General features: G+C 42.2%; 1 protein-coding gene across 1 annotated transcript; it reads left to right on the forward strand.

Moving 5' to 3' along the window:
* The first annotated feature begins 3,770 nt into the window (after positions 1–3,770).
* Positions 3,771–25,293, forward strand: TBX18 (T-box transcription factor 18). The gene is made up of 8 exons (XM_052781597.1): positions 3,771–4,266; positions 5,116–5,299; positions 6,838–6,939; positions 9,860–10,031; positions 16,513–16,680; positions 17,866–17,930; positions 21,548–21,642; positions 24,213–25,293. The coding sequence occupies exons 1-8, from the start codon at positions 3,957–3,959 to the stop codon at positions 24,935–24,937; spliced, it is 1,821 nt and encodes a 606-aa protein (XP_052637557.1). The 5' UTR covers positions 3,771–3,956; the 3' UTR covers positions 24,938–25,293.
* The last annotated feature ends 46,796 nt before the right edge of the window (positions 25,294–72,089 follow it).

Raw genomic sequence — 72,089 nt, forward strand, 5'->3', positions numbered from 1 at the left:
AGCCTGGCCGGAGGGACCGCGGCAGAGCGGGACGGGCAGGCTGTAATACCCCGCCGCGGCCAGGGGGGCTGAGGGGGGGGCTTTCCTGCCTCTTTTAAATTTAAAGCTACGCTCAAACCTTCTCTCAAGCCTGGTTTGGAGGTGACCTGTATCTCGGGGAGAGTGGCTTGCCGTGGTACCCCGCCACAGGAAAGCTGGAATTGCTAATTCGCCCCCAACACCCCCGCAGTCCTCCCGCTCAGCCGCAACCGCGGAGAGCAAGGAAGAGAGACGGGGTCGAAGGTGCGCTTGGGGTACACGGAAACAGGGTTTACACGCGATTTTCTCACCGGCGTCTGTAATTTTTCTCCAGTTGGTAACGTTTGACTGACTAGCCCCGGGCAGCTACCTGCTGTCACTTTTACACGCCACGTCTCCTTAGGGTGAAGCGATTAGGCTCACTGGGGGGAAAAAACGGATAATGATCTAAATATGTTTTCCTTAGTGACCGCTCCTATGGTCCCCTGCTGGGAAGTCACAGAAAATCGTGTCTTTGAAGAGAAAAGGACGCCGTGGATATTTTACTCTCTGATGGCACCCGGCTTTAATGTTCGCAAAGATTTGAAGAAATCACACTGTGAATGGCAAAACATGGCCATAAACATCCCCTAAATGTCACTGGAGATTTTCGAAAGGACCGCAGGAAAATATCTTTCTGGTGGAAAACAGTTTAAACATTTCACCCCCCAGGAAGTTTAAATATGCGATTCTCCTACATCAAATAAGTAGCGCCTCACCCAACTGCCTAAAAACCCGTACTGCATTTGAAAGTCCGGAAATAAAAGTAACCCCAGAAAGGTGTTTTGAATATATATATTATTCCATTAGCAGATCACTATATATAGAGATTCTTCTCTCTTTCATCATCCCATAAAAAAATTAATCGGACAGACATATGGATCACAGGTTGTTCGATAAATTTAAATCCATCCAGTTATTTTAAAAAGTCAAGAAATGAAAACAACATGCCACATATCAACCTACAGAAATCTGGGCGGGGGGGGCGGAAATCAACAACAAGCGCCCACCCTCCCGGAAAAAAAAAAAAAAAAAATCCGGCGATTTGTCCATCCGCCGTAGGACAGGCAGGCTGCGCGCACCCCGCGGTGGGGCGCGGAGCGGTGCGGAGCGAGGGGTCAGGGTCTCCTCCGCGGGCCTTTGGCTCTAGGGGGAGGGAAAGGAAGAAAAACCGGGCAGGACCGACAACCGCCCCCCCCTCCGTCCGTGCCCAGAGGCTTCCCCGGCACCCCTGCGGCACCCCCGCCGCTCCGGCTCCCTCCCCGCCTGTGCGCCGAAGCCGCGCTCCGCCGGCGCTGCCCCGCGGAGAGCCCGGCGGAGGCGGGGGGGCGGCTCGCCCCCCCCACCCTCGGCAGATCCCGGCGGCCTCTCGGGGCCGACCCCGCTCTCCCCGCCCGCGCAGCCTCGGCCTAAAGACCCCGGATCCCCCCCTCCGCTCCCCCCCCCCCCCCCCCCCGCTCCGTGCCGCTCGCACGCCGGGCCCCGCCGCCGCGGAGCGCACCCTCCTCCTCCGCGCACCCCCCCACTCCCCCCGGTCCGCTGCGGCGGGGGTCGGTACCTGCTCCCGCGGGCCCCGCCGGGGCCGTCGCACCGGTGGCGGGGGCGCGGGTGACCCGGCGGCGGCGGCGGCTGCGGGAGCGCGGAGCGGGGCCGCGGAAGGTGCCGTCGGAGGTGGGCGGGCGGGCGGGGAGGCTGCCGGGTCGCCCTCGGACAGATAACATCCATTTCCTTCCTTCCTCTCCCTATCCATCTCATCCCCAGCGCGACGGCGTTTACACCCTCGCAAGATCCTCTAGCTTAGCACGTTTCGATCACTCCCGCACATCTGATTTCCTTCAGATTCAATCACGGCGGGAATAGGCAGAGCAGACAGACTTTAGACCACGGAACAGTTAATATGTCCCAGATTTAACGTAAAGATAAACTAACTCCACAGCACTCTTCGCCGGTGACAGGCAGTGGGCATTTTCCGCTCTCCTATCGATTCAGAGCGACAGCCACTGCGGGGGAATTTTTTTCGTAGTGGCGAATTTTTCTCAGACAAATTGCCATCTCTTCCAATGTGAGAGAGAGTTAGTGCTCCTGCGGCCGTTTCGGTTTTGTTTTTTTTTTCTTTTTCTTTTTTTTTTTCTTTAATCAATTATCTCTCTGTCACATACCTATATTTTCACGTCCGGAAAGCACTTCTACAATTTTAACGCTGATAACCTTATCTGAAGGGATAATTTATCTCTAGGGTATATTTATTAATCAGCCCCTTCCTCAGACTCTCTGACGAAGCAGCTATTGAAATTAGGGATAAATTTCCATTTAAGGGATAGGTAAAATGCGATAGTGGAAACGGTTACGTCCCCTAAATGGCAGCTATTTCCTTTTTAGATTACGATCAGAAATCTCAGCTGTGCCACTCGATGGCCCGAACAGGACCTCCGAGGCTGTAACACGGACAAACCATACCGCGAATTTCTCTCGCTCTGTTGCCCAAAACAGCGCAGTGATCCTGTTCCCCGAAGCGGTGAAATTTGCCCCATGATTTTTTTACAGAAGGAGGATTTCTATTCTGTTTCCCTCAACGGAGCATGTCACCCCATTTAGTTCTGCAGAAAAAAGCAATGAAAAAGGAAAAAAAAAATTATCTCCCAACAAGAGGAAAAAATAAAAAAGAAAACGCAACAAAAAGTCTGAATAGCTTTTTCGTTTCCCTGGGCATGCAAAGAAAAGGATATCCGGCTCCAAATCTTTAACAGTTTTACTCGCTGGACAGATACGGAAGGATTTTCCCCGTAACTATTCTATGCACCTGAATATGGTTATTATTAAAGTTGCTGCGGCTGGATGCCTCGATGTTCGTACAAGGTTCGGTTTAATTCTCTTTTTATTGCAGCTTCAGCGCCTAATGGGTTGGGTTTAACGGGGGCTACGGGTCCTGCGCCGAAACCCCTCTGCAGTCAGCGTTCGGATAACAGCGCGATGAACCTCCGAGCGCAACAGCTGAATAATACTAATAATTACTAATCCCTAACAGCAAGAAAGGGCACAACGTCATTTTTTTTTTTTTTTTAAAGTCCGAACGGTTTTCCCGAGCGAAACGCGGCGCTCCGGGAGGGCCCCCCCTTCCCTCCGCGTTTCGGAGGGAGCCGGGGCTCCCGGCCAGCCCGCTCCCCCCCGCGGGGGGAGATGCGAAGTCCACGGGTGGGTGGGTGTGGGGGTCTCATTAACGTTTATTGCGGGGCGCATCTGCCGCGGGGTTCTTTCGGCCGGGGGGGCGGGCCGGCGGGCCGACCCCCCCCCCCCGCGACACCAACTCGCCCGGCCGCCGCGGCGGGGGCCCCCTGGTAAGGCGGCGGGCCGGGGCCGGGGCCGGGGCCGGGGCCGGGGCGGCGCTGATTGGGCTGCGGGCGGCCGGGCCGTGGCAGCCCCCGCCCCGCGGCTCCGCCCTGCCCCCGCCGCCGCAGTGACACTAATGAGCGAGTTCTTCCCACCGGTCTCCTGCCTGGAAGTGCTGACAGATCAAGGCAACAAATTTCAATTACAAGCCCTAATTTGTGTCCGCAGAGCGTTTGTTACCCATGTCAGTCCTGCCTGGCCCATCAGACGGGGCAGAACGTGGAGGAGGAGGAGGAGAAGGAGGAGGAGGAGGAGGAGGAGGGGGAGAGAAGGAGCGCATCTGCAGAAAGGAATAGATTTTTTTTTTCTCTTAAAAAAAAAAAAACACCCCCCCCCCCCAAAAAAAAAACTTGGCTGATAACTCGGATTTAAAAAGAAAGGCGAGGAAAAGCCCCAGCCCCTTGCCTGCGCGGTCGGGAGGACGGGAGGGCGGCCGGCGCGGCGGGCCGGGCGCGGGTGCCGGTGCCGGCGGCCGCGGCGCGCCTGGATGCGCGGGCTGTAGGGGGGCGGGCATGGCCGACAAGCGGCGGTCCTCGCCCGGCACCACCATGAGCCTGAAGGCTCACGCCTTCTCCGTGGAGGCGCTCATCGGGGCCGAGAAGCAGCAGCACCAGCAGCAGCAGCAGCCGCAGCAGCAGCCGCAGCCGCCGCCGCGGCAGCCCAAGCGGCGGAAGCTGGGCGGCGAGGACGAGGCGGCGGAGGACGAAGGGGGCAGCGGCTGCTGCGCCAAGAGCTCCCCCGCCACCACCGCCGCCGCCGCCGCCGCCGCCGGCAGGACCTGCGGCGACATGGAGCTGGGCTGCGCCGCCCGCGCCGCCGCCGGTGAGTGCCGCCCCGCGACCTGCCGCCGCCCGCCCCCGCCTCTTGCCGGGACTGCCGGGCGGGCGGCCCGCTCCCCCGGCCGGGCTCCGGCTGCCCGCCTTCCCCAGCCGCAGCCCCGTTTCCCCGTTATCCCTTCTGCCTTTCCACGCTGCATGCGCACCCACGTCCCGTCCCGTCCCGTCCCGCCGGCGCTGCCGCTTAAAACCCGCGGGGCTGCCCGGCGCCCCGGCCGGCCGCGGGTGGGGTGGTCGGAGCAAGAGCGGGGGGTTTGTTTGCGAGGAGGGGGAAAAGCGCTCGTACAACACGTACGCGTACTGCTAGAAGTGCATGTGCGACCATGCGGGGGTGGGTATGTATATATATCTCTCTCTATATCTCTTCGGCACGTACCCGCACGTGCGTGTCTGCCATCGTGGACGGACGCGAGTGCGTTTTCACGCGGCGGGGGCAGCAGGCCGCGGCCGGCGGCGCTCACGCGAAACGCGCCCAAACGAAACGCGCCGCCGGCCTCGCACCACGGACCCGCTGCCGCCCGCTTCGGCTCGGCCCGGCCCGGCCCGGCGCTGGGGGCGGCTCGCCCCGGCCCTCCGCGGCCGGGAGCCCCTCTCACCGCCCCCCCCCCCCCCCCCGCCCCCGCATGTCCTGGCGCGGCAGCCCGGCACTCGGGTCGCGCCCCCCCTCCACCCCCGTCCCGGCGCGCAAGGCCGCGGCCCAGGCCCGGGCCCGGCGCTGCCCGTCACCCCCGCCGGGCTGAGGGAGTCGTCCCCGTCCGCTCCCCGCCCCGGTCGGGGGGTCCGCGCTCCCCCCCCCCCCCGCCGACTCCTCTCGCTTCCTCCGCTCTCTCCGCAGGCGGCTGCGAGGAGGGCTTCCCGGCGGCCTCCCCGCCCGCCTCCCCCGGCGGCTCCCCCAAGGGTTCGAGGCCCGGTTCGCCGCCGCCCACGCCGCAGGCGCCGCGGGTGGACCTGCAGGGCGCCGAGCTCTGGAAGCGCTTCCACGAGATCGGCACCGAGATGATCATCACCAAGGCGGGAAGGTAACGGGCACCCCGAGGGGCCGCCGCCCGGGCTCTCCCGGGGCGAGGCGGGCACAGGACGGAGGGCAAAACACGGGGGACACCCCCCCCCCCCCCAAATTTACGAGGCAGGTAGATGGCGATCACTTTAGATGGGCGCGGGAGGATGTGGCGTTTGGGGCTTCCTGCTCATTAGGGCGAGGTCTGGGAGCGCCGTGGGTCCTTCTGAGTGGGGGGAGACTTTTCCCCCTTTCCAGTGGAGACACGTGGTGAAAACCTGGGTAGTATAAAAGTATCTGAACTTATTAGAAATTACAAAAACATATTTTATTGAATCCATATGCTACCTTCTACATTTTCAGAGAGGCTTTACTAATGATTGAAACGCAGTCTTAAACAGCACAAAGCAACATTTGTCTTGAGAGAGTCCAGTCGGGGAATTTCTGTTTTATCTTACAGGTGCACTGAAATAACAGCGAAAACTAGTTAACCGCAGTCAGGTTTACCCTCCTGCTTATTCAGAAATAACGGAGATAGGATTTTTCTTTCCAGTAATGACTTTTAATTGATTTTTTTATATGTGTGTATATATATATATATTTTTTTTTTTTAAGAACAGCAGCAAACGCTGAATAAACTGGAATGGCTTTCAGGTTTATAAAATGCAGAAAAGTACTGCTTGCAGTCAGCTCGTCACTAGGACTTTCTTTTTTTTTTTTTGGCTTCAAGAATGAACTTTCTTGATGAAAGGCATACCAAACGTGAGCTAAGAATGCATTTTTATGTTAAAACCACCGCGTTGGTTAATTACCCCGTTTTCTCCACGGAAGGATCCAAGTTGTGAACTTTTGGTTTTTGTTGGGAGTTTTTTTGACTGGCTTTTTTTTTTTTTGAGAAATTGCCTCGTAGATTCGTTTCTGCTTTCAATAAAGAAGTTTTACTATACCTTTCAAAGACAGAGTAGCTCTTGCACTTCACCTTTAGTAAGTTGCAGACAGGAAGTCCCGTCTCAATAAAGACCATATTGTTGGGTTACAGCATGGCACGTTGGCTTTTATGATTGTATCACCGCGGATTTAGCTTTCGAATTTGCTGCTACAGAACTGATAAACCGTTTAGCTGCTGTCAGTTGAAACTTCAGTGGCATTTTGCATTTCTGTAAGTATTGCTCTGCCTGTGTGGAGGTGGTGTTTGCGCATCTCCAGAAATAAATTTCTAGCTAATATCTCAAACGGGCTTTAAATGCGTGTACTACTGAAGTAAAGTCTCAAAACCAAATGATTTACTGTCTAACAATAAAGTTGAAATGATGTGGTAATAGCTGTACTCCCAAAGCGTATCCCAAAACATACGAAGCATTGTTCGAGTAAATGCACTTTAGAAATCTGTTTTGACATATCGAATGGGCCATTTCATGGCTATGTAACTATAATCGTCCAAAAGGACTCTGTAGGCTAAAAGGAAGAACGAGAAAAATCCCACGAACCGGTTACTTTTCCTAAACAACTGTTCCCGAGTCTGTTTCATATTAAACATGACCTCTCTCTTTCCATGTTCAGGCGGATGTTTCCCGCAATGAGAGTGAAGATCTCAGGTTTAGACCCACATCAGCAGTATTATATTGCTATGGATATTGTGCCAGTGGATAACAAAAGATACAGGTATGGTGACTTTAAGGCAAAAAACATGATGCAAGCCATAGGGAGCTTGGCTATTGGAAGAAAACATTAACACTATATAAATTAGCAGAAGGTCGTGTTTAACTCTCCCTCGGATTCCTATTTTCATCCCCATGCATTTAAAAAAAAAAAATTGTGCCAAGTATGCAAGAACAACTAAAATTGCTGTTGAAGCTCTTTATACGTCTGCCTTACGTTGTATATGGTCAGGTTTTGGCTTTCAGAGAGTGCAGTTCTAGTGCGGTCAGGAAGTGTTATCATGTTTTATTCCTCATCAGGTCAGTGGGAATTATCTCCTATTAACAAATACATACGAAAATGCACATTTTTCTAGCGCTAAATGGCATTAACATTAATTAATAACATTAATAGCATTGATGTTTGTTTTAATGACGTATAAGCTTTCTTGGTCATACTTCAAATTGATTATATAATTTAACTTAAAAGCTGTTTATCATTCAGATACTTGGTTGCTTAGATTCACAAAGGGTAATGTTTCTAATTACTGTTTTTTAAAGAATTAATGGCATTATTGTCTGAGGAATAACGTGAGGAACAAAAGTAGTTGTTCTTCGAACATTTGAGCGTAGGAATTATGTGCTGAAACTCTCACTGTTTCGAGGGCAGTTGTGTTTCGAGGCAGCTAGTTGGACTCTGCTGAAACCACTGGTCCTGTAGAAATGTTTGCAGGATTGGGCCCGCAGCAGTTATTATTGTGAATTGTAGATGTTTTGTAGGTCTTGCTTTACAGATGCGAGCTCGTGCTCCATAGTAGCCAGGAGGAGCCCGGCCAAGTAGTTCAGGGGAGGCAGGATCAGGTCCTTACCAATTGCTGGTTTGATTGTTTCAACCCTATACTTAGTATAATGTAGGGAAAACCGCCGCAGATTTAATTGTAGAACTAGGAATATTTCGGACTAAGACTAAAAGCTTGGTTCTGCAGGAATGCTGCCTTGTTTCCTAAGCAAACACTGCCCTATGTTTTTTTGCATGTCCTTACCTCATTGACTGCAATTTTGTCCTTTTCTCCTGTGGTGTAGAAGACATTTCTTAGGACCATTTTAGATTTTGTGTTTTTCAGCAAGGTGCAGATACCAGTGCTGAGGAAGTCCAGTACATACAGTTAGGGGAGGCTTTTCTGACTGTACCATAGAGGAAAAAAATGTTTCTTTCTTTGGACCAGGGCAGTGCAGCTCAAATGAAAGCCCTTTTCTTGCTTTGTGTTGCAGGTGTGCATTTACTTAGCAATCTAAGCATATCATTCCTAGAAGGTCTGAGCAATTCCTTAATTCATAGAAAAAGGGAGGTAATTATTCCAAATGGAATAAAAATGTTAATATTAAAAATTAAAAAGATTTACATGGAATATGAGTTGTTTAACCCTTATTTAATTTAAAAAAAATACAGTCGTAATGAGCTGCATTGTCTGCCCAGTGTGATACGTGGTGCCCAGATAACTGAAGTAACTGGACAAAAGTTGTATGAAGGGCAGTATTTTCTTAGTTAAATTTCTGTAATCATGTACTAGTACCACGCCTTTAACCTTCCCACTAAATATTAATGTTTCCCATGTTTTACTTGATTCCACTTTTCATTCTTTGCTGTGCAACCTATGATTTTTTTTTTTTTTTAATAGCTGACTGTTATTTTAACTTTGGCTGTTCGTGTACAAACTGTCATGCAGATGTTTAGATATGAAAGATACAACAGCAGTCACATAGGGAGCCTAGTCTTTAGCTGTCATAGCAGAGAGCAAAACTAAATGGAAATGAAGAAAATTACAGCTAGGTCTAGATTTCTAGCAAAATTGGACCTTGTTGTAAATACTTGGAAGCTGAAGCTGTTGCTCAAAGTATTTTATGTGTATTTATGACTTTATTTACTTTTGTAGGGAAAGCATGTATTTAGTATAAACCAACAAATGTCAAATAAATGAAGAATGTTGCAAACAGTTGACTGTGTGATCTGGGGTTGAGAATTTCTCTCCAGGAGAGAATTTCACCACCATTCTAGATCTTAGTTTTAGACCTTGATAGGAATTGTACGGAGCGATGCACGTATTGGATCATTTTGTTTCCATTTCCAATTATGTTGTTTGTCTTTTTCTAATAAGGAACTGAATTGTACAAACAAATTATTTGATAAAGTCTTTCTTGTTTTTATTAAAAAATACAGCTGAATTACTGGAATTTTACTGTACTTGAAAAAAATACCTTGAAGTTTTTAATCAGTGCTTTTTAAATTGCCCTGTAAAGTGTCTGCCTTCAAAATAAGTTTTCTACCGAAGCAGGCACTATTTTTATTAGAAAATGACTTTGTCAGCATTGGCCTATCAATTGAAATATGGGCTGTGTTTTTTCATTTTTAAGCCTTTCTGCAGTACTCTTCAAGAAAATTAATACGGTCTTGCAGAAATAGCAAGAGCATAGTTTGACATAGTTTCTTTATTTTTCCCAATCATAATGTTCTTTCCCTTCAATAGCTTTATTTATAGACTCTTACATTAGACTCAACATGTTAAATCTTCCAAATACGGAATTACTACTCAATTTGATAAACGGAGGACTAGATTCTTCGCTATTTGCTGATGCCTATTCAGAGCAGAGCCATAGCAATCAATGAACTGGCACCAGCTTAAAGCTCAGTGTGGAGCCTAGTGTTAAGGCTGTTACTGATTTTAAGAAGACTAAGGTCAGATCAGAGCGTTGTTTTTAACCTTGCTGTTGTAGATACCAGAACCACGTTTTGAAACTAAAAAAATGACTTTTATTTATTGTCTTTTTGCATTTTGTTAGTTGATGGGTTCTTGCTGTATGTAATGGGCCCTAATTTATTAATACTGAATGGGTCTGATAATTTATTTGGGGTTTTGCGGTTATAGGTATTTGTTTTCTTTTTATAGGTACGTTTATCATAGCTCCAAGTGGATGGTGGCTGGTAATGCTGACTCCCCGGTACCGCCTCGTGTTTATATTCACCCCGATTCACCCGCCTCCGGGGAGACGTGGATGAGACAAGTGATCAGCTTTGACAAACTGAAGCTTACCAATAACGAGCTGGACGATCAAGGGCATGTGAGTACTTGGTCTTCTGCAGTATTATATGTAGGCACATTGCTCAGCCCTGGAAGACTCTGACGTTCAGCTTCAGGGTGCCAGAAATAGGCTTGACTTTTCAAAGCTGTTTTGGAACTTTACCGTCCAGATCTAAAATCTGCTTACTTTCTGCTGCGATAATTAACTGCTTATTAGAGCCTGCTGTTTTACTCCCCCCTCAAAAACAGAACTGCTTCTGCAAAGTAAGACTTTACAAGGCTAAATTGCCTAATACGAAGGGGCGGAATTGCTCTCATGTTTTCCCACCGAGTGTGTTACTTGCAACTTCTGCTACGATCAAAAAGGACGCTTAAATTCACAAGTGGCTAGAAGAAACATTAATAGTGTGTAATAACTTCATGTGAATAAAAATACACTTAACTATTTTCTTAACCTAAACATTTGTGTGAAATCCCATGAGGTGTTAATAATTGCAGTCAAAAACGAACAACATGGGAGCTGGGTTTGCTCCGATAATGATTTATTACATACCTTATGAAGCAAGACCCTTTCACAGCTGAGGCTCATTACTTCTGAAAAAACTGGTGAAGACGTATGCAGTATGAGTGTTCTGTTTGCAAGTTCTAAATTGTTTAGTTATGACATTATCTAATGTGACAAAATGTGTTATGTTAATATTTCCTTTTCTCTTCAAAACTGTTGAAACATGACAGATGTAAGCCAGTATCTTTCCAGCAATCCCTAAAATAGTTTTACTTGACACCTTAGGAAATAATTAAGAAATGAGAATTGTTTTTAGTCAGGGTGAAGTCTTTAATTTTGCAAAATCCCATAACTAAATGGGAAATGTTGGCTTCCTTTCAGAAGGATCATCGAGTTCCAAGTGGTAGAGTTTTAAGATGTTGGAGGCTAGTTTTGAGACAGGATGTGGATTCCATTGTCCTTAGCGTAGCCCAATTTATTCACCAGGATACTTTCTCCTTCATGGAAGGGAGTGAAAGAAAATGTACCTGGCACAGAGTACAAAGATACTACATGCATCTTTCAGGATAGTTGTAACTCTGTGACATTAAGCCAGGTATTTTATCAACACATAGTCCAAGTTTAAGTACGAGATTTTTTTTTCCCCTGTTTGTGTTTGCAAAGAAGATTAACGTGAGATGCCGGTCAAATTGTGCAGGAGCTACAACTTCTATGTTACAGAGGCAGGAATACAGGAAACTGGCTGGACTGAGCTAGCAAATGTGGTAACAAGGATAAAAAGCCTCCCTTTCCTATAATACTGTTCATAATTTTATTGCACTCTGCCTTAAAAAGAACGTGGGGGTATTCACATCTCTTAAGTTAGCGGGACTTTTCTTTAGGCTTGTAAGAAAGACATTTTCTATTGCTCTTTTCCAGAACTACAGTTATGGGGTCTCATTTGGCAGTGTCCGCTTGAGTTAAGGTTAGCCCACGTAGTTCCCTTCGTTTCCCCAGCCTTTGTGTATTTGTGACTCTTCCTGAATGGGGGAGTTGCTTCCTCTGAGTCCTGAGTCTATCGTAAGGGCTTTAAAAAGTGAAGTGGATACGAATGGGTAAAATGTCGCTTTTCCAACGGAGAACAGGCCGGCTGGTTTTTGTACTCACTCATTTCAGAGGGGCGATACGTGGGTACTGCAGTCCACCCCTGCACTTGCAGTCGCAAACTGCCCGGTGATAAACTCTCAGCTATGTAGAGAATTGGATTGCTGTATTTTTCCATCCCAGATCTTAGCTTTGTTTTTATTCTGAACTGAAACCTGTGTAATGTACACAGCACGCCATTATTCATAATGTGGGGGGATATAAATTTTCTGGTCTTTAGTTAAGTGTTTCGATTTGGAAACTAGTGAAGCAAAGCCCTAGTACAGTGATTTGAGACACATTGAACTGATTCAGAGCTATGGCAGCGCCCCTCCTCCCCAAAATGGAAATTTTAGCATTAAAATAAAAGGACAAAAGAAGGATGACTGTAAAATAATTTCGTATTTCTCAAATCTGGGAAATTGCAAACATGTCATTCATAATTACCAGAAAAGGCAAAAGCAGAAAGCAGAAAAGTGTCTCTTCCAATGGGTACATTTTTTCTTTTAAAGCTATGGTAGTGTGGAATGCTGTATTGAAAAAGCTATGTAGCCTCTGAATGCCTCCAGCAATAATGGAAAACGAATAATCATATTTTGTGATGAATATAAAAACCAATTGTTTCTCATAAGCAGGAAGGAACCATTTTTCTCAAGAGGGTACCAGGGGAGGGATGGGGGATTACAAGAGCTAGGGGTCAAGGCTGTACTGTCCCTCAAATACTTGTTTTTACATCAAGTGTTCTGACTCTCCCACTGCTGTACGGGAGATGGAGTATATTTTAGATGATTAGAAGGTTAGAGGTTTTTTCCCCTCCTTCTTGGGCAGAATGGCTCAGAGAAACTTCGGTGGGATCTCCACACTCTGCCATCGTTCCTCCGGTAGTTCAAGCAGTGTTGGGCTTTAGCTGTTGTTCTTTGGGCGTGCTTTCCATGCTGACTGGTTCTGGGGCTTTAATCCTTCTCGAAATTGTTCCTTTTTTCTTCCCGTGGTCCTCAGAGGCGCAAGCTTTTGCAGAGTTTTTCTGTTAAAATCCCAGGGCTAGGTTTTGATCTTGCAGGTGTGGAGGTAGGGAGCTCGCATGAGACCAGCCCAGAGCCCTTTACCTATTCCAGAGTATTAATTCTCAGAATCAGTGACAGAAGTGACCCACGTCCATGGGAGTGGGAACAGTATTTGCAAACAGACGCTAAGGTCGTATTCCTGTGCAGTATTTATACTGTGGTAGTAGTTCACGGCAGCCAGCTCCCCTTGCATCGCGTTGGCCTGGGATTAGCTTCTTGTGAAAGGAGATCAGGCACCTCTAAGATGACTTGCTTCACTGCTCGAATGCTTTCCGGGCTTCTTGCTGCCTGCTGCTATTTTCATCAGTATTTTGAGTGGGAGTTTGAGACGACGTAATTTTATAGCGCTGTTCTGCAAAGAGATTTTGAAGTACATTTGCACGTAGGACACTCTCTGATACATGGGTTCCACTTGCAGGCTGAGGAGATGAAGCAAAATTTGTAAGGATATGTTTTCCTTGTGTGTTTTTGATCTCAAAAGGGAGTCCCAGGGTGAATTCCCTACTTTGGAAAGATTGTGTGCTTATAGAGGCATTAAGGCCCGATGGCGTCATTAAGACACATGCTGTGGCATTTGTGTCTTTCTGAGTTGTGATGGTAAGGAAAAGTAAACCTGCATTTTGCAGTTGACACCGAGAAGTGCGTGGTCTGGGCACTCTTTGTTAATGCCTCTCATCCATCTCTCATCTGTGGAGTAAGTGCTGCATTGTAAACGCAGTCTCTCCCTCTGGCTGGTTAGAGCTGGCTGATTTTTCTATTTTGATGCAGTTTTTAATCTGAATTTCAGTAGAGGGGAAAAGTCAATATTTTTGATGCTATTTTCCATGCTTTTCAACTGAGTATTTTTTGATGCAGAGGAACATCTTTTAACTTTTAGTGAAAATGGGGCTGTTAGCGTGTTAATTGTTCCTTGGTGGTTGGTTCTTTTTTTTTTTTTCCCCATTTGAAAGTGGGGTGAGGCTGAAAGCAGAGGCAGACTGTTACTCTGCCCAGACTTGGCTCCAAGTAGCGAGCTCTGCTTACAGTCAATGGGTAGTTATATGTTCTTGTCACAATGAAAAGCTGGGAAACATCAGCATTTGCACTTGCAATTTTTGTCTTTGTGAAGAGGCATGGTCCTCAGACCCACACACTTTCCTGACTGCAGAAAGCCTGAATGCATGGGCTTTGCAGGGAGGATAAAGGAGGATTTTTGGCAAAAACAGCGGCAAGGTAAGGACCATGCCGGTGGTGGGGAGGTGGCTGTGTAGTCCGTGCACCGCCGAGCTGCCGGAGGATTGGCATCTCCCCTGCAAAAGAGTATCGGGCCCTTGCTTGTTCTGGCTGTAATGGTTGTGCCACGGTGGTGCCCGAGCTCGTGGTCAGCTCTGAGGCCTCATCATGGCAACATCTCTCAAAAGCCGTATTGCGAAGGGAATCCCAGCTTTGTGTGTCTGCAGGTGCGTTGGCTGCCTTTGCTCTGCCAGGCTGTTGCCTTGCCCTGCCGCTTACCTGTGGGCTCCCTGCTGCGGCATCTTCCGTCTGATAACGATGTCTTGACAGCTGCTGTGGTCCAAGTGTGATTTTACCTTTGGCGGGAGAGGTTTATTCCCCCACGAAGTGTTTTTGTCTTGCCCTTTTAGGGATTTATAGAGAAAGGCAGGCTCTTCAATTGTGAGTTGAAAGTTTTGCCAGTTCGTGTTTGGCGTTTGGTGGGACTTGTTTGGGTTGGGGTTTTTTATTGTTGGCTTTAAAGAGTACGAAGGGAAAGTTGCTGCTTCTGCAGGTAAACTGTTAGATCTCGTTTGTGCTGTTAAATGTGCAAGCGCTTAGCTTTCTCTTTACAGTAGCTTTAGGTGATGCTTAGATTAATAGAGCTAAACAGTTTTTGGAGTGGGTGTTGCATCTCCCTCTCCTTTTATGTCCTATCTTCATAGTGTTGCTCTTTAATTCACCAGGGTTCTGCAGTTATGTATTATTTTTTAGAATCCAGAGTCCTGATCATTAATAAAGATCTCGTTGTACAAGGCACGGTACAAAATCCAGAAAAAAAAAAATTCTTGCTATGGATTCGCTAATCGTCTAACAGTGTGTCAGCACAGGAAATTTCAGTATAGCACAGAGCCAAGCCAGGTTGCTCTTAAGAGCTTACAAGGATCAGTTTAGCTGTAATAGCCACCCAGATAAGGAGCAGGAGGTGTTTATCTCCATGCTCCTGTGACTTCACTTGTTCTGATACATGAGCAGAATTGTTCGTAGCTGCCTAGGTTATCATTGCGTACAGTCAAGTCTGCCGTGTAGTTTGCACCACAGAGATGATGGGGTGAAGTAACCGGGGTGGGAGCAGAACGTGGCATGCTCCGTGGCACCCAGGCAAATGGCAAGGCACAGAATAGCTTTGAACAGTGGAACGGAGCTTTTCTTGATCATTTTTTTCTGTTGCACCAGTACCTCCCCTGGTATCGCTGGGTGTTCACAAGAAAATAGGGTCAGGACTGTGCTGTCCTCTCTACATTTTCATTTTTTAGATCTTTGCCAGTGGAGAACTGAAAGGAGTGTTGTGAAAGAGAATACACATTTTCATGATAAAAATCTTGCTCTGAGCAAGATTTCAGAAACTGGGAAAAGGCTTCGTATGAGAACATCCATAGGGCACTCCCTGAGCAAATTAATTGGAGCCTGTGATGTCATTGTCAAAACCTTACTTACAGGCTAATAACCCCCCTGATTATCCACTAACTTGGCTTATCCAAAATGGGGTCATGTCATCTGGCCAGGACCAAGTGTATTAAACTAGCCAAACTCTAGTTTATCCAAATGAATGTAATGTCCTCTATGTCATTTGGATGAATGAACTTCCACGGTGTCTGGCATAGGGGCTCTGTCGGGTGCCTGAGCACATGCACATTCTGAGGCTACTCAAGGAGCAGGAAATTAAAAAGCTTCCCCTGAATGTTGATTAGTGGTTCCACAGGCCAATAGCCATAGGACTATTTATTTATTGAGTTACTCATTTCTTAGGCCTTCCAACAATAATAGTTGAGCTTCCAATTATTTTTTTGTTGAAATCTTCTATTTTAGTAGTGGTTATCCGAAGTGGGGTAAAATAGAGGAAAAATTCTGTATTTTAAATCTCCTCTAAAATTTGGGAGCAATAGCAAGAGGTATTTTTGTGTTTAATTTTATGCACCGTGAGTTCATATACCTCTCATTTATAATTTATTCTTAATTGAGTTTTTGTATGCTGAGAGGTGTTTGTGTATTGATATTCATTGTGTTATGAATCTAGGGTTATTAACACTTTAGAGTTTTGGATTTTGGTATTATTTTACTCTAAGTCTCTGCTTCTTCAGAGTGTGAGAGTCTCAGCTTGTGTTCAAAACAAGGTATGTTTCCAGCCTTTGAGATATCAGGAAAAAAATTGCTCCAAGCATATCCCGAAGGTTCCAAAAACAAAAGGCAAATGCTGTTGCCCTTAATCCTGTTAGATCAAATCCAGGCTCCAGTAGAAAAAAGTGACAAAACTTTCCTAGTTCCAGTGGGACCAGGACTTCACTCCTGTTTTTTGGTTTTGTTTTTTTTTTTTTTTTTTGAGCCAGTCTCAATTGAGCCAGTCTCTGAATTTGGAGCTCCTGAGTGGTAATTTTTAAATGCTTAGGGTTGGCAATAACATAAACGCACAGGGATTAGACTACTGTAATAAGAACCTTCAGAGGTTAAAGAAAACATTTGATTTCCAGTAAGTGGCATGGTAAACACATACCGTAATCTGTTCCAAAAAGCTATTAGTCCTGAAACAGCAGGGTGTCCTTTCTAATAAATGTTATCTTTTTCCTTTCATGACTGCATAGATTATCCTTCACTCTATGCATAAATATCAGCCTCGTGTCCACGTCATCCGAAAAGACTGCGGAGATGATCTGTCCCCCGTCAAGCCTATCCCTTCAGGAGAAGGGGTGAAAGCCTTCTCCTTTCCAGAGACAGTTTTCACTACTGTCACAGCGTACCAAAATCAACAGGTAACTTGGGCTTTCTGCTTAGCACTTTACGGGCTTTTCAGAGTAGACCAGGGAAATAAGAGATAGGAGAAAAGCGGATACTTTTTATTATACCACTTACTAAAAAGCATTGTCTAAACCCTTTTTGTGTCACGAGTAGCTTTTACTAGTAGCATTGCAGCAGCGCCTGGAGGCTATAGCTGAGACTTAAGGGCATGTGGGCTAGATGCCGCATGTAAAAAGTCATTCTTATTGTGGTGATCATACAGTCTAATTAGCATAGTTAATGTTGTCTTAATTATAAATACAGCATTGAAACACAAGGCAAAGAACAGTCTAATTTTTAAAGGTGTTTTTGTACCTTTAAGTGTGGATACATGTCTAGATAGAATTTTTAAAGCACTTTTGTTCCTGACTCCAGTGATTTCAAAAATCCCAGGACCTTAACAGAGAAGCTGAGGTCTGAAGAAAGTTGCAGTCGTTTTCATTAACTGCATTCAGCGTATATTATTAACGGCAATTTATCTGGGTCCACACAGATTCAAAGTCAAAAGTAAACTGCAGGTTGCGTGACTCCAGTGTTTGGCTCTTATTACCACTTGCTTAAGTATTAACATACATAGTGACACCATAGTTAGTGTTGTGACATTTTGTTAATTCCACGTAAGTTATTGCAGCTATATTTTTGGAAATTACGTATGCCTTGCTATCTTTACAAAGAGAACAGCAGGAGGGCCGTGTAAATACTGAAATATAATTATTTCATACCTATCCCATTTATTTAAATAAATTACAAGTATTTTAGGGGGGGGGTGCTGTTGTTTTTATGGAGGATAATAGTCTAGAGATAATCTCTCTTTTCACATTTTCTTCTTGACCCATACAGAAATAAAATTTAATTTAAATTTTATTGCAGTTAGGCTGTATACTCTCTTAGGTGAAGAATGACATTTGCCAGAAGATTTTTCTCAAGAATTCCAACCTGCCATTTGGTAGCATTAAATACCTATTAGCTTCTCTGGGGATTTGCAAAAATAATGATCAGAAGGCTGGCCCTTGTTTTGCTGTGTTTCAGGACAATCATCTTAAACCATACAAACATGAAGATGTTTCCACTCCACTGTCAGCTTAATTCTGTCAGGATAGTAATTCGATGTGTTGCTTAGCCGAATTTGCAGGCAATAATTTCTTCAATCATCTTCACAGATAACTCGTCTGAAGATTGATAGGAATCCATTCGCCAAAGGGTTTAGAGATTCGGGACGTAACAGGTAGGTGTTGGGGAAGGAGGTGGGCTTGTTACTGCTGACAGAATCAGTTTGTGAAGGCTGGTAGAGGGGAATACCTGTATTTACAGACAAATTAGTCTGGGGACTCAGACTCCCTGCTGGAGCACTTAGGTTTCCCAGTATATGTTCTCTGTGGTGGGCTCCCGTTCCTACTCCTCTAACTATCTAGGTCAAGAATGGGTTGGCACACGGCTTGACTCATGTACTCGGGTTTCCTTTCGGTGGAAGCGGCAGCATACCATGAAGGCTGCAAATGGAAATAATGCATACTCAGGTCTGTGATTTCAGGCTGCTCCTGAAATCTCCTCTTTCTCCTGGCTGGAGACACAAATTGCAGATGCCAGTGTCAAACTATAAGCCCAGGCTTTCTTGCACGTAAGTGGCATTTAGTATGCATGAATGGCTCATTGCTTTCTCTTAAAGGAGGAGAAACTAAGTTGCCTCTTACAGTAACCTTTCCTTTAGTACACTTGCCTAGGAGGTGGGAGACCTGTGTTCAAGTGTCTCTTTAGCCTAAGGAGTTTTAAATCCACTTCCTAGGTGAGTGCCTTTCCTACTAGGCTATAGATGACCTTGAAAAGAGCCTGGTTTCCACCTTTTCTGTTGAGGTTGGACTGATTAATTGCTTGTTCTCTCTTGATCCATGAATCTTTCAAAATAGCAATGGGGAATCTGAGTAGTGCAAAGTGGAGACTTGGGTCTAGTCCCTGCTGCCAGTACTGATGACGTATTTTATCCAAAGACTGTTTAATGCAAAATACTTAAGCCTGTTATGAATTGTATGTTAAACCATTTCAGCTAAAAAAAGCAGCATTTAATTGTGGTGCATATTATACATCAGTTCCAGTGACCACATTGCGTTTGGTGTCTACAGCTGCTATATTTATGACCTAGCCTTGCAGAGAAGGGAGCAGGCTGTGTGCTGGTAGGAATGCTCAGAGAGTATCTTTTGGTAGCTGCTTTATTGAGCTTCTCTTTTAGCAGAGGCTACAGCATTAAAGCCTGTTTTATGCTTCCGTCTGAGTGACATAAACGCTGAGACTGGACAGCAAATGAGAGTAGTTTTTAGAAGATGAACAGTTATAGAAGGGGTGGGGTAGTTGTAAAGATCTACAGGAATTCATTGTAAGTATCTTTTCAGCTTGCACTCTGCATTTGCTGCTGTCTAAGATTTTTGTCTTCTAGCAAGAAACAAATTAAGTGAACAGTAACTTCCAGATAAATGCAGTGACTGAAGAAACGAAACATGCTGTGTGTACTTGGGGAAGAAAAGAGTAGCCATACATGCCTTATTTGACAGCTCTCCGTAGGCAGTGTCTCTGCTATGCATGCTTTTTGCAGAGCTATAGAATAAGTACTAAGAAGTCTCCTAAGAAGTGTGAAACTCTGACTCCTCTGTAATTTCTGAGTTTAAGTGGAGTTAGAATTTTTTTGATAATGTTATATGAAACAAGAGAAGATGCCCTTGAAAATAGGAGGAAAGAATCATTCAGACACCAGTTTTGAACTGGATTTAACGTGACAGGACAATCCTGGACGTCCCCTACCTGAGGACGATGTAGGTGCAGTAAGAGTACTGTATCTGCAACCATGCAAATCCAGTTGTAAGACTGGGGATATCCAGAGAGGTTTTTTGGTTTGGCTGCTAGGAATAAGTTTGGTTCGGGCATTAGAAAAAAAGCAGGATATTTTAATTGAAAGACAGTTACAGTTGATGGAAGTGGATTAGGAGGCCAGTCCTGTAGGAAGGGCCAGCCTCTGTAAAATGTTTCGGAACTGGCTTTAGGTGAGGTCTGGATGCTTTTAGTGTAACAAACACACTTGTTACAGAAGTGACTCTGCAAACTCTTGTCCATTGCCAATTGGTCTTGGTGTACTGAAGTCAGTGTTGCTGTCTTCTTTGATAGGCTCTGTGGTACTGAATAAGTGTGTTTGGGAATGCAGCTCAGGTTTTTAATTGTTCAGGAAAATTTCTTTTTTTATTTAAATTACTTGTTTACTCAGTTGATTATTAATCTACTCTGTTGCTAAATATTGAAATTAAATGTTAAGATTCTGTTATCTTCATTGTTCTGGCTGGTGTATTTATCACCAAGGCATTTTAGTCTGCAACAAAAGTGTAAAAATATACTGTGGTACCATTGTATATCCAACTTTTCAGTATTGCTTTAATTATTGCAGCTATCTCTGCTCTGCACTGCTGCATGCAATAATTCTGTTTAATTAAAAATATTCCCTTTCAGGTCATTCCTGTTCAGTCCCACAGGCTATTTTACAGAAATCAGTAGCTTCACCTTTTAAAAGCATTCCCTGTGCATTTGCAAAGCGCAACAGAATTTATGTGCTGAGAATAGTTTCATTCTTCAGTTAGGCCTTAAGTTTGACCCTATAAAAACTTTTACTCAGGAAAGGACCAGAATTTCTCCCTTTAAATACTTCAGGAAAAACATAACTGTTTTGTTAAATAAACTTGGCCATTTGATAGCGTAAATTAGGGTGGTGATAAAATGTGGAAATTGTTCGAAGGCATCTTGTATAAATTATCGCCTTGGCTGCACTCCTCCAGGAGGCGGCTTTTATCTTCACTTTAACTAGAAATGAAAATTCACCATTACTGCAGAAAATGAAGGCTATCTTTTTAGTCCAGGTTCAGCTAATAAATACTTTATAAATGTTTCCTGACATACATTTGTGATCCTGCTGGAAATGCAATGGGGAAGAAGCAGTATCAGAAGAACATGTTGGTAGCTTCAGATTGGGCTATTTGCATAATTCGAGTTTACAGAGTGCTGCTGCTCAAAGGCAAGGCCACTTGTATTTGGTGTGTGCCTGATTCTGACACTTAACAGGCTTTTGGGGCCCAGCAGCCAAAAATAACAGCAAAATAATACCTCTGAGGTGCATTATTCTTAAAATTATGTCAGAAAACAAACGAGCCTTTACCTTCAGGAAATAGAGATTCTTCTGAATACTGTCTGCCGTGATTGTCTACCCAGTTATTTCTATTTTGTCATGACACTGTTGAAAGAAAATGACAGAAGATTTTTAGTTTCTAAAGGCATTTTGCTCAGCACGTAATAACCAAAGCACAAATTGTTTTATACATTTTAGTAGCAAAAGAGCTGTACACCCATGCCTTTGTTGTAAGTGTGATTTTCCAACTCCATCGGTAATGACTGGGAATCCTGTTTTAATGGAAGTTATCAGTGGATCACCTTTGTTCTATGCAGAAATAAGAGATCATCCCTCTGGCAGTTAGAACAGTTGCTCTTAAGGAAATGTTATACTAGGAAAACATTTAACGACATTTTAGCCAAGTATCCCCCATCAAATAACCCTCCCCAAAAGGCCAAAACCATTGAAATAGAGCGCCAGACTCGTGGAATTGGGAAACTCTTTGCGTGCTGCCAGCCCAGTGGCTGCAGATCACAGTGATCTCATGGATAAGGATTTAAGGCTCTTTTCTAAAAAGCAAAATGAACTTCAAAAGAATCCTGAAATGTTACTACTTTGTATATGTTTCTGAGGTAAAGTATCCACAGGCATGTGACAAAATACAGCTTTCTTTCACGACACCGTGATGTTTTTGTTCTAAATAGAATGGGACTGGAAGCTCTGGTAGAGTCTTATGCCTTCTGGAGACCTTCGCTGAGGACACTTACATTTGAAGATATACCTGGGATACCCAAACAAGGTAACGATCTTCTTTGTGTTCTTTCAAAATAAAAGTGCATAAAGATAAAGATTCACCCATCGTGCTTTATCCAAGTCTAGGTAAGTGTGTCACTTGCAGAGAAAAAGCAACCAACCAACACCAGTGCAGGCCATCACCTCTCATCAGAGTTATTCTAAGTTAGAAAACTAATGCTAACTTAACCACTGTGGCAATAAAAATGTTAGGTTGGAAAGATAAATCAGATCACATGTGGAGGAGAATGCTGGTTATTGGATGGAATAACCTATTCCTTGGCATTATGCTCTGGTTAGATACACAAGGTAGAGATCATTTATAGATGACTTCTGTTGTACACATCCAAACTCCAATGTAGGAATTACTTGGGTGTTTAAGAGAAAAAAAAAAAGGAATGAGAGAAGAAATGACCTCTTAAGGAATGAATAAATAGTAGCAAGCTTAATTGGGTTTCTTCCTTGGAAAGCCTTCTTGATTCTTAAAGACCTAAAAATTGTTCAGTAAAAGTCCCAACAAACTTTATCTGCATCCTAGAGCTTGAAAGAATGGACCTCCTCTCCATTTTGCTCTTTCCTGCTCCCCAGTCCATAACCTCTTGGTTTCCGCTTTCCCATCATACAGGTAGTGCTGTGAGGGAGAGGGATATTTAAATGGCCTGTTTGGACAGAGAGGGGAGTCTCTGTACTCTTTTCCGAGTTCCTTTATTTCCAGAGTACCCCAATGCATATAGAAAACCTCTCACCCTTTTCCCAACTAAATCAGGCATACTGCTCCTGATTCTTCACATTTCCTGCTGCCAAATTTACAAACATCCTACCTGCTTTCATGATAATGTATTGTAAAGTCATTAAGCGTCTTCAGAGCAAAAATCCAGAAGATACAGAAATACACAGAAATGACTTGTCAATTTCTCCTTAGCCCACTCCTTTGAGAAATCTTGAGCATCAGTGCTTGATGTGGGCAATTAAAAAGGAGTTTTTGTGCCAAGTCATAGATATGTTGGATGAGGGTTGGCAGAGTTTTGGGTGAGGCATAGGGGTGAGGGACAGTCCTCATAAAAAAGGCCTGGAATGTGAAGTCAGCATCAGACGTGAAATACCTTGTCAGACTGTGTAAGACTGAAAGGCACCTCACTAGGAAGTTAATCTATCTAGGAGACAGACCAGCTGTATTGCCCTGTTTGTATGTAGCAGCACTGTTTGAGAGCAGGGGAACTGCTGCCATGAACTGCCCGCTTCCTTTTCTGCTGTTGCCTGAGGTTAAGGAGCTTGTTGAAGTTACTGTTGATGTTCAGAGGATGGGAACTGGGATCCTTGCAAAATCTTTAGTTGTCTATACCTTGCACAGTAGGGTGGTTTAGAGACTTGCTGAAAGAACCCATTAGAAATTTGTCCTGGTTATTAATGCTGGAAGTGCCCATCTTCAGGTAGCGGAGGTGTTGACATAGATTTGAAGAAAAATAAGTATGCCTTACACCAGGTTGTCTGGAATGTGGCAGTGTCTCATGGTGCTTTGAGCTTGTGGTGTCCTATCAACAGAGCAAGAAGCAGCAGGCAGAGTTCACTAATAATGTATTTTTCTTTTTACTAGCTTGCCTATGAGGAAAACCTGTTAACTTATTGACAGTGTGTATCTCTTTGCAGCATCAAGCTGCATTCACAAACAGGAGAGTCTTCCTTGTTAAGAGCCTTCCGCCTGGGAGACGGTGAAAGGCGCAAATTAGTTTTTCTACTCTCATTTTTCAGGGAGATACAATCTCTAAGAAAAGGAAGCGTTTCTTGCAGCTGGGAAACTTTCAGTCCTGAGAAAAGGCTTCACCTGTAGCAAGCAGTGCGTTTTCAGGAGCATTCAGCACTGGTATTTGTCATGTAAAAAGTTCTGATATCAGTAAATGAACAGTTTGCAGATTGCTGCAAACCTAAACCTCCACCTACCTGTTCCAGAAATGAAGCAGCCATGCACCGTACTCAGCCTACACTTTTCCTGAAGTTGTTCTGAAATTTTTTTCTCAAGTTTTTTTGGTTTGAAGTTGGAAGGTTTTTTTCTGAACTTTTGTTCTGAACTTTTGTTCTGAAGTTGTGAACTTCCCTGAAGCTGTTGAACTGTGGGAGCCTCTATCATTTGAGTTAAGGAGCCTATTCCTGACAGTCAGGCACAGATCGCTTGAAATGCACTCGGGTGTACTAAGAGCATTGACAACACAAAATTTGTCATTTTGAAGGAGGCTTCTTGTGATGTGGTACGCACTTGGCTACATCTTAGCTGCCATGCAATTTCCTTCCAGTGTCAAATAAAGAGTAGTTAACATTTTGGGCAGGAGCTCTAAGTATTGAGTGATGGTTGCGAAAGCATAACTTACATTCTCTTTCTTGGTCAGGTTGTTTCTTTAAAAATATGCATGTGCCATACACACACACACACAGAGCCCCTGCACACATATGTACAATATTTTTTGAATAAATTTGGGTCATGTTTCATTTTGAGGGTTGTTATAAAAGACGAAGGTCTCGATCTGTTGCCTAGGAAGTGAACCTTTCCCAATGTGCTTCTTACATTGTAATATTCTCTTCCAGGAAACGCAGGTTCCTCTACTTTACTCCAGGGATCCGGCAGTGGAGTGCCATCTACCCACCCTCACCTTTTACCGGGTTCCCCTTGCTCATCTCCAGCCTTCCACCTCAGTCCCAACACTAGCCAGCTCTGTAGCCTTGCTCCAGCTGACTACACAGCTTGTGCCCGCTCAGGCTTGACCCTGAACAGATACAGCACTTCTTTGGCTGAAACCTACAACAGGCTCACAAACCAAACCAGTGAGACGTTTGCACCCCCGAGGACTCCCTCCTATGTCGGTGTGTCGAGTAGCACAACTGTGAATATGTCTATGAGTGGCAACGATGGGGATGCATTCAGCTGCCCGCAGACTGGCTTATCTATGCAGATTTCAGGGATGTCTCCACAGCTCCAGTACATCATGCCATCCCCATCCAGCAATGCCTTTACCACTAATCAAACCCACCAAGGCTCCTACAACACGTTCAGACTGCACAGCCCCTGTGCGCTCTATGGATATAACTTTTCCACATCCCCTAAACTGGCTGCCAGTCCTGAGAAAATCGTTTCTTCCCAAGGAAGTTTCTTGGGGTCCTCGCCAAGTGGAACCATGACGGATCGGCAGATGTTGCCCCCTGTGGAAGGAGTGCACTTACTTAGCAGTGGGGGGCAGCAGAATTTCTTTGACTCTAGGACCCTAGGAAGCTTAACACTCTCGTCTTCTCAAGTGTCTGCACATATGGTTTGATGAAGCCTTTAAGTAAAAGTACAGTATGTTTGGTGTCTACAATGTATTTCTTTTGGAATATGAAAGGACACTCGATGTAGCTTGTAAAGTGTGTGTATATATAATATGAGAGGAAGTTTCACTGAATTTTTGACTTGTTTGTGGCCAGATTATTCTCCTATTTTGAGTTACACAGAGTTTGCTGTGGCGCAGACTGCTTTAGTTTTCTGGTATAATACACTTAGTTGTATAACACGTTGGGACATATGCAACAAATTAAGTAAGACTTCCTCCCCTTTCCCCCTCCTCTGTTCTAACCCCTTTAAAGAATGAAATGACACTTGGAGTATTAAACAACACAAACAAGCCCACTTACATTTCCTATAGTACTAGTGAGTTTCTTTAAAACATTCATACAATGATAAGCTGATGCACCAAAGGCATTTTACAAGTTTCTTCTCTGTTATAAGGGATATGAAGGGTATTTGGACTTTTAAGCGTTAAGCATCAAGCATCCAGCCTAAAATAGAAGTTTAGCTAATGGATTATTTACAAAGTAAACGGAAAGATTAGTTTGCCTTCTCATGATATGCTGTTTTTAGCTTATCAACGGCACGGCATTCTCACTAGGATTTTTTTTTTTTCAGCATTAGTCTAGTTTTATGATTAGGTATTTGAAGACAAATAATGCATATTCAAACTGTGGTGATAGGAGTAATTTAAACGAACAGCAGAAGCAGCGGCATTCCTTGGTACAGAATGAACTTCAGGGTGCTTCATTTTTGTCAAAGGAAGGGCTTGATGCATTTTTTTCTCCATAAATATTGCCTTTAAGACATTTACTGGACAGTAGGATATTCTAATGTATCTTTGTTTTTGTATTTTTACTTTTTTAAAGGAAAATGCAGGTTTGATTTAGAAAAAAAGCGAGCAGAATGAGAAATTCCATTATTGGTTTTACCCATTTGTGTGTGTGTGTGTTGTGGTTTGGATTTGTTTTGGTTTTTTTTTTTTTTAATAAGGGCAAAAAGTCCTCCATCCTCAGTATTTCATAAATACATCGCCTGTATCAATTAGGCAGATGACCCAGTTTGCCCGTAAGTGTTTCTGGAAGGAGAACTTTGTCGTAGCTGCCTCCCTTCTGCTCTGTTTCTCAATCAGTTTTTACCCTGGAATTGGAGACGTTCCCTTCCTTCCCAGTTCTGGTTTTAAATGGCACTTGTAAGAACACAGATCACAATGTGCTCCTGACCAGGCTTCTCCAGAGTGACAAGGATACGGAGAGACACTTGTCACGGCGAAATATCTGCCTTCATCTGCACCTGCGCAGCCCTGGTGTTCATCACTCCTTCTGCGAAAGCTGCCTCTCAGCTGCCCGCTTGTCGGAGCTGAACCATGGAGGTTGTGGAACAGATTTTAATGCTTGAGAGAACAGGTCGTCTTCAACAGTACGCTAAGCCTCCTTTGTATTGTGCAGGTGATGTAAAGGCATTATAAAGTGGGTGCAGTGTAGTTGAAAATGCTTTCCCAGTCAGCATTGAAGGAGAATAAGGCCTTTCAGATTTTACATTATTCTCTGTTAGATTTTTTTGGTGAAGGTGAATTGTCGTGTTTCTCAGGAGTTCCTATGTCTCTTCTGGCAAACAGTGGGCTTAACCACTCCCACTTCAAGAAAGACTCATTGCAGCTAATATTTCTTTGGTGGGATGGAGATAATCCATGCAGAAACAGCCCTCTCGCTATCTCCTCTTACCATTTGGGAATAGAAGAGAAACCACAGCAGTCTTTAAGCCTGTGCTTGGAGAAGGCTTTATTTCTATTAGTTACATATTTGTTTATGTTAAAGAAGACACATATAAAGTTCTCATTCAAAGCTGAAAAGACAAGAGGATGCAATTGAGGAGATGTGGGTTTGCTTCTTTGCTGTCTCAAACTTCCCAAGTGACCTTGGGCAATTCACTCAATAGTGAGTGAATCTACTCAATTAGATACAATGTCTTTTATTCTGTAAAATGTGATAATAACACTTCTCTGCCTCACAGGAAAGGGTGACAGTACATTGAAGATGAAGATCTAATGTACTGTGGACAGTACATTACAGATGAATGGCTAGGTAGTGTTCATATATGAGGATAACAAAGAGCATTCGTGTACTTCAGGTCTGTCGCTAGTTTTGGCATTGCAGTGTCCTTTGAGGCAGACCTCCTAGCAAAGACCTGCAATGCTGAAAACACTATTCAAAAACCTCACACTAACGATTTGTGAAATGGTTCTGAGATGTGTAGAAGATGGGCAAATTTTCAGTTATGTAAGTTGTCATAGCTCTATTGGTTTAAATTAACAAGAAACGTGTGTATAGGTATTCCTGCTCTAGCCAAAACTTTGAAATGTTGCAGTTGGACAAATCTTTAAATGGGAAGAATGGTACAATTAATCTGTACTTGAAAAAGGATAATGATCCATGTCATCTTAAGGGCTGTGACTAGGTAGAAATGTGGAAGAGCTAAATCGTGCATGTTCCTATAAGGGGAGAAAAAAGGGTTGTGCATGGATGTTCATGGAAGTGCTCCTGGCAAGAGTATGTACTTTATCGTCTGGGAATTTTTTAGAACTGGTCTCTTATTTTTCCTCAAATTATTCTTATCATATAACCACACAATATTGTTTGAAACATGTGTGCCTTAAAATTTGAATCATATTGTAAATACTTATTGGTGTGTCATTGTGAAAAGACTAGCTTTTTATCAATATAGTAAATGCTATATATGCATTATATCTATAATTATATATCTGTATTTTACAAAAATGCCACAGAAAATATATTAAAGTGTGTATTCAAACACTTTTTACTACATTTGGAAAATTGAGGGGCTTGGGCCTTTTTTTTTTTTTCCTCTACAACTTAGCAAGACCAAAGGAAGTGACTCTAAGGTAAGCTCTGAAATTCAAAGACTTAGTACAACAAGCTGCAACGATCTAACTAGTCCCCAATTCTTACATGGTTCAGTTTATCCATCTGCTGTTGAACCTCTCTGTTATTTGTATGCAAAGGTCACAACAGATGTTGGGTACAAGGAGATGCAGAGGCTGGTAGCAGAGCTGTAAGGTTTTTACGTGGGAAGAAGGGACCAAGCAGCTTGCTGGGCCCATTAGCCAGTGGTGGAGCTTTGCTGGTTCCTCATAGCCCAGCTCATCCCAGCTGCCCCGTATCTGGGAGATCTGGGCCAGATCTGGGAAGTTAGCACTTCCATGTGACCAGGTGCTCGAGCGGGAGCTCGGTACCCTGCATATTTTCTCTCTATGCTCTTGCTTTGGTTGCTCTCTCTCTGTTCTGCTTATTCTAAATGCAAAAATCCATTGATTCCTAAGGCACAATTTACAACCTCTGATCAGCTGGGTATACTGTTACTCAGCAATGAGCAACATTTCTCCCCCCAGAAATACTGTTATGCATAGTGGCCTTATTTCCTATTGTACTGCAATAAATGGTTCCATGTGATGTAGGGCACAGGGCCTGAAAATCTGATTACTTTAGAGACTAGGGTTTCATAGTCACTTAACACCAACATTGTTGCAAATGACCAGAATTAGTGCAAGAGAAGTAGGCACGAAATGCTTGATCATAAATATCAGGCCTTGAGAGAGAATGAAAGCTTCTGTTTTTAATAAGAGAAGAGCCTTTTTTGGAGTAACACAGTCAGACTCAGACGGCTCATTTCTGCTTCAACAGAGGACAAAAGGAGAAACTTTAAAATCGTGGACGGTGTTGGCATTAATGCTAGCAAGTCTATACCGTGAGCAGTTCAACAGGAGGAACTTAAATCATCATCAGAACTAGCTCACAGGTTCTGTGGATATATTCTTCCTGTAAAGGTGATGTATCTAATGAGTCTGTATAGAAATGTGTTTAAAAAGGCTGAAGAGTAGCTACTTCTAGAGGTTTATGTACCAACTTCACATGTGAAATTACTATTTTGTTGCACTCTTCGGAATATGCTGTCAAACTCTCATGACATCAATGTTTAAGTTTACTTCGAAGTCCAAGTCTTAATGTCAATAACTGCAATTTATCATAATGAGGTAACGGTTAGTCTTTGTGGGCTGACTTTGCACTTCAGCTGACAAAATATACTGACTTGTCGGTTGAGCTCTTCATTAATGTGATCCTCAGATTCAATATTTCACCTTGTATTTGACACAAAGTTGTTGATATGTCAATTTAATATATGCAAAACTACAGGAAATGTTATGTTCCACCATATTCCTCAGTTTTCCCGTTAATTCAAAACACTGATGTGCCAAGATGACACACACTTTAGGAGGTGATGACCTGCTTCATTAGTAAATAACATTTCTAGAGAATTCAGCTTGCTTTGAATGCTTTTTGTCAGTTCTGTTATGTTCATGCTCTGAAAAGGTGTTTGTTACCCAAAAAAGCAGAAGTCCTATGCAGTCACCGCTTACTGTTGCAAAGCAGTGTTGGCCATAGAACTATCTCAGATAGATTGGTACCCAGAGCCCAGACAAGAGTGGTTCCAGCAAATGAGAATCTGAATCTTCTGGACATACTTGGAGAAAGATATGGGCCTGAATTAGTGATAGTTTTATCTGTTGTTTATATTAAATCTGAATCTGCTTCATCTGAAAAGGCTAAAACTAAAGCTTTGTACCGTAATTTTCTAGGTCTTTCCTTGCCAAACATAACCTGCTGCAGGCTGGCTGAAAGCCTGTCCCTTCTTGAAATACTGTCAGTGTTCCAGTTGCTCCCCACGTTTAGGCTCTTGGCTTGCAGAAGTACCGGACAGGTTTGCAGGGGAAGAGGTCAGTACTTGCTCCACTGTTCATTGTTGCCCTAAAGTATGCTTCTATAGCAAAGACTCATTACCCACGGTGAAGTAAGTAATCCGACTAAGTGTCAGCCATGATGTTTGTCTCAATTTTAGAATTTGAAGTCCATAAAATAAACATTTTTAAGAAGCATCAGTGAATCAGAACATCAGTATTGCTATCAGGAAAATCCAAATACTGTGGGCAAATAGAAACGCTCTCCTGAAATTTATTTGCCTGTCACCTTCTGTTCAGAGGTTTATGACCCTTAAATAGTTAGTATCTCGCATCTTCCACTCCACCAGAATGAACATTAAACCTCCAGGAGCTGGATACATTTCCAAATTTTTCCTTTGTGGCCTTTCTAAATGTTGGTGGTAACATCCAGATTTCAAAACAAGCACTTGGCCTCCAATTTTGCAGCAGGGAATGGCAGGAGAAGTGGAGATAGTACAAATGGACCCTGCAGTTCCACCATGCACTTTTGAAATGTCACAGGTGCTGTGACAGCACCCACCATGTATAGTTCTATCTAAATATATCTCAGTGCGCCTCTCACAGGAGTCTGTACCCTAAAATGAGAACTGACATCAAAGGCTAGTCAAGAAGGATAAAGCATGATGTGAAAATGCTTGTGCTACCTGAAAGCTGGACTATTGCAGTGAGTGTTAAGTGTAGCCCCTGCACAGACTTAACCTATACCAGCACTGCAGCCACTACGACTATGCTGTGCCCTTACGTTCATTTGCACACCACTGGGTTTTACTTGGATGCTATAATGTAGAGCCAAGAGTGAATTTAGAGCATATTGGAGGAAACCTGGACTCCACTGTGGCCAGTGGTAATGTTGCCACTGACTTGAGCTTTATGGATACCACGTTTTCAGACCCCAAGCCATCACCCTTTCTGTTGCTGAGTGCTTTACCCACGCAGCAGCTGTAGTCATACTGTTTTTAGGGATGGTATTCTGGCCCTTTGAGGTGTTTTTCAGGTGGATAACCGGCTTTTTGCATTCCACATGCTCATATATTGTTTTTAAATTTGTGCTTCTGCAGTTTTTGAGCCACAGTCTGTCTCACGCTGAAAGATAAGACAAGGCTGGAACTTGGTGCTCCCTCCCCCAGAAGCCTTGCCGATGGATGGTGTATTCCCTTCCACTGCAGATAATTGACTATATATTTCCCACAATGTTTTTATTGTATTTCACAGAGAAAAGTAATAAAAATAGAGGCTGTATCACAATCAAAGCAGTGTTTCCATTCCTCAGGCAATATTTTTCACTAACCCAAAGGAAAACACCTCCCCACCCTTTCCTGGTTACTATACTCGGTATATGGTTCTCAGTAAGAAGAAAACCAGATGCCATATTTAAATGTAAGATGGCAGAAACCAGAAAACCAGAAAAATGGGTCCCGATTCAGGGAAATGTTCCTGCATAGTCTTTCTATTCTTTGAAGTGCAATATGGATGCTGATGTTTCCAGAGACATCCGCAAAGACCCTTTGATATATCACCAAGTAGATCGCTGTTTGTGTATGATAAATGCCTTGTTGACACAGTGTGCGCTACAGATTACCTGCCCCGTAATCAGGCAGGGCCTTGTCAGTGCCACACAAAGATGTGCAAGCAAATGCCATTTATGTGGTTCTAGTAATCCTACACAGAAGTGTAGCTTTGCAAGTGTTAAACAGACCCCACAGCTATGTTAAGAGACCAGTTCTCAGGGAGAACCAGTTACGTGCCAAGCCTATGCAATCTAGTCATCCTCGTGGTGGTAATTAAATAGCATCTTACAATGAATATAAAAGCAATTAATCTAAGCAGGCATTTATTTCACTTTGCTATAACTGAAAAGGATATATTAATTTCCTGAACATTCTGGGAGAGGAAGGGGACCAAATGTCTGGGGGCTGTAGTATTGAATGTTTCAGCCCCAATGGGATTTTTTTTTTGTGGAAAGAGGGAAGCCTTGGAAAACAAAATTTAAATGAAGAGAAGGCAAATGAAGTGTGGTCTATGAGCAAGGAACGTTTAGACATCAAAATATACCATTGCAAATGTCTAAAAATGGTCTGTCTGGTGTCACGTCCTTGCATTCAGCAAAGGACACAACTGTTACATTAAGGAGTGAAGTGATCCATGATACCTTTAACTTATGAAATGTTGGGTAGAATGAAGGCCTTTGTTTGGTAAGTTAAAGGCTGAACTACTTAAAATAATCTAAGGTTGAATGTCTGCCATTCTAAGTCTTTAACATTCTGTTCTTTTTTTTTTTTTTCTTTTTGAAACATACTATTAGCAAAGATGAGATGATGCTTAAAAATTTCCAGCCAGATGTGCCTCCAAACTTTCCCAGAGATGAAGGATATTCAAATGGAGTTTGGATTCAACCCATTATATAGATAAGTTTGTTTTATAGCTGGCCGCAGCTGTGAAGTTTGGATTCAGATCTGTAAGTCCCCTAAACTTTGAAGACTGTAGTCAAATCTGTGGTTTTGGATTTGAATCTCCAGTTGCTTGTTGCGTCAGACTGTCATTCACATCTGTTACACCGACAGCTCAGTGCAAAACTCTGACACCAGTTTCAGACTCTGCAAAGTTGAACCTCAGAAAGGCCACTTCTCAAGCACACTGTTACATATGAGCAGCGACAGCCCCTTATTGCAGGTCTGTAGGTTAACAACTCTCTACATGCCATCTAATGGCCATCGGTGACCCACCACAGAGCACTGGCTGGTGGGTCACAGGTTGTTGGCTCCTGCCCTGCGAAATATGCTTTACATACTTCCTTCATATTATGTTTCTGTGTAAGCGACTGCTGTAGCTTCCCACAGGGATATTACATGATCCTGTGTGGAAGGAGAGAGGGTTGGCGTAATTGCAAATAGGATGAAAGCTGGTCCTTGAGGCACTCTCTGAGGGCTTATCTATACAGAGTGGTTGCTGAGAAATAAACTAGGAGGTGAATTTACAACACCTCAGCTCCACAGGTGGGCACTCTTAACATGCAGTAAGCAAGTGGAAGGTACTCCGTGTGGAAAATAAGAGGGAAAATACTCCACACAAGCAATGTTCCCGTGAGGACACAGTGCTGTGAGGCTGAGGTCCCGCAGTTTCCCTCTCTTGTTCGCTCTACAGGCAGACCTTAAGACTTCAGCCACACTGTAAAAAATAACAACCCACAAATGTCTATCTGGGAGGGTGTCACTGGTTGTCACCATGGCACAGACAGCCTCACCAACTGCAGTGACGGAGCCACCCATGGTAAATGCTGGACAACTCTTCTGACCTGTTAATAGTTGGCAGACTATTTGATGACAGTTGCAAGAATCTGATGCACAGCAGTATCCTTTACAGCAGTTTAATCTTTGTCATCAAATCCCCCAGCAGCCATGATTAATAGCAGCACTTGAGCTTGTTTTGAAAGTTGTATATTTGGCAGCTATGAACTTTGATCTATGGTTTCGCTTTAAAGAATCATTATGACACAAACTTTTCCTGTAATCCTTCCATCTAATTAAACCACACACAAACACTATGTGGGGAAATATGATGCTATTGATATAAGCTGTGTGTTTATTACAATATTTTAGGCACTTTATTAAAGTGGATAGTTGTTCCCAGCAAGATAGTAGATAAGCTCCCCCAAAACAATAACATCACCCAGAAAGAATATATAAGAGAATTTCCCAAGGCCAAATTCGATTAGAAACTTTCTTTGTTGATTAGCACTGTGCCCTTGAACTCGTTAAGGGCTCAGATGTTTTAACCTGAGCTAAAATTACTAGCACCTAATGAATCCAGCCTACTAATGTGTACTTTTCCACAAAAAGTTTGCCTTTGTTCCAGATAGTCAAGGGACTTCAATGTCTAACACGATAGTATCTGTCCTCCTGTAGGTTGTTCAGTATTTGGGTACAATTTAATGGGGAAGTTTTCAAAGATCCAAGAAAATTTATTTTCATATAAATATTTTAAACCATGAAACATCCATCTTTTTGTAGCTGAATCAACAGTAAACCAGACATTTCTTGCTGGTCTCTATCCTGCTATACACCCTGTAGTGAAATTCCCATCAGGTACATAAAGGTCATTTTTTCAAGCTTAGAATATGAACTGTGGATCAGAGACCCAGCAGTGTTTTTTCTAGGGCTAAGGTGCAGGGCTGCATAGTCTAGACTGAGTTGACTTGCTTGTGTATTGCATCTTCATGACCCCGGCATTCGTGCAGAAGAGGGTTCCTTCCTCTAGAGCAAACTACCCAGGTTGTGAGCAGCAGTTTTATGGAGCTACCTGGAACCTCTGGAGTTTCTCCTAATTGGCCCAAAGTGTGATCTGGGTGCCACAAAACAGAGATAACAGAGGTGTAAGTCACCATCTTGAGGTTCCTGCCGCTGCCAGGTCCACCAGTGTTTATATTTGCCGATCACCATCTTTTCCATATTTTCTGGGTAGACTTTCAGCCAGCTGGCTTTTGCCTAAAACGTGACTCCTGTGAGTCCTGGTTAAGCCCAGTGACCATGGTTTCTGAGTCAGTTGGAAAGCAGACAAAGTACCAAGTATAATAATTTTCCCAAATTGTCTCACAAATTTCCAGAGACTTCATATAAATGTAGAACAGCTGAGGCAATATGAGTGATCCCTTAGGGAATTCACAGCTGAGCGCCCTCAAGCAGAGGGAATAGCTGCCCATCACCACGCTCTGGACTTGATCAGAAAGGAGTGAAACAGAACTGCTCTAATGCAATTCCATCCCCTCGTGCCAGGTTCTCCAGTCTTGGTATTAATCCCCTGTGACGAGCTGTGTCCAAGGCTACCACAAGACTAAGCAGAATTAGCAGGGACATTTGTCATGTGTCTGTTGTCATGAGGGAGGCTGGATCAGTGGCCAGAAATGGCCTTGACCTAACCTGCTCCTGAATAGCTGGATGCAAGTTACTTGAGCTGTTGTCCTTTCTTTAGTGGCTCTTCTTTGAAAAGAAAAACTTGCTCAGGTATCCTGGAATCCCTCGTACATCTGCACAACCAGGGCTTTGAGTGACAGTCGCTGGCTGGGCAGAGTGGAGGTGTCACTCTATTCTCAACCAGCCACAAAGTCTTGAGGGTAGATATAGGGTCAAAATGTATTTCATATGCAACTGGAATAAAGTTTTGTATAAAGAGGTTATAAAACCTCATAAGGACTTTTTACTAGATCAAGGGCCGCCTCTTGTTCTTATTGAACTCAATGGGAATTTTGCTACTGACTTCAAAGGAAGTTGAAAGGAGCCACGAGGGGTTGATTTCCACTACTACATGTGTGCTTCTGCACACCAAATTTGCATCTGGAAAGACTGTGTTTTAGTTGTTTTTTGTTGCTGTAGTTGTTGCGTTTTTTGCTACTTGAGAGTTTGTATAAGCACAAGATCTGCTACATGCAGATCGTCTACACACAAGGAAATAGCTTATTTCTGTTGTGCAAAACTATATGTATACTACACATTGCATACAGGCAACGTACACAATGAAAAAAGGATGCACTCAACTACCTCATCTGAGTGGCATCATTCTCCCGGGAGATCAAAATCTCTCCTAAGCACATAATGACTGCTGAAGCAGGTTTTGCATTTATCACTGTCAGCTGTATAAAACCAAATCAAATATAAATGAATCCTTTGCAGTTCTTTTCCCAGGCTGCAAAATGGAAAGCTTTAGCTTCGATTCCATAAGCAGGCACAGAGCAGCCTTAAGACCAGATTCAAGAATCCAAACAGTTGTCAAAATGTTTTGGAACTTACTTTAACTTAAACCACTTCTGAGTGCATACTTTTCCATTCTTTCTCTGCAGCAATTTGCAGAGGATGAGATTTATCAACTACACCCAAACACACTACTTTAGGCAAGAGGGCTTCTTACACAGGAGTATAACTTAAAACTTCAGTGTTCAGAAACAGGCATGAAGTTGTTAGAATGGGGGCACAATTTAAAAAGTAGTGATTCAGTATGAACAGGGGAGTGACCTTGGAAATACCTGGCAGTTCCGTACAAACCTTGTGTGCACTAGAGGCTCTCTGGGGCCTAAGCAAAATCAGATTGAACTCATTTCTGTGTCAGTAATAACATATTCTGTCTGCTTTACAGCTGATTGAGACCTTACTGCTGATAATTTTCTTTTAGGGATGATTTCATGAGCTGTAGATCTTCATGTTGGGATACACTCCTGCATTGAGTGCTTCAGTAATTACCATCCCATTCTTGACATTTACACACTCTTTATGAATCTAGATAATGCTACTATTTCATAGATTTTTATATACTTCAGATATTAGAAAGCATTATGATAGCCTTCATCAGTGATCCTGTAGCCAAGCCATATGTATTTAATTCCTTCAACCTTCTCTTCTGAGAAGATGCCAGGGACACCAGAAGGCAAGTTGAGACAGCATCTGCATCTCTGAGTAAGGACGTAACAGAAAGCAGAGTGGTTGGGTCCTCTCAGCCTCTCAAAAGAAAAATGCTCTGCTTGCTCCTCCCCTCCTGCATGACTCTTTTTCTGGATTACTCAAACCATGGGCATGGAGTAGAAGATTGCTGAAGCTTCATAGAAGATGACTACTGTTAAATTGGAGAGAGTTCAGGGACCAATATGAGGCACGTAGGGGGAGGCTGACTGTGTGGATATGGAGAGTAGCAAGTAGGGAGGCTTGGTGAAAGCCTACACAACCTTGTGGTAAAGAGTTTGGGTAGTCCCATAAAGCATTAGCACCTGGTTCCTGATGAGAACAAATCCAGTTTTCTGAGCTGACTGATGTTTCTTTCCTCTTCATGAAAAATATGTACTTAAGATCTCACACTCTGAAGCTAACCCAGTCAACTTTTCAGAATAGGTTTAATACATTTTGTTGTATTTGAGGTCAAAGGGCTTTGCTGCAGCTGCAGCTCAGCCAAATAATCTGGACCTGTTGCAGGACTTACTAGTCAGAGCTCTGATTTGTGTCAGGTGTAGGTTCAAACCAGATGTGACAGGGATACTTTCTGGTGTTGAAAGCTAGGGAAGGTGTCCCACACTTCCTGGGAGCTTAGCCTTGGGCAATATATACTGAAGAAAATAGATTTAAAAGGCAGACAATAAAAAAGTGACATTGGAAACTGAGTTATAATTCATCTAATAAACAGAAACATCCTATACCATGGTTGTGGTTGTGCCTAGTGTTGATTTTTTTATGCTTTCTGTAAGGCTTGCTTTATGTCCAGGATTAGCTTTTCAACATCCAGGAGTGATAAGGGCTTTTGAAGGGATGTAGGTAGCTAGCCGTAAGATAAAGGCACAGAGCAGCTACTAGATTTCTTTTCATTAAAGCAAACATAGCTACCAAAGCTGAGAAAGACAGTGTCCTGGAGACAGGCATGGACACAGAAGCCCGATTTGGGGATCCACATCTTTTAAAAGGTGGAGTTTGGACTAAGAAGCCTTTATGGTTGAAGGGAATGAGTAGACTGAAGGGACATCTGTGCATATGAATCATTGATACACAAAAATTGGAGCTCATGGTATCACAACTGGGCTAGGCTTGCCTGTCAGCTCTGGCAACCCGCAGTGTGGGGTGAACAGGCAAGGACATAGCACAGATCCTCATCACCTATTTTGACCTGATAGGAAAATGTTTCAACCAGAGTGCTTCATGCCATTTTGTCATAGGGATTTATGCCTATAGGTCCTGGTGGGACCTCATAGATCCTCACTTTGCATTGACAACAGTGTTTCAGTGTAAAATAATCAGTGACTGAGAATACTCTGATGGACAGTTTCATTGCGACAATTAACAGGAATTTTCTCACATCGCTGTGTTAGACTTTTTTGTAAAGCAGTTCAGGCCACTTGCTCTTCACTGGGAGTCTAGTACTGCACCCTGTTTCCCTAAATGTCAACAAAAAGGAGGAAGTGTGTGAAATACCTATGTGTAACTGCCTGCTCCTTAGAAACCCAGAATACACTCTGCTTATGTAAAAGCACAGCACAGCTCTCTTCAATAAGCAAAACGACAACACATGTATTTAAATATCAGAGCCTGAATGGAGTCTGCTTCTTTTCCCACACCTCTGTAAAATCAAAGTTTGAAACCCTGTAGGAGCTCTTTTAAAATATCCTGGCTTCCTTGCTGCAGACCATATGTTGTTTCAAAAACCAGGACTGCAAACTCGAATAATTGCATGACTTGCATTCTATCACTGTAGACTGTGCTCCGCTGGCTTCAACTGGCACGGTTTGGTAGCTGTTACAGATGCCACAATTCATTGCTTTGAAGTCTGCACATTAAAAAAAAAGGGGGGGGGAAAGCTTTCAAAAGATTTGCCTGACTTTCTGTTATGAATAAGTCGACATTTCGCAACATCTGTCATAGTCCCTGCCACTTCAGCTTCCTTCTTCTGCTCAGGCTTATGTGTTTTATGTTAATACTGGAGCAGCTGTGGATTCACGCTCTGAGTGAGGTGCAGCAGAGCGGTAAGGGCAGGTAACTGCTTTCTCTGAGGCTCAGGCCACGAGGTGTTGCCTTGCTCCTGCTGACACGAGGTAGAGAGCAGAGAGAGCATGGATATTGCAGTAATATCTGTCTGGGAGTAAATTGTCATTATAATGGTGTGCAACAGCCTGTCCTTGTGGAAGAGGCTCAGATCATCCCTGAGGAGCCTGCAGGTACCCCAAACCACTTCCCAGCACTGCTCAGGCATTTGCCCCTTCTTCTCTAGTGCTTTGAACAAGGTGTGATGGACAGTTGTGGCTTGGGTCACTGGGGTGCAGCTGAGCTTCTCCTCTTCTTGGAGGCTCAGGGCAGTGAATCCACGCTCTGCTCAGCCCCTCATTGTGACTAATTCAAGTGTTACCATCAGAGGAAGTAAGCCTTCCCTGTGCTGTTTCTTTGGTTATTGATTTTCATATTCTTAGATGCAATCTGTATAACCTCATTCAGCTGTTAAATGACAGGACTCAGAGAGAAAAACGTGTCCCAGGTGGACTTGCTACCAGCCTGTTTTAATAAGTTTTTGAAAATAAATATTGCCAATAGGAGAAAGCAGTGCTATCAGTGATAAGATTAAGCTTTAACTATTAAAGTACTCGAACACTAAGAAAAAGCACCTTCACTTTAGCAACTTCAGCTGGTTCCCTGGAGAATTTGCAATATGATATCATTTTGCGCGCAGTACAATTTCCCATTAAAAAAAGTGACGCCAACCCCTCCTTGACATGTTACTAGCAGGGTTCCTCGCATAGTGCTCATGCCCGGGGAGGTGCCCTGGCTGTCTGCAGGGCCTTGGCTACGCTGAACATTGGCTCTTTCATTCAGGCTCCGCGTGGAATAATTCCACCCGGGTTGTTTTCAGGTTTGAATTTGGGGGCTGGAATTCATCACCTCGGAGGCTGCTTCCCCCGATTCAGTGGTGTGTTCGATCACAAGCATCTGTAATCCCTGTAATCCATTTCACCCTGCTCGCCTTTTGCATGGAGGATGGGAAGAGAAACGGTCTGACTCCATAAAAGCACGTAACACTGCCTGTGACCCTGCTTAAAAGCCAGAGGAAGGTGTCCTTGAAGCTATTAAGAGGAACTATGTGACAGCTCTTTACACTATTATTTTAAGTATCAGCTTCAGCTTCCTTATTCATTTCCAGTATATTTTTGTTTTGTTTTGTTTTTATTTGGTAATAATATCCTGAGCACGGCACTCATCTGGTTTAGCTGAGGTGGTGCTACTGAGGTGGGGTTTCCCCCCCCTCTATACTGTTGGTCTGTTTTATAGAACATGGGAAAAGGGTCAGGGCAAACATAATTAAAATGCCAGCACATGAGCAGATTTTGTCCACATGTTCTTAAGATCTTGTTGTTCTCGGGTTTGCTGTTTCTATGCACCAGGTGTTAAGACCAAGTTATGATAAAGGGGTTTCATATTAAAAAAGTATATTTGATGTGGTATATTATTAGCTGGCAGCAGTGCTGTCTTATCCTACCGAGGTAAAATCGAAAATTTTTGCATAGCACTGCACTTTGCAATCTTTTGCAATGAGAAGCATCTAGGTCTTGGAAAAGTGAATTCATTTCAGCAGATACTGCTTTGTCTCTCCCCTGTCAGCCATGATTTGGGAGGGTTTCTAAATCTTTGCCACTTGAAATCCCATTGAGCTGAAACTTGCCCAAAAAACTGTCAGCCTTGTTGCTTTTTTTTCTTTAACATGCTGTTCATTACTTCCATATACCTTCTCCCACAAATAAAAAGTGGCAAAAAAAAGGAAACAAAGGACTTTTTAAAAAAACTACTAAAAGACAGATTTCTAACTGGTGGTGATTTACGATCTTTGCAAACAATTAGGCTTCAGTGAACACAGAGATTTTTTTATTTTGATGATTAACATTGTTAAAGAAAAATATTTTGAAGCCTTGAGATATTGACGTTTGAAAAAATTAATTAGAACCATGCTGTGTTTTTCATAAGGATGTGATTGTCTATCGTGATGCTTGCAAAAGTTCAGATTTAAAATTGAAAAACATTTATCCAGGATCCCTTGTTTAACTAAGAATCAATATAAGAGGCAAGCATGAATGGAAAAGTAGTTAGAGGTAGAAGGGAACATTTTTCTCATGTAAAATCCTTTAGCAGAAACCACCTTTGCTCCTGCTCCTGCCCTTTTTAGTTAACAAGATGCCTAAACTGGAGGTCAAAGTGACACACAAAAGTGATTCTCTGAACAACCAAGGTTAAGGCTCAGCTGCACCACTGTTGTTATCTCTCCTGCACCTTCTAGGACAGCTCCAGGGGCAGAATCTGGGGGGTGGGAGGAAGGCAGGAATGAGGATGGAACAATGTAGAAATAGAGTGAAACATGACTATATCATACATGCATGAATATACCATGCCTGGGTCATGTCATTTTGTACAAAGGCAGCCTGGGAAACATGAACTTAGCAGCTACCGTTTATCAAAGACTGGAGTCTGCACATACACAGGCTTTATGCATATTCTTCATAGATATCTACAATGCATGAACTGGTTGTCTAGTTACTACGTTAGAGCCCATGGCAGAAAATTGGAACTTCTACGTTTCCATTCCTCTTTTTTCCTCAAAGAAGGCATGTAATTTAGGTCAGATAAATTACTTTCTACAAGCACCGCTAACTCTCCCAGAATTACAAAGGGGACCTAGGGAGCCCAGCACAGATGTAGCAAGATGTCTGTAATTAGGTGGGATGAATCTTATCTAAAATCACTGTGCTAATGACTCTGACTTCCCCTGAATCTCCTTGCATATGTACAGACATCATGTTCGACACATGGCAGCCCTTGTGCACACACACTAACTGCTTCTCGTTTGTCCAAGATTTGCTCCTTCCAGCCCTGTGGTTTCTTTGGAAAAGGAAGCGCTTTTCTATTAATGCTTTGCAAGGTGCTATCTGTTAGGCAGAGTGACATTTATACCTGTGCCTGGAGCAGCACCCTCTAAACTTGGCTGGGCTGGACATGAGCCCTTTCTGTTTCTCTTCATGAAGTGACACTCGGGAACGTTTTGCTCTCAGTGTTGGAGGTGCACAACTGTCTGTTCAGAAATCTAAAACCTTAGTGTTTTGAACATCAGCTGAGGGCTAATTCTTCCAGCACTGCAAAATAATACTGGCAACACAACTTAGCTGTCTCTGTTCTTAAAGCAGGCCTTGACTCTTGCTGGTACTCCATGCTTCTTTACAGACCTGAGAGCAGAGAAGATCCGTAATTTCAGCAGTTAAAATGCCTTTCCTTTGCCAAAGACCTCAAAGAGCCGTAGTATAACTAAAAATTGGGCGTGGGCCAGTATCTCCCTCTCTTTCTTGCCTTTTCCTTAAACAAAAAATTGAGCTATACCCCCCTCCATACTGACACAAAGTTGTGTTGTTATCAATATCAGAGTAGCTAACATAAAGTGGATAGTTGTTATTTCACTTGGTGTAACTCATTAGCAGTAAACCAGGCCTGTATATTTACTTATCTACGCTGAAATAAACACATTGTAGCAGTTGTGACTGTTATAGTTAAGACTGAAGTGAAACTTCTCATTACAGCTTCCACTTTTATATCTAATTATAATGTTCTTAATCTCATACCAACTTTTCTTGGCTGAAACATTGTATTTGCACTCATTTGAGAAAAGCATTCATGGTTTTATCAGTCATGAGTAATGTAGTCATTTCTATTTCATACCAATATCCACACAATCTTGCCTTCATATTATATATATTATGTTTACTTATATAACTTGTTACTGTTTTATGTAAGTACATATACATATTTACACATACGTACACAAACACATAAACTGATAAGGAAAAATATTTCAGCATTAGGCTTTCAAAGAATTATGAAGTTAGAACAGAGTGAAACGTTCACAATGAAACTTAAAACTTTACTGGCTATAAGATTTCATTACTAACACAAAACTCAGTCCAATACTTTGCTCAGGCCAGGGTCAACTTATTTTTAGCAGGAGGGATGGTCATGTAGTTAAAATACAAGTGAGAGTAAGGTTTGATTTTCAACACAAGAACTTCACACTGCTGAGTAGCTTCTGAAAAAAAGAAAAAAAAAGGAACAAGGTCTGTTTATTGGCAAGAATGAAACCTTGCTAAATTCAGTGCAAAAACTTTGGATTTGCCTTGATCTGTGGTGTATATGGGAAGGATCTATATGTTTGCTTCTTGTTGTTTCTTCCACTGCACAGTCTCACTACTTTATTCTTCTACTGACATTGCAGGGGAGAGGTAGGTGTGAAATAGCTCATCCATGCACTAGCCAGGAGTATTTCTTTAGATACAGAAGTTGGCGTGGTTAGATTCTGCATCCTCCCTCCTTTCCCATGTGAGTGTGTTCGTGCCAGTGAGAAGGTTTTCAGAGAAGAAGGGGTGTTAATGCACACACAGTTGCACCAAGTTCCTGGATAATCATCTTGGAAACAGCTCTGCAGTTTCAGGAGTCATCTCCTCAGGCAGGAGGCAGGAATGCTTCCTATTTTAGTCAGCCGCAGAGCCGGAGGTGTGAATGAAGAGAAAAGTTCTTGCAGTAGTAGTCACAGCACACAGTTAGCATGAGCAAATCTCACAACCAACATACATTTACACGATCATTTGCTGCAGGGATCAACTCCGAATAACAAAATAATTTCCAAACTTTATTTGTAAGTGGGATGTACTTTCTAGATATCTAGAAACAAAAAGTGGGTGTAAATGAAGTAGGTCTTAGAAAGATTAAAAACAGAAAGAGAAAAAGCAAGTGGGTTTTCCCCTGTTAATTGGTTCACGCTCTTCACTAAATAATTTATTGTTATAAAAAAAGATATCTCAAGCTAATAAAACTACATAAAAGTTGATGACTTTGCTGATAGATCTTATATGTGAGAGAAGTTGAGAAGGGAGAATGAGTCAGTATCTCTGTCATGCAATAAGGTTTCAAAACATTCATCATCAGGAATTAGGTTCTTGCATCTCTGAAGCTGTTACACAAGTCTCTGACATTTTCCTCATAAGGATTTTTGAAAAATATATACACACATTGAAATTTTACACCTGCCATCAGTTCCCTCCCCTGTGTGCTGGGGAAAACAATACATTGTGAGCAGAGACATTTTAAAGTCCTTTTATGGAAAGACCATCGTGCCCAGTATTGTACTAATATTTTCTTAATCTAAGCAGATGTTTGAACAAAGTTGTAAGACTGCAGCATCCGCGGCTGCTGGGAATTGCCCTGTTCCAAGGCAGAATCATGGAAAGTTGCCATAAGGAATTATTCCTCCGTGAAAATGAAGCATAGGTTTGGAGGTGACAGACTACCCCTGAGGAGAAACAAGGAACCCCTGGAGAAGTTCTTTTCTTTGGCAGTTGGCTTTATATGGGTTAGAAGCCCCCCTGGGTCTTCTGCAATTGTTCCAATGGGTGGGAAACGCAGTTAACATTTAGGAAAAGCAATTTTTGACTGCCAAAACTGCAGTGTCTGACAGTTTTGCATCCAAGCAGAACTGATGAAAATCCAAATATTTGTGGATTTTGCTTCAGATGCAAATATTTTGTATAGCTTCAATCCCAAATTGAAGTCCCAATGGAATTTTGATTAAAACTCCTGATATTCATACTTCAGTGTTTCCCTCATTTCAAATAATGTCAAGCTGAATATTTCTTAATAACTTTCTGAGTGGATATACATGTCAAAAATATTTTAGCCTAGTACATGTTTATAACGTGGTATGTGTTATTTTCAAACCTGGCTTCAGTGAGATTTTTATGCAGGGTGTGTTTTATGGCCAAAATAACAAGCAGAAAATATGATTATTTGCCAGGAGGTATCATTCAAACAACCAAACCGCACACTTCTTGGCCTTGGGTCAATCGTGCTATCAATTGCCTTATACAAAATCAAACTCTGGAGCAAAAAAAGTCACAGTTTAAAACAACAGTCAAGCTTGTGATGCCGTTTGGATTAGCAGAAAGGATATTGCCAAGGCTGAGTGAGTATCACTGTCTTCTGTCTGCTAAGTAGACACAGCGGGCATGGCAGAGCTGATCACTGGAAGGAGAATTATGCGTGAAATGATCTCAATTTTTAAAAACTATGTCTGTATTTTGCTTAATGTATTCAGTGATTACAGATACGAGCCTTCATATTAGTTCTTTGAAGCACACAGATCAGGAAGGTTCAGCGGTTTTGTCCTTCTTGAAAATCCAGAAAACTTTCAGCAAGGTTCCCTCACCAATGCCTGCTAGAGAAACTAAGCTGCCATGGGATGAGAACCAAAACTCTGACATGACTAAATAAGTGATTAAAAGGTAGGAAAGAAAAGGTTAGGAACGAAAGGTGGGGGGAAGTCATGAGTGAAATCCTGCAGGATCTGTGTTCTGGTCTGTGGTGCTCAACGTGTTCATAAGTGATATGGAAAAAGGAGTGAATAATGAGGTGACAAGGTACACTGATGATAGTAAGTTATTTAGGGTGGTAAGGACAAGGGCTTCTTCATGGTCAAAGAAGGACCTGACAAGATTAAGTAACTGAGTACGTGAATGATATTTGACGTAGGTAAATGTAAAATAATGCATAAAAGAAAGAACAGTTCTAGTTTTACCTGTTCAATGGTGGGCCCCAAGGTCTGCTGCTGCGTCTTTCATGAATGAAATCTTTGTGTGACAATACACACTTCCACAAAGACACCATCTCAATGTGCAGAAGCAGTGAAGAAAATAAATCAGATGTTAGGCACTGGTAGGAAACAGAGGACAAAAAGTACATATGATTATGCCACCATACAGCCTGTGGTGGTGTTGTCTGGAACAGTGCAGGCAGTTTTGACCTCTCTGCCCCCACAAGGCTGTAACAGAGCTGGAAAAAGGTCTGGCAAAGAAGAGCTGTCAAAGTAGGATACAGCTTCTGTGAGGAGTGACTGAGGAAAGCAGGAGACACCTGACAAGAGATACAGTACTGCTCTCTAAAATCATGCTTCTTGTACAGAAGGCAACCCACTGTCTCTTCCAACACAAAGCCAGTCAAAACAGAGCAATAAGACCTTGTATGAAACTAATGGGTGGCAAGTGTGAAAGAAACAAAGGAAACACTTCCTCCATAAATCAACAGTAAACTGTGGAACACCTTGTGACTGGATAATTTGGATGCTAACAGTTACTTGGGTTGAAAAACCTAGGGGAAAAAGAAATTAAATAAAACCCTACTGAAGGCATGTAAACACGAAAAAAGCAGTTCCAGACTAGAATACTCCCTAAACTACAAATAACTGGGGACTGAAGTTGTATTTTGGGGAAATATTGCTGCAGACTTGTCCTGCTCTTGCTGCCTTCCCTAGATACCTGCTACTGACACTCTTGGAGACAGGCCACTCAGCTAGATGGACCTCCGGTATGGCCCAGTCAAACTACATTTGTATTCTTGTATTTGCAACTCATGATCTATGTTAGCTTGGTTACCTCAGTGGACAAGTGAACCTTTAACTAGGAAAAGTAAAAATGCTCCCCTCCTCCCCAAACTGACAAAACCCCAACAAGTGTTTCTGGTGTAATTTTTTTATAAGTTTAGCTGAATAACGATTTACAATCAGAAAATGGTTTGATGGTCACAAGTGTTTCCTTGAGCATTTGAATTTCACATGGAAAAACAAAGACAACTAGTGTGAATCCTTCCCTCCATGCTCAATAAACTCACCTTTGTATTTCTCTTCTGCACCAAATCACTCCAGTGTTTTTAATCCTGCTCTTAGAAAAGCAGCAGGAATACTTCCATGGGTCACTGTAAAAACTTTTGTTTCTTTCCATTTTCTGTTTTCTACTAAAATAAAATCATCTTATATGTCAAACTAGTTTGAGACACACTGTTTAGTCACATCATAGAAAGCTACATTAAGGCATTAGTTGGGCAATATTCCTTATCCAATCTTTCTACAAGCCTCTCCCCTGTATGAAAAGAACTTGACCTGGCAATCACAGAGCACACAGGAATGACTCAGTCCTGGAGAGTGTACAACAAACAGGGATAGCAGCACTGGCATCAATCCTGACAAAAATAAGAAATTCACAGTCGTTGAAATGACAGACATGAACACTGTTCTTGCAGAAGAGATAACAACACTACCAACCAGAAAGAAGAGCAGCAAGAGCAACTGTTGCTAAATACGAGGGGATTTTTGACAGGCTGTGATGATAAGGGGTTCTCAGCTGGCAGGCAGACAGAATGCATCCCTGCAGAACATCTTTAAGTCAGGGTATGCCTGTTAGCCAAAGTGCATGCAAAGGAATAGTGTGATGCAAAACAGGAGTGAAAGATAGAACTCATGTGGCAGAAACCATCACCAGGGATGGAAATTTTAAAAAGTAACACAGCTTTGCACCACTGTGAAGTCTGTACTTGAACTTTTCCTAGCCAAAATTGTCTGCTGCAACAGAATCTATTCCCGACACTTCTGATGTTCTGTGTTTATGCTAACTGTGCCGTCAGTCACAGAAAAACTCAAAAATTATTAGGAAATCCTGGGTTATGAAGCTCCACTGCACCAGTTCTAATTTGACTGTTGTCAATGGGAGACATTTGCACTTACTATTTTTTCAGCTGCAAATGCCTTTTGTTGAAACTAAACATAATCCAATACCATTTTCTTTGGGTTGTTGCTTGGAGAAAAAATAGGATATTTTGCTTTTTCCTTCTGTCTTAAAATGAGAAAGTAAGCTGAAGATCTTAATATCTTTCAATATAAGAAAGAGAGAGAGAGAAGGAAAAGAAAGACTCTACTACCAGTAACTACTTCCTTCTCAGTTCTAACAATGATTATTTAAGATCTAGAAAATGTGTTAACTGTTTGATTCCCCTAAAGCTCTGTCTCTCTAGCTTATCAGAAAGAAATTACAAGGTCACTTAATTTCAATTTAGGGGGAACATAGCTCTGTTAAGAGAAAGGTACAAATGTACAGCATCCTTCAATGACTGGAAGCCCAAGAAAAACAATCTGAAAGACGGGAACCTAATTGACCATTGAAATAACCAATGTGATAAAGGTTTTCTTCCGGGAAATTTTAAGCCAAGGCTGAGTATTTAGCTAGAACACACATTTGATTCAGTGCAAGCTCTTGAGCTTCAAGCAAAAATTCAGTCAGGAAAATCCTGTATCATTGAGGGCCTGAAAAGCAATGTATTCCTTTTATAGGTAGAGAAAGGTAGGATCCCTAAGGTGAGTCACACTTATGATTGAGAATTGGCACGCAGCCTGGCAGAATCAGCTGTTAAATGGGCTTTTTGGGAGTGCTCAGGGGTCTCAGACAGTGCAAACAGCAATCTGAAGCCCACACTTTCAAAAGCCCTTGGCAGTAGCTTGAGTACTCCTCAGGCCAGAGGTCTGGTTCCAAATAAGGAACTCCAGCTTTGCGCCAATCTTTTTCCATTTCAGAGATCAGCTCACCCTGACAATATCCGATCTCCTCTTTTTCAGACACCACAAGGGCAACCTTCTGTGCACACCCAGCCATCAGCTTGATCAAACTGAAATGAAGAACTTCTGAACTTTTAGTCAGTTCCTCACCTAGCAGAGAAATGACAATGTCCTGTCTCAAAGGTTGGATTTGGCCAGATACCAGTGTCTTTTTCCTTTTTTTTTTTTTCTCCCCTGACAGCCTCTGGTTTACCATTTCCAAGAACCTACTTTGGCTTCTGGAAGAGCTCTGTTTTGCCACGTAGCAACAACAGGAAATAATATGTAATAGGTTGACATTATAATAATTCCCAATTTTGCATTGCAAGACCAAATGGGGGGTAATAGTGACTTATATATGGTCCTAAATTGTGTCTCTTTGGTCTGGTGATCTATGCAAGGTGAATTTACTGAGGTATGGTCTGTCCTGTATTGGAAGAATACCTAATTAGAATAAACTGCTACAGCTGGTTTTAGATATCTCTTCTCCTTGCCTCTCTGTAAAGAAGTCTTGAGGACAGGGAAATTCAGAATATATTGCAAAATTCTTGCCTTGAAAAACAAAACATTTAAAGCAAATTTATCTGAAGAGAGCACTGGGAGATGCCACAGAGGTCTTCTGATGTGAGCTCCTTGGGTTCCCAGACATTAACTCTTTTTACTTCAGCATTTATCAGTAGCTGAATCTTCCATAACTCTTAGGAGTTCACTCTTCCACTTCCCATCCAAAAAATAATAGAAAAAAAGAAACTGTTCAGAAAAAGATTATGACACAGGCTTCCTACCATCACAGCTATGTGCTAGCTTCAGCAGGGCTGCTGGTTGTTGCACTTAAAGCACGCTGACATTTGCTGACGCCTCTGTGAACAACTGGCATGATTTGTGATCTGCTCTTTGGGCAGGTGAATGGCAGGCGAATGCAGGCAGTGCACTTCGCTGGTGGGTGCCTGTCCTCGCAATCCGAACCCCTGGCTGATATAAGAGAGCCAGTGTATCGCCATTTCTGCTCTTTTGGCTGCTGATACCACCACCTTCTTAGTTATTTATTTTTAGCTGAGACTGAGAGGAAAGCAGTAAAGCAAGTTACCCAGCAGATTCACATACAGTTTTCTACCAGACTGCTGGAGTTTGTCATGCTCGATATCACCTGTGGATTGCTATCTTGCAACGTAAGAAAGGAAGGGAGGAATGAAGGAAAGACAGAGGATATTGGAAGCAACACCACCACATATGACCTTTCAGATTCAGGTTCTGATCTTCTGCACTGTTACACTAATGTATAAGCAAAGTGCATTTACATTTCATTCACATTCATTACACGTGACTGGAGAATGCAGTCATTCATTTTCAACAAGGTTATTTTGCATGCAATTGCCATCCTTGGCCAGAATTTTTCATGTGTGGGAATAAAAACACCAAAACCAGAGAAAGGCAGGAGAAACAGAAAAAGACATGAACATGTGCCCTGCCCAGCTTCATCGCCTGTGTTTTCTTTAGCACTTGTCAAGATGAAGAGGAGACTTTGAGTCATGTTCCTGCAAATCTGCAAAATGCTGTTGAATTCACTGAATCTGGGTCAAATTGTGGGATTCTACGTGTCATGAGATGACTGAAGCTCACAAACATTGGCTCAGTTTCAGAGTCTCAGAGCATGAAATATAGAAGTATGCCTAGTCATATTAGGAACAAGCTTCTAAGGACAAACTGAAAGTACACAACAAGCCGAACTCTTGCTGGGAAGGGAGTCACTATTTCCTCCTTACTGTTCTGGTGCGAGCCCTGAAATGGCTGAAGTCTCTGGGAGTAGGAAGCTTGCTATTGACATCTATTGATGAAGAGGGAGAAAAGCAGCTCAGGCTGGCCTGAGAGCACCATGTATCAGGGGATGGATAGGGCCGGGAGCCCTTTGTGAGCATCTGCTGGTAAACAAAGGGAAGCGACTGAAACAGCCCAAACTTATTTTCGTCTTTTTTGTGGCCTCATTTGCTAAAAGTGCTTCTGGGTAGGGATCTATTCTGAGAATCCGTTTTACTTCATAAGAATTAAACTCAAAGATCAGACCATAAAAACCTACTATTTACAGCTAGCTATGTGGATATAATGTTTTGTCCTGTACGCCATTCAGTTTTTATCCTCTTTAGGTCGTCAGCTCTTATCCTAAAATGTTATACAATACAGTAGCACTACTTTGCCTTTTTCTACCAGAAATTCAAATCATTTAATAACCAGCATTGTGATTCCACAGCACTTACAGTGTTGTCGTATAATGGCTATGTACATACATAAATCCCAGCTTTCATTGTGTGTACACACTGCATGACCGGGGGATCATTTTCACATGTAGTTATTTGCTATAGTTCCCTCATTACTGTCTAAGCGTGGTTTTAGTTCATTTGCCAATTTTTCAGCTTTTCAAGAAGAAATGTAGGCAGGAGTTACCATCAGGTTCCCATTTCTAGTGATTCAGTTTGCCCTATGTCATAAAAGCCTTTGATACACATAAATATGCTTTCACATGCATGCAAAGAATTGTTTTCAAAGTACAGCATGGTCCCACAGACGAGGAAAACTGCCTGAACATGCTTCCAAACACAGACCGAACACAGTCCTGCTGGGTTTGACTGCAGCTCTTCACAAGTTAATAAAGTTGTATCCACTTACACCAGGTCTGAATTTAGCCCTAGCTTTCTTGAAAAGAACAAACAAATCCCAACAACAGCAGCGAAACCAAGCTTGAATGTATTAAACAGCTATTTAAACTGTTAAACAATATGGGCTTTCTTGTGCATCAGCAGGGAGCTAAGCTTGCCCCAACAACACTCTGTGATGGATGGCGGTGCATTCGTGTCAGCTCAGCTGGCAGGTCCAGCACCTTTAAGGAGGGTCATGCATCTTTCCCAGTATGTACCGGTTCGTACTAGGCTTGGAAAAGTTCAGAGGGAGAAAGCAAGCTTCTCAGATCATATGAAGGAAGACTTCCATTTTTGCCCTTTAATTGGGCAGATCCTGAGGTAGCAGGGCAGTGCACTTCACCTAAACTCAAGAAGAGCACCGATAAAAGACAAGGTAAGAGATGCAGGGGGATATGTGCAATTAGCAAGTCCACAGAGCTGCCAGAAGCCCAGCTTTTTCTCTGACTCCTACTCCTAGTCTTTTTTCTTTTCTGCATCTAATGAAGTTTCACCAGTTTTCCAATGCTAAATAATAAGGAATAAGTAGCAACAGCACAACAGAAGCCCTCTCTTGAAACTCTTACAGCAGATTTTGGGAAGAGTCTTAAATCTACACAAATCCTAACATGAAGACAATGGTAAGCCCCACTCATCATATTCATCCTAGGTTTTTTCCACGTCAGTCTTCCACCTCACACAGGGCCATGTGGTTGTTTTAGTCAGCAAAGCAAACTGCATGGGTAAATTAGGATGCTAAAAGCACCTCAGCTCTTCTGTGAATCACAATCGGCAAAGTAAGGACATTCAAATACAAAATTGTTTCATTTTGTATGAATCAAAATACAAATTTGATAAACACAAGCATCAAGTTACATTTTGTCTTACTGTGAAACCTTCAGATCTCCTTGAAGTCATGAGGAACTATCCTCTCTGAAAAGTAGACATATACCTTTAGAGGTACTCTGAAGAGGTGCCGCATTGTAATGTAGGCAGAAGTTGACAAACTCCTTACGTCCTCCCAATCCCCTCTGTGAACACCAGCTGCTCTATGTATAGACAGAAATATATTTTTCTGTCTATATATGTTCTAACTAGGCAGTGAAATTGGACAAAAGTACTTGGGCCACCTATGCTTTTGGATGCAGCACTGAAATTCAAATGTCCTATGTTTAATCCATTAGCAGAAGAAGATAACTGCCTTTTTATTGAAACTTGGCAATCTGTTTCATATTAATATAAACACTGAGAAGAAGAGTATAAATTCTTAGTGAGCAGTGCTCCAAATGTACATTTGACTAAAATGATGCATCTTCAGAGAAGTAGACTGTATTTATATATTTTGGATGGAACGCTTGTATTTTTTGGCAGGTCCACACATAGAATTTGCATGTTAATGTGCTAGTATGGATACGCTCTTTTTAAGTAGCACACATCAGAACTCATATTGTTTTCTTTTGAGTCCCTACCACAACACCACTGACTGTAGGAGGTAGATGAGGCTTTTAAGAGAACCTGTTGAGTTTCACAACTTCTAAAACTCATTAACCACCAGCCCGTGTAAAATTTCATAACATCTGAAACATTTAACACCCATGCCCATGAGAATGGAAACCTAGGAAGGGGTAAGAAAAAATGACTCAGGCATGTCTATCAACTAAATCTATAGATCATAAATTCACAATACTTTTCATTGTCATTCATGCTACTGGCCAAGCAAAAGAAAAACGTACTCAGAGACTGACAGAATTCATCTAATGGCATGTTTATGAGGCATGACTTTTTAGTTTTATTAATCTTTCTCCTTAAAACTCTGAAGTTTTATACTTGGAGTTCATTTGTTGTTTCTGAAGACAAGAGGATTCCAGAAATTTAAAACCCCAGAGTATAGATGTATATCATAGCTTTCTCCAGAATCCACTGCAAGATACTAAGCACAGCCCTGTTTTAATTTTCTTTCTTATTTGCTCAGATTTTCAGTAATAATAATAGTAACAACAAAAATACTCCTAGCTACCCACAGATCATTTCCATGTAGTCTTGGCCAAAAGAGATTTTTTGATTGTGCTCCTTAAAAAAATAATACTTAAAAACCTCAAAATGTTCCCCCATGTGCTTCAGACTGAAATGCTGGAAATGGCTAGCCTTAAAAATAGTAGAGCAAGATTTACTTTGTAGAGTAAGATTTGCCCATCAAGACAGATCTGAAGAAAAGTTAGATAGATATATGCAGAATTAAGGTATGAAATTGGCTACTTCCTGCAGGTGCCTCGGAACTTTTCTGCTTTTGAACAATGTCACCCATGCCAGTGAAGTTCATGATCACATGGCCAATACTTTGGCACACTGGCAGGAGCACGTGCTTCATTTTGCAGTTCCAGGTACCCAACCTGAGTGAGTGTTACACAGCAAGAGTCAGCACTGGGCACTTCTTACAGGCACACTAGTATCTTCCACTCCAAGACATTGTTAGGAACAGCATCTGAGTCTAGAAGGTATAGTTGGTTAAAGGCAAACAGTAAAATTTCTGAAAGTAGGACAGAAGAAGGAAAGAAAGTCCTCAATATGGCCTTTATGGCCTCAAGTTGCGGCAAGGGAGATTTAGGTCAGATATTAGGAAAAATTTCTTTACTGAGAGGCTTGTCAGACATTGGAATAGGCTGCCCAGGGAAGTGGTTGAGTCGCCACCCCTGGAGGTATTCGAAAAGCACGTAGATGGGATACTCCATAACATGGTTTAGTGGGCGTGGATAATGGTTGGACTCGATGATCTTGAAGGTCTTTTCCAACATAAATGATTCTATGATTCTATATATTCAAGGGATAAATGGAATGAAAATTTTTCTTACAACATGTGCATGCAATTTCCAATTACTTCAGCCACACCTGAAAGGCTTCTATTTAAGAGCTAGATATAATAAAATATCTAGGTGCTTGTACATTAAGTGCCAGACTTTAAAGAGGAATCCAGCCCCATAGTCAGGTACAGAAATTTGTCCAGTGGGAGAGAGAGGTGCACAATGCTCAGTGGTTACAATTCCCTCTCTTCAGAAAGTAGGTGCCTGGCTGGGGGCTGCAAGGAGTCACCTATGGCCACCTGCATACCTGGCATCCTCTCACACAGACAGTTCCCCAAACGCAGTACCTGAAAAAACAGGCAGCATCTGCCAGCCCTGCCTGTCTTTTGGTACTATTCAAGTATTACAGCCCTTGTTCCTGAAGTAGAAAATTGAATGGAAGGTTCAGTGCCCTGCTCAGTCTTCATGAGCTCAAATTTCCATCTCCCAGGAAAGCATCCTAATCACAAATAAAGAGGTGCCGTATAAATGTGAACAGCTCCTGAGTGAGAGGAATAGAGATTGTGGACCTTAATCTGCTTGACTCTGGCCGTGATTCATACGTCATTGAAGGAGAGGGGGAGAAATTAACCCAAAGTCCCCCATCCAGCAAGGGCCTATGCACATTGCTGGCCATATGTGGGTGCTGCTTGAGTATCTGGGGTCAGACTGGAGCAGGAAGGAAAGACGATGCGGCTCTTCAGGGTCCTCCCACAAAATTACTTCTGTCCCTGTGAGATGTCAGAATGAATTGCCGCTCGCGGTAGATTGTGCAGCTGTTCAAACTATGATTGTGCTGCCCTCTGGGTGCTTGGAGCTTGGCGCTCTCTCACTCTGAACATACCTCTGAGCAAGAAATTCCCAGATAATAGTGGTTAGATAACACGCCAAAGTAGCTGATACTATTTTTTTAAAAGGTTTTATCCCTCTTCCCCTCCCTTAATCTAGTGGTTGACATCTTAGATATTGAGACGCTTGGGGCAGGGCCCACGTGGTCCTATTTTTAGAATGTACCCAGCACATTAGAGGCCTGATGCAAGCCAAATATGTTATTATAAGTCAGTATTGGAAAAAGGTTGTTGTTAAGAGCAATGCACTTCTGAGGTTGCCAAGCGGGCTGTGGGGACTGCTGGACGGTACACAGCAGATTTACCTCCTCCTGCCCAAATGCCTTCTTCCATGTTTCAGAAGCTAGGAAAGTGGCCACTCCACTGAAGATACTTGCTGCATGACTTCATGCCTGTGAAACTTCATCAGAGTGTTTACCTACTTCCATCTCCTCAAGGTTGGAACAAAAGGGATCACTGGCTTCTTCTTAGTATTTCTTCCTTCTTCTCAACATCCTGGTAACTACAAATTAATTTTCTGTGTCCCCTTTACGCAGTCCCAGCCTCTGGTTAATGACACTTGGTGAGGGAAGTTGCTTCAAAGACTGCTTCATGAATTTAGTTCCTTGTGAATTTCCACAACAATGACCCAAAAGCTTTCCTTTCTTCAACAAACTCATTTTAGACTAACGCAAACCCTCTCTCAACTAGGTAAATCTATTTATTTTTTTAAACAAGCCCTTTTCACTAAGATTCTATGAATTCTATCAGTCAATATATGTATTGATAGATATATTGATTTTCTATGTATCGAAAGCTTCTGAGACACAGCTCTGAGTGTTCATGATACAGAAGACTATTAATTATCTTTTCCAGGCCTCCCTTGCAACCTTATCATGCAAACAATGTTTTCTATTCTGTGCTTAGATAAATTGCAGAAAGCATACCTGTGACACTTTGGAAAAGAAGCAAGAACTTTTAACAAGAACACTTTTAATTTCTGATCTACGTGTTTGTGCCAGAAGAGATTTACAGAGCTGGAGGCTTTCCAGTCAGCAGGGACTATCTACGTAGAAGAGGAGAGTAAAACAGAATTGCCGTTTACAACTCTCAATGACATTACTGTCTGAAGTCTGTAAGATACAATAACGTACTTCCAATTTTTCCTCCTATTCCAAGTCCCATTTAGAAATCAAAGGAAAAAAATTCAACAAATAATATTAATTTATAACTATAAACCTCTGACATAGAAACATAGACATAGACACACTTCGTTTGTAGTATCTACCCCTATGTGTCTATTTGCTGTTTCTCTTCACACTTCATAAGAAGATATGCAAAGCTTTATTTGGATAACTAGTGTTGCTGATTTAAATGCACTGGCCTCAGGACTATGTTCATTTTTATTTCTATCTCATTTAATACCCCTTACACTAGTATTCTAAAATATGTAAGCCTGTATGTATATATTGCATGTTTTATCCAGCAGTTGCAGGTCTCTAATCTACTTTTACCATGCAGATCTGCGATACATTACATCTGAAATATTATTGTGTGAAGAGGAAAGCCAGTGAAAGGCACTCAAATTAGTTCTCATTTCTCTGTAGTTTATTGTTTGTGTAGTTCATCAAGAAATAGCCACTTCTCAAGTAAGGGACTAGGAACTGAAAATAAAGCTGCATAGGGATATTTCTATAAAGTGTTGAAACAGTATCTTAAAGTCACTCTACAAAAAAAGGAAAATAAGATTTTTAAAACATTTACTTCCAAGAAATACAGACTAGTCCACAGAATTTTCTATGTATTTATTACTACTTCTCCACAGTTCTGTTGGATATGATGGCCACAGCCAATGGAATATGTAAGAGCTTCTAAAGGAATGGTGTGTAAGCCTAGTGTATTTCTGTGGTAGGAACTTTTTAGCTTTCTTTCTTTGAAATCTTTTATATTTAAAAAAATGTAGATGATATCCCAAGGCAAAGTCAGTGCTGCACTGTGTATACTGGAATAGATCACAGTGTAAATACAGGAAAAATGAAAATAAAATTCCAGCTGAAATACTTGTCCAGGAATAGTCTACCCAGATTTAAAGGTTACAAAAAGCCAAACCCAAAGAAGTCTTTTCAACACTAATCTTATTTTCAAATTATTAATGTCTTTCCAATAATAACATTGGTTTAAAAATAATAATAATATTTACCATCCCCGAAGTGCCAGGAATCAAACTCTTTTTGGGATATTCATTTTTAGTTCCTAAGTGACACATGGCAAGATAATATTACCTTCCAAGATTTTCTGTGCCTGGGCTGGGGGCTCAAATGGGTCTGCGTTCTCCAGACCTTTGAGAGCCATCTCTGGGATGTGCCAAAAGCTTGTTACTCACTGTTGTTTCTGTTAGATACTACTACTTATTGCCCCTGTTTAAATAGGTCATTAGCAAATAATAGAAGTAAAGTAGGAAGAAAAGGCAGGCTAGATGTGGGGTCAGAAGTAAATATGCACCTTGGAGAACATCCACCATGTCTTTTTTTCCTTGTAAATATAAGATATATAGTTTCCTTATAAAACATGTCTGGGCTTTGCTGCCCAGATTCACTGTGAAACAATGGGAGACTCTCAGAGTTGGTATTTTTGGGAACAGGGATGGCACTGGCAGGAACCAGTGGGGATGTGGGTTGTTACAAAGCCACACGTGACCTCCATGTGTATGGACATGACCTTACAAGAAATCCTTGAAAGCTGCCTTGCTTGTGCATACTTTTCTGGGCAGCAAAAGCAGGGAATAAATGCATTACCCGTGTCAAAGATGAGAAATCTTAACAAGGAAGTCCTCTTGGAGTGAAGACTTGGAAAAATCCTTCCTGTGGATTTTGCAGCAAAACTTTTAGTTACTCAATGACTGATTCCAAAGCTACTGAAGCAGCTTTTCTTGGCTGCAATCAAAGCAAGCCAAATTTCACCAGGAATTAATTGGGCTTATGGTATTTTCGAGAATTGCAGTTACGTGGAGAGGAAATTCACATACATCCTTGTGAAACAATACCCCGGGTGGAAATCATAAAGAAGTAAAAGTAGAGAAAATCTACTGAAAATGCTGATTCCTTCTACAGTAAGCACTATTACTTGTGGGGTTTTTGTTTTTAAATATCATGGTCATACTTGTGATTTCAGAGTGAATGGTGACTCCTATTGTGAAGATCGGAAAATAAATGAGTAATCAGACATCTTCAGAGAAAGTATGATTAATTAGCAGCAACAGCCTGATTTTTGAAGGACTGTTGATTTTCTGTTCTTTAGCTCTGTGTGTTCAACTGTAAAGCTTTGAAGTGCAGCTGAACAGAACCCCAGTTTGGTGTATTTTGTTGCATTTTATCTTTACATAAAAGTCTTAAATGACCTTGTTTTCTCCGGGTGCTGGTACTTCTAGAATGTATAGAAATAAGCTCCTCTCTGCCACCCAGGCAGACAGTTGCTGTGCTGACCTGCCAGTCAAACTGAACGGGCTGCCCTGAAAGCTGAGGAAATTCATTACAGTTTGGACACTTGTGCAGTGTCAAGTGATCTCAGTTCCTGAGGCTGGAGATGATGTGAGGAGTGATTAGCACGGCACTTGTCCAAGACACAGCAAGGGTTATGGCCATCCTTATGGTCAGCAACTGCACAAATATGAAATGGGCTGAGTTTGTGGAAGTAGGTTTCCACAAATTATTTGAAGTGTGGGGCTACCTCCTATCTCTATTTATTATTCCAGTTCTTGGTGTAGCACCGATGAAAAACACTGTTTACTTTAAGCTGTTCCCATTATCGGGACAGCGTTATAGGCATTTTTCCCCAGCGCTGCTTCCGCAGCAAAGCGCTGGCAAACGTGACATTATGACAACCTTGTTTAAAAATATCCAGCTTAAGATGAGGAGCTGTATTTGTTCTCTAAACGTCTCGGCGTTTTAAAAAACAAACTTGCACGTCTGTCACCTTCTGGGCCTAAACACTCCCGCCATAGGATCTAAGGCAAATAAATATTTGTCCGTTTTGTGTCGGGGGCTGGGCGAGGCGGGGAGCAGAGAGGACCGGCGGAGGGTAGGGCCGGCAGACCCAGCCTGCCGCGGCCTCTCTCGACGTGGCCGTGCGATTCAGGGGAGCAGTTCCCCAGAGCCCCAGCTGAGAGCTCCTCTCTGGGATCCCCTTCGTGAGAGGTCATGGACCGGCCTGGTGCGCTCGGGCTCCTGCTTTCGTTATGAGCAATACCATCGGCAGATGAAGACATACAAAGAAACCCATTTAGACAGGCTTTATTACCCCAGTCGTCTGGCGTACCCTCCTCCCCCCTGATCGTGATAGGCTTGGCAGCCAGAAAAAAAGGAGGTTCAGAGAGATTTTACTGGTTTGTTGTCACTGTCAATAAGTAATAGCTCTGTTTTTAATAGCCAGCCTCTGGGTAGCGCAACCTCCGCCCGCCGGCCGGCAGACATCTGAGTAAGCGCTTTTCACGGAGGCGGCAGATGGATGACTGTATATTACATAACCTGCCGCTGCCAAGTCCTGCGCAGTTCCATGTGTGACGCTTTAAGCGAAGTTTCAAATAAGCCCGTGAAATGTGCATGCTTGCAGATTTGGGTCTGGCTGTAAATTTTGCCAGATGGTTGCCGTGCCCTACCCTGAGCAGTGCCGCTGTGCACGGCGCCGAACCGCGCCCGGCGTGGCTGCAGAGGCACCCCGGGCCTCGCCGGGGAGACGGCCATGTCTGGGCCTCCCTGGGGAGACGGCCACACGTGGGCCTCGCTGGGGAGACGGCCATCTCTGGGCCTCTCCAGGGATACAGCTGCACGCCAGCCTCTCTGAGGAGACGGCCGTGGGGGGTGTCGCTGAGGAGATGGCCGTGTTTAGGCTTCGCCCCGGGACTGGCTGGTCCAGCTGGTGGAGAAGCTGAGGAGAAGCCGTGTGTGGCTGAGAGACCACTTGGCAAGGGAACGGTCCCCCAGGGCAACAGGAGGGAAGAGAGAGTGGCAGGGCAGGGATGGGGATTTTCTCGAGGGGCACTCCTTGTCTGCTCAGAAAGGGGCATGCAGCTCTCCGGGGGAGGAAGGAAAATGAATATCGCTTCAGGCGTTGCCTGAACCCTTGGTCACCTGGAAAGCCTGTCGCAGCAGCCTGCGTAACAAGGGCTATCTATCTGCTGGGGGCTACCAGTTCCCTGACTAGCAAGAGCGGTGTGAGGGCTTCAGCAAAGACGGGAGCCTAGGTGTAAGCGCTGCAGATGTGGCAGGGTTGAATATCTCTTGATTAAAATAATGAATAAATCACATCTCAGAAAGAAAAATTTTAATTTAGAGTATTGTGTAGATGTATGTTAGTGCTGCAGACATACCTGATGATAATACCTAGGTCTTACAGAGTCTTTAGATATCAAAATAGTTTATGAAGGAAGGCAGAGGGAAGCTGGCAGGAGGGGACTTTTCAGAGAAGCCCTGGCAGCCCTGTTACTGCAGTAGGATGACTGCTCCTCGAACGATGAGCCGTAACAACTGTGGGCTCAGAAGTGACTACACTCGGTTTGATGGCAGCCCTACCTACTGAATAGGAAAGCGGTGTTGTGCTGTTCTCCGAGTTCCAGGCAGGTGCTATAACTTGTCTTGGAGATACATAAAGTACTCGGATACCATGCTGAGGCTGGTGATAGAGGAACATGAACAAACAAACAAACAAGTTCAGCTAAAGTACAGGACAGAGGCTTGGCTATCAAGTCATGCTGGATCATGACTGCAGCATCATACAACAGAGAGTTCTGCATGTGGGTGTTTTAATGGGGATACAAATGAGTGACTCACCCAGTGCTCTGTGTTGTAAGTCTCTAGATCATGAACATGGCATAGCTCAGTTTCCAGCTAAGAAACACTTCATTCAGCAGTTAAGTGAGTTGTTATCTGGCAGTCATTATATCTGTGATTTACAAGGAACATACAGATCTGCATTACCAGTGTCAGAGACCACCAATATAAAATACAGCAAATGGGATTTTTATCTTTCAGCACACAGCAAGAGTGGGTGCATGAGCCACACTTTTCAGGCTGCATGTAATCAATCTAACGTTAAGACATTATCTCCAAAACAGAAGACTAAACTTAGGACTGCTTTACATGACTTCTTACCTTTAAATATATTTGACAATCTGCTCCCCCAGTATCTTACAAGTTCTCTGTGGCCACTACAAGATGTTCATCACCAGCATGAAATGGTTACTGATTCAAAGTGAAGCTATTATGTCAGAGGAGTCTGCTGACAGGCTAAGGAGCAAACACTTAACAAAAATCAAAGTCCATTTCTATTTTGTGTTTTAAATCAGCTTCAACAATCTCTCAAGATGAGAAAAATGTGCACAGACTAGAAAAGCAGGCAAGGAGTGAATGAATATCTCACACACAACAGAGACAAGGAAACTGCAAAAAATGGAAAGTTAAAAAAAAACCCTGAGAATTTAGCAGTGACAGTGTATCTTTCATATTTTGCAGAGTTATTTTGTAACAAGAAAGAATCTGAGAGTGGGAAAAGAAAACAGAACGTCTTAAACTTTGCATCTGGAGCAGATATGGGTATCCTTAAAGCAAATAATTTCTAGGGCTGGTTTTCAGAAAGTACAAAGCTTCTTAATTGTATTCAGGAAACCGTCATTAGTGTAAAATTTGGACCAACACTGCTCTCCCTCAGTCTCAGAGTGTATGAACAATCAGGAGACTCTCAGACCTGCTGGGCACCCTCAGTGGGAAGTGAGAACTCAAGACCTAATGACACTTGGATCATTTCATTCACTTAGGTGGGCTCCAATCTGGCAAGCACTTAGGATGTAATGATTAGGGCTGTGTAAACAAATGGAAAATTATACCTTTGCTATTATTTAATAATTTTTCCTCAAAAGGAAGCTGAAAAAACCCTCCCTGAATAAAACATTTAGTTTAAACCAAACAAAATCTCAGGTACATGCAAGTAAGCTATAGGAAACAAGTAAACTATAGGAAACAAATTGGGTAAAAGTCAGAATAATTATTATCTCTTTCTTTTCTACAAAAATCAAGCCAGGAAAAATATTTTCACAGACAAAGCTATTCAACATTCCCCACCCAAACTTGCAAATAGACTTGGGATGACCAAAACCACATGTTCTGGGGTTCCCTGAAGGTTTTTTTCCCCAGTTCTTGTGCCTAACTTTGCATATACAGACAGTTTTCTTGAATGCAGTGGGGCTATTCCTACCTAAAAAAAATGCCAAGTATTTGCAGTATGCAGCCTTTACATGTGTGTTACAACCTATGCTGAGAATTTAGAGTCCATTTTGTTGTGAGTAATCGTATGGCTATTAAAAGGAGAATTTTACATGAACATTGCCTTCTGGTTTTACTGTGTTAATTGATAATAAATGTTCTGTGTTTGCCAACATGGTAGGACAAACTCAGAAGCAAATGGATGTAAACTGGGGATGAATTTTGGTGTATATGTTTATGTCTCACCCAGATTTCTAAAAATGTGCAGTGTCAGAGCAGGAAATTAATGTGTCCTATGATCTCAGTGTTGTGTATTTATAACTTGGGTTAAAGGTGACATCATAAACCTTCAGAAAGTCCTTGTATACAGAAAAAACAATGAGGGGGAGAAGACTGCTGACCTCTCATTCACATCAAGAACAGTCAACCATAAAATCAAAGGTTGGTATCAGTAATTTCTGTAAGTCAGAAGTTTCCCTATGTGGTGAATCTATGATGAGAAATGCGTTGCTCCTGTCTTGGTGATAAGGGGTTTGACTGCTAAAATCCCTTTCAAATGTGGGGATTTGATGCTATTATAAATAGTCCTTTCTGCAAAAACTAGGGAAGGAGAAATGGAAGAAGAAAATAGAGTTTCTTCCCAATTTGTCCCACATAGGTAAGACAAAGGGCAATTTCTTTTCTGCCTTTCAAGGGGATGGGTGGTGGGACATGCTATAGCCTAGGAATAGTGAAAAGTCAAGGTCCTTCACTCCTTACACATTAACTCCATGGTTTCAGTAGCAGTAGCAAAAAAGTATGTTACCTTTCTCTGGGAAATTCAGAAAGGTTATGTGTATGTGTGGGCCCCTTCTACTACTCCCCAGGAATGACCTGCCCCACTCCTTCCCCATACACTCTTCTCTTTCTCCCCTTTTTTCCCAAAGTTAACAAGTCTGGAAATAATTAAGAAATCCAGTCAGCTCTCCAGCACTATATAATTCAATTTACTGCTCAGTGTGTGAAAATTTGAGCTCAAGGCAGTGTTTATCTGTTATAAAAATGCTTTCTTGTAGGGAAAAAACATTCTTCCTGGTTGCTTGTGGCTCATGGCTAGTTACTTAAATCATTAAAACCACAGGTCTAATGATTACATGTAACATTTTTTGCTGTTGCTGTTTTAGAGTACACAATGCTTTAGTTCTTGGAGAACAGAACACAAAAATAGAAAGTAGAAGAACACTTTTGCAGTGTCTTTGCCATCCAGTCCTGATTTAAGAACAGCAGCATGATAATAGCCCCACTGTGTCAACATGAATCAGGATGGCAGATTCTTGACTGGATTTGAAGAATAATATGAATAAGGTGGGGGTTAAGAAGCAATGCTACCTTATGGTCTTCTTAGTCCCATACAGCCAACCATACAAATGCTTGAAATTGTATAAGAAGTAATGAAAGTCTGCTTTTTAAAGAAATATGCTGTGTCATGATATTCCCATATTCAAAGAAATTTGCATACCTGCTGTTTGTCCAGGATTAGAACTGGAAGCACAGGAGTGGTAGAGCTTGCTAATACATAGCAGGATATAGGGAAGTAAAGGGTTTATTTAAATGGGGTTATACATAGGCATCTTTCTGGTTTTCTTGGTTAGAAAAATACATGGTTTTTAGAGTAATAAATTCTGCCCCACCCATCTCTGGTCACGGTGGGCCTTGTGTCAAGACTGCCCTCACTGGCTGTATCTACACTAGCAACTTAAATGTCTGGGCCCATTCCCTGGCGGTGAGGCCAGCTGGCACAGAGCACCCGCAGCCATATTATTAACATCTTGCAGGGAATGATCTCTGGCTTATGCTGACTCCCACTGCTACAGAGCAGAGGCTGAAACCATGCCTGGGACCATTCTAACCATTTAAAATATAGACTATTGAATCTATTACATTTATTTTAATAGTTAATAAACTGATATTTAATTTATGAGTATAGATGTAGAGATTGTGTTGTGGATACAGAATAAAAGGGACATTTCTTTTATATGCATCTCCATAACCTTCTTGAGGTGCAGGACAGGTAAGGCAAGTGAGTGGTATATGGAGAGTAACAGGAACAGCCACAGCTGAAAGTGGGTGGAACAGTGTTTTCTTGCTCAGGATCCCCAGGGCTTACAGAGCTGTGTAGAGTTTGACCTTCCACTGCAGGCCACTTGGCATTTGTAGGTAATGTGAAGTAATCCACAAATATTTACTGGAGATGGCTTTCTTAAAGCCATAGATACTAAATTTCCAAAGAAATCATGATTAACCAAAGAAAGAACATCCTTCCACTCTTTCTGCTTGGCTAGTCAACTTTTTTCTTATGACTTGTAAAGCTGTTAAGACATATCTGAGATGATAAAGAAGTAATTTTGTGTGCAACTGTTACTTGTAGAACTTTTCTATTTGACTTAAGCTACTTTTGTCTGTCTCCAGAAGTGACAAAATATTTGACAATACAGTTTCAGGTAGTTTGGTTATAGAATAGAAAGGTGGGTTCTGAAGAATCTGTACTTTTCACAGTCTCATTCAGTAACACTGTGGCCTATTTAGGTTTGTTGCAATATGAACAATAATGTACCTGGCTGACCACAGACTTTCTTTCTAACAGTTGGACAAGAAAAACATCTTTGCTGTGAAGCTGTAGCAAGGAGAAGATGATAATCCCACCTACTGGGATTATTCAGTGCCTAATGTATTATTACTTAGCCAAGACTTTTAAGAGAGCCTTAAGCCTTGAGAAAATTAGCTGGGAATATTAAAGTCCTGATAGGAATCATAAGCAGTACAGGGTCTTATAAACTGCTGTCTGTGCAGGGAGAGACAGGCTCTCTTCTAAGAAGAGAGCCTTCTGTGTGCCTTACTGCTCTTTCCTATGTTCTCAAATATAAAGCTTTCAGAGCATAGTGCAAGCATGACACCAACACCTCCAGACATCAAACCCACCCTTCTATCACCACTGCAGTTTTTCTGGGGTGCTGAGTAATAGCCAGAATTCTAGGAAGGGTCATTAATGGTGAGACAGTCTGTGTTTCAATCACCTGCCTATCAATCAAATTCCTGAAGGCCAGAGTTCAATTAATTGATGACACCCTTGAGGCAACCTAAGCAGTTAACAAGTCAGTGAGACTTGGTAGAAAAACAAGCAGTAAGTTTAAAAAAAAACCCACCAACAAAACCTCCCATAACTCCCATTTGCCATTTTACCTCCCCCTGATTTGTCTTTCCATTGCTACCCCACACTTACAAAGACAATACATACTTTTCATGCAAAAAGCAGGGACTAGGCACAGAAAAACAAGACATATTTCAAACCCAGACATCCTCCACGCCATAGACAGATTCACAATCTTAAAAATGCCGAAGGAAAATTACCAGAACTTGTTGCAGTTTTCTTTTTTCTTAGCTGCTTCGCCATACTTGCAAAGTTTCAATGAGGTATGCTTCAAGCCCCCCTTGTGTAGGGTTTTCTTTTGTGGTGCTTTGCTTTAATGCATTTGGTTTTTGACTTTTGATAAAACTCTGATGTAGAAGTTTATGTCACCTATATGACACTTCCAAAAAACTCTGAACTATGTAAGGACCTCTCCCAAATACAGAATCACCTTCTTCTGTGGTAATAAATCAGACAAATGTGGTTTTAACAACAAACAAATCTAAAACAGTGAAATCAGCTTGGTTTAAACAAGTTTATGTGGTCCTTACCAAAGTGAACATGCATGTTGATACAGTCTAGATATGCGTAGAACTTAGTGTTTTTACTATGTAGGTGAGTTTAAACATCTCATTTGGCTTAATTATGCACCAGTTTGCACCAGGCTGTGCTTTTAGCTGAAAAGCAAGGTTTCACTGGTGTAACACAGTTTGATATTGCCTTATATTAAAATTATTCAAACCCACTTGTTCCTTCAATTATATATAACTATACTGGATAGCTTTGCCTGAAAAGTTTCAAACATAAGTAAATCTTCTGACAGACCTGACCTGGCCTGGAAATTTATGATGAAATGAACCTGGCAAGTTTTCCACAGTTGGGTGTTTGTTAATGTTTTGAGCACCTCTAGTCTGTGCAGCAAACACAATATACTAGCAGTGTACCTTAGCTAAGACTTTGCTTCTCACCAGTGGTTTGTTTCTGCCTTTAGGTGGTTGAGGGGAATGGAGCAATGTCTATTTTCCATATGGAGTCAACTATTTTGATGCAGATCTCCAGCACCTCTTGCTGAGTGAGAACTGAAGCAGATCTGCTGCCCAAACTGATCAGAGTATACAAAATCCATTTGGGGTAGTTTGCACCATGGGTTTTATTTACAACAGAATGAAGGAACGTGTAAGGGGTGGGTTGATCTGGGAGAAGCCAGAAGTTTTGCCAATTGGCTCACCAGCAAATCCCATGGAGCACCCCTGATCTCACCTTGTTTACTTGAGCTGTGTGGAGGGGCATGTTCTTGAGTTGAGAGCTACTAAATATGATGAAATCTGGCTATGTGAGTCTAGTCTAAGTTATTGAGCTATAGAACCAAATATAAATATATGGTTTTGGTACATATGTTTATTACTACAACATTACCACTTTGCATTTACATTGGTAAATGGGATGGGCTACCTATTGGCTCATAAGTTGATTTGCAAATCTGACTTCAACAGCATGACTTTTGAAGAGTACGTACGTAAGTCATTCAGAGTCATTGAGATCTCTTGGGTCCCCTTCAGTCAGCAGCTTAAAAACAAGGGGTAAGACAGTTGCTACTCTTCTGGTCCCTTATATACATTACATGCTTTAAAAGCTCTCTTTCCACGAGGTGAGAGGGAGAAGCTTTAAAGTCCACCAGAAGTCAACTGTCTGAAGGTCCCTTCAAAAAGGATGGTATGGAAGGCAATAGTGGTGGGTGAAGTGCAGTTGGGATGGAGATACTGTGTAGTGTTTGGGGTAGTCCCTAGCTCACAAGACAGCTTCAGTGCTCTGCTTTATCTTAGCTCTCCATAGCTGTCTATATGATGCTGAGGTTCCAGAGGAAACGAGAATTTAGAAAGTACAAACTTGTCTAATAAGCCACTTCCCTCCTCCAGCTTCCTTGTTTTCAATCTCATTTCTTAGGGGAGGTGTCCCCTTCTAGCTGCTGCTGATTGCATCAAGTTTCTTTGAATGAATTAAGAGCAGTTAAAATATGCCAGGGAGACTTCAGACCATACCAGCAGTGCTCATACAAGTCTACAAGACATTCTCAGTACAAAATGTTGAAACCCATTTCTTCATCACTGTTCTTATCCATACTATCTGGATGAAAACCACAGCAAACTAGATGTTGGATTGTGAACAGGTGGGTTTGTTTCAGTAAAATGCAATAATTTTTTGTAGTGATAACTTACTCCCATCTGTGGGATAATTTCAGGTAGACGACAAGGTACCAGTTTGACGAGTCGAAATTTATGAAATTTGGAAGACACAATAAACAACGTTGTGGCAGTCAATCTAGTATATTTAAGAAAGTGGCTTTCTGGCATTTCAAAGCATGCTGTCAGAAGCCTGAAATACGACCCCAGTCCTTTGGTTCCTGGATAGAGCAGAAATGAATAAAAAAGCAAGCAAACCAAACAGTCAAATCAAGCCCCTCTTCCAAGCTCATGATACATGGAAGTGTTCCAAAGAGCATTGCACAGTTTGGACACTACAGAACTTTATCGAAAAAGTAAAAACAGGAACCCAAGGATCAATAGAAATTACAACTAAAGCTTGGAAAGGAAAGAAAAAAGCAAATGTAACCTGTGTGGGAAGCATGTTTGGAGATAAGGGAGAAATGGGAGAGATAACCTCTGAGCATGCAAATGATCAGCTGGGTTGGAGTCCAATATTCTCTACGAACGAGGCATGCAAGGGCAAACACGAGTTATCAGCTGGACAGGAAGCTCAAGATCAGGACACAGGGCAACCATTTCTATACTACTGGAGAAGTAGGTAAGTACCCAAATAAACTTATCACAAGCTCTTGGAGCTTTGCAAGATTTTCCATGGAAGGAGGCTGGTATCTTCGGAGGACCTGGAGACAGTCTGCAACCCAAACGCAGTGAAAGGGACTGGGATTTTCTGAACTACAACGATGGGTGTTTAAAGTAAGAAGAGCAGTGCTTTTCAAAAGTTAACTTCATCAGGGTGAAAATGATTCAGAGGCTTTAAAAAAAAAAATCCATTGCTCTGGCTTTCAAAAAAATAGTCCATCACTCCTCTGATACAGTTTGCTCTGTCTTCCTGACAACTTATGAAGGCTGTAATAATGAGAAGATTCAGGAAAGGCAAAATTCTCTATCAGTCAGACCTGCCACAAGCAAATGAAGGAGGCAAGGCCAAGTATTTGTATGACACATGCAATGACTGTCACAGCTTCTTGGAGGACTGCTGGTGGGTGACTACATGACAGCCAGGGATAGAAAACTTTCTGAATGCAATACATGCATACGTGTGTATTAGTGACTATAAGCAAGGACAAGGAGATTTCTGGACTGCTTCAAAAGCTTTGTGTAAACTTTAACGATACGTATTGCTCTGTGCTAGATAACCTTTGAAAAATTCTGTTAATAGCAGACACAGTACATTGCTTAGCAGTGATAATGTTTCTGCAATACATTTCCCTTCTCCTTTCTCACTTTCAGGAATATGCAGTGAAATAAAACTCCTGCATCTTCAAATTAATGAAAAAAATATCCTGGACTGAAATATAGGGAGATTTTTTTCCTGGCTTTCTTGGGGTCACACATTTTTATGAGGCAGAAGATCTCATAAGCTTGCTAGTGCACCAGATGTGGGAGTTTGCTTCTGATTCAGAGCAAAATCGTTGGGTAGAATCCAGATCCCAAGTTGGGAAATGGCAGGGTTTGCGTTCTCTGACAATTTTGAGTGTTTTCAATATGCTACCTCTACTCATAAGGAGGCTCGCTTAGTCACTGATGTCTCTGACAGCACAGAATAGAAAACAATGAACTAATACTTTCCTACTTTTTTTTTTTTTTTTAATTATGAGGTCATCTGCTCTTACCAGTCGGCTGATTTGCTTCACACAAGATGAAATGATCAGCTGCATTCTCAGGCATTTATTCCCACAACGCTGGCATCTCTAACTCAAAAACTATTTGGCTTTCATATTGTACTGAGCCCCTGTTGCTACCAGGGAAGACAACAATGAAGAATTTACTTCTTGGTTTCCACGGGGTGATTATGATGGCTTGTACATTTGTTTTATTCAGGTAACTTCTGCATGCATCATACAGCTCTGGGATCTCTAGTCATTCTCTTCTCCCTGTTATTAGAAATGGCATTTCTTCGACAAACATTTCCTAGATCTTTTTAAGAGCTGTTTAATTTGGGCTGTATCATCTTTCCATTTATTATTTGTGTGCGAGTCCTAGGTTCCATCGTTTCAGCTCAATATAGGCCAGTTATAAAACACATCTGAACATAGGTACTTGCAGAACAACTATTACCACCCAAACAGGTTATGACATGTTTAGTAGACAAGGCTGAGAGCTAACTTTAGAACTGGCAAATAATTTCTGAAGTTTTCTTAGCAAAATTCAGCACCATGCAGAAGACTGAAACATAAGAGCAAATTGTACAAAGTAAGTGGTGAGAAGATCAAACACAAATGTTTCTTCCTTTAGCTTGCAAGAGTAGTACAGAGTAAGACAGAATGCCCTTTCTAAGTATATTCAGTGTTTGGGCCATGGGCTACAAATTCTGCCCCAATACAACCCATTTACAGTACCACTTCCTTGAACTGTAGGTCATATTTCCTTGTGAACACAGTGGGTGATGCTGTATCCCAAATGTACCATCCCATTAAGTTCCTGTAGAGCAGCAGTTTTGACCATGAAAAGCAAAACAAAGTCCTTCCTGAGATTTTCTTGCAAAGCTTCATTTTAAAAGCACCTGCAGTGAATGATTGCGCTCCATTTTAGTTTGTATGGTGCAGCTATTGCACATTGCATTCACTTTCTCAGTAGTGACAGCCAACTATATTTTTCTGTTCATTATCATGAAAAAAGTGTTACTACCATGGATATTAATTATGTCTCTGAACATTATATTTCAAATTGTTTTGTCCTGTCTTATACAATGGCAGAAAATATTATTTGTCTAACTGTCCATGTATCATTCCCATTTTCCATTTTCTTTAACTACGACACATACTAACTTATGCTGAGCATGTTGTTTGTTTTACAGCTCCACTCACATTGCCAAAATTTTATCCGCTTTTATAGAGTTCAAAGGTAGATTTTCTTGGCGCTGTGGAAAATTGAACCTAAAAAGTAACAAAGGCTTTTTCTCTCAGCGTCTTGGTTACGCCAAGCAATATGTGTTTCTGCCTTCAACCAAAACAAAACTGCAACAAAAAGGAACTTCTTGTGGATAAACCAAGGCCCAAGTAATCTTCCTGCCACAGCAAGAAGCAAAACAACTGAAGCAGCACTGCTTTATGGGGCAGAACCTGTTTCAGCCACACTTTGGGGCTTTGGCAGGCTGAGAATTACACAGAGCAACCTGCGTATCTCTGCAGTAAGCTGTGGTCATTTTGAAGCAAAGCCAAGTTGTTTCTGCAAATGGGCAAAAGTACTGGGAACAGTAAGGTGTAGCATGCAGAAAATGGAGATTCTCAGGTTTGTGAACGGTGTCAAGTTGGTCTAATATTTTTCCTATGTACATTTTTTATAAGAAAATTAATCCCGTCTGTTTCATTAAAGATGTCTTTTCTTGGCTTTGGAAACAAAAAAATTTCAGAATGCTTGCTTTTAAATGAATCTTTAATTTTGGTTTTAAAACATGCTTAATTGTCTGAAAGTCTTGTCTTTGTTTCTACTTAATTTTCCTCCTTTTTCCACTATTATGATGGGGTTTAATTTTCAGGGGAATTTCTTCCTTTCTTTTGCATCTAACTTTTTATTAATTTACATTTTTATTTAGTTTTAATATTCTAGTTTCCTTTATTTTTTTATTTTAATGTAAATTTGTTTGGGAAAGGGATCCAACAGAAGAGGGGAAAAGAGGTTTATTTCTTTTTAAATGCAAAGAGTATTGTTTCCCTAAAACTTGTTTTAAATTTTCTTACATTATCAGCAGTAAAAAGGAGCAAAAATAAGGGCTTAATATATGAAGATATCTGAACTCCAGAGTGTTCTGATATTTCATAAAAAAATTTGAGATAAATATTTCATTGTCATTAATTTCCCATTTAAAAAAAAAAATTATCCAAAACATTATATATAATGCAGCAGTTAACACAGCTAAACCAGTGCTCATGTATTAAAGCACTAGCCAAAGTATTAAAAAAAGTTCTGTACCTTTTCAGATGCTGCTCAAAGACTATTCTGAGCCTATTTAAAGACTGCTCTGAGACTAAAAATAATTGTTTTTTCCCCATTTCTGCTTGAAGAAATTAATGTATGTTTTTGCCATGCAACAAAGTAAGAAAGCAGATGCTACTCTTTTATCTCATGCCCCATTTGCTGACCACTAGAAACAGTGCTAGAAGGGGAATGCTCTCCTGTACTTTAATGCGCTAATGATAGCGAGGTGTTATCTCAAAGGCTGCCTCTCAACCTCTACCCCGTCACATTAGCTGAGATCAGCTATGCAGCGCTCACTGTCAGTTCTTGAGGTTAAACACTCTACAACTGGTGAAAGGGCTTTCTCAGCTAGGGGCCACAACTGTGAACTTTCTCATGAGCAGAGAAACTTTTAGGACCAGCCTGCCCCTCCTATCTGGACCGAAGCTTTCTGTAACCTGGCTGGTGCTGGGAGAACCTGCTCAATGCAGCTGACGACAGCCGTCAGCAAAACAGGTCTGACTTCGCAGAGCCTTTCATTGTCTTACAGTAGATTTATGCCGGGCTGTATCGTAACATTTTTCATAAGCACTTGAGGCTGGATTCAGGGAAAGATTTAAGTGCCAACCGGACAGGAACTTAGGGAAGGCATTTCAGTTCAAGAGGAACCTCTTCAACACCCCCGCCCAACCTGCTTACAGGAAAAAACAAAATTTTAAATGTCCCGCCCCTTTGATTTCCAAGGGTAATGCATTTCAGTCAGGGACCTAATTCTGCATTCAGTAAAAAGCACGTGTAGATGCCCAGCTCAGCACTATGAATCCTACACCTCGCACCAGATCCCACAGTGCCTGAACCTGTGTTTTCTCTGCCCCTCCGGATAATATTGCTGTGGCTGTTCTCCAGTGTGCTCAGCAGTTTGTAGGCTGAAAAGTCATGGTAATGGCTGTTAGGAAGATTACAGGGTGCTCAGATTCAAACTAAGATCTGCTTGGACATGAAATTGTTGTCTTGCACAGGAGTGATACAAGAGGTGATGTTGTTGAGTGGGGATTAGCTAGATGTAGCGATGCTTTTGCTAGCATCCCTCCTCACAAGAAACGTTTATTTGGACTTAGGTAGCTTCAGACTCCATGTTCTTCTCTCTCAGGAGTAACAGTAATGTAAGCATTTAAGGCAGACTTCTGACACTGAAGCAGGACAAAGTACCTTCATAAGGGCTGGAAGCTTTTCCTTGGATGCTTTGGACAATGGCTCCTATAAATAGTATTCATGTTTTTATTGATTGAATGTTAAGCTTTAATTTTTGGTGGTTCTTCATTTCTGAGAGCTTGATTTCTCTACCCAAAAGGGAGATGAAAATTTACTCTGTAAAAGGGGGCATAGCAGCAGTCTGATGGTTGTCCTTTCTTAAAGCTGGGCCGCAGGATAGAAAAATACTTGTCCTTCACTTTCCTTGTACTATTTTCTTCCCCTCCACTCCC

The sequence above is a fragment of the Harpia harpyja genome, chromosome 3, assembly GCF_026419915.1.
Source record: "Harpia harpyja isolate bHarHar1 chromosome 3, bHarHar1 primary haplotype, whole genome shotgun sequence".
NCBI classification, from domain to species: Eukaryota; Metazoa; Chordata; class Aves; order Accipitriformes; family Accipitridae; genus Harpia; species Harpia harpyja.

Bases quoted from the DNA above. Each gene is read 5' to 3' on its own strand.
- TBX18 (XM_052781597.1), top strand. From the start codon at position 3,957: ATGGCCGACAAGCGGCGGTCCTCGCCCGGCACCACCATGAGCCTGAAG. The intron at 16,681-17,865 runs GTAACTTGGGCT...TCATCTTCACAG, and splicing joins CAGCGTACCAAAATCAACAG to ATAACTCGTCTGAAGATTGA. The intron at 21,643-24,212 runs GTAACGATCTTC...ATTCTCTTCCAG, and splicing joins ACCTGGGATACCCAAACAAG to GAAACGCAGGTTCCTCTACT.